Below are 70,726 nucleotides of genomic sequence, written 5' to 3'. Positions count from 1 at the left end.
GAAATTTTCATGAAGCCTTTTATAGGGACTAAATGCTATCTAGGACTCTGAAATAACCTTAACGTGGCCCATAGAGTGCAATCCTTCCTTCTGATTTGTCATGGCACAAGTTGAACTGCTCCTTACTACTGTCCAGGCTTCATGAGCCATAGGAGCAAGGGGCAGCCTGGGGTAGGTGCGACCGCACGGTGCTGCCGGCTGGGAGAGCAGCCTGAGGCAGAAGCCTCCAGCTCGCATGATATTCCAGGCAGGACTGAATCTCCATCAGACGAAACTTAAAGAAGAGAATGACCTGGAGTCACTCCCATTCGGTGCTCTCTGAGGAGGACAGCCATGTCTGTCCAGGCACCCCTGATCGACCTCACTGAGGTCTGCCAGCTGAGTGGGGCTGAGCGGGACCCCGGCTGGCAGGAGCCAGCGGACGGAGCCCCAGACTAGCAGCAGGCTGAGCCGGCCCCACTCAGCCCACTGCCTGCCTGGGGTTCAGATCATCCAGGCAGGCAGCGGGCTGAGCGGTCCGGTGGACAGGACCCCGGAAAAAAGGCATGAAACAATTGCCGTTGCTTTCACGGAAGGAAGGAGGGAGGGAGGGAGGCCTGACGACATGTACCCAAAACCATTCACGACAAAGTTTTTGCCCCATCAGGCATTGGGAGCTTAACCCAGAATTCCAATGGGCAGCGGAGACTGTGGGAACTGTGGGATAGCTACCCCTAGTGCACCCCTCTGTAAGTCGATGCTAGCCGCGGTAGTGAGGACGCACTCTGCCGACTTAATGCACTTAGTGTGGACATACGCAATAGACTGTATAAAATCGAATTCTAAAAAATCAACTTCTATAAAATTGACCTAATTTTGTAGTGTAAACATACCCTGAGTTTCTACTGTACTTATCGCTGTTGTTGGGTTTTGGTTACTTTCTCTGAAGTATGGACCTTGACTATACCTTGCCCAAGAAATTTGGACTTTGACAAAAAATAATTGACTATCCCACCCTAGATTTTACGTAAAGCTCCTTCAGAATATGTTTGATGCACCACGTGTAACTGGATCACGCCCTGTGATTCTCAGAGACCCAGCAGGTGCCAATGGAAAGTTTTTAAATCAAAGAGCTCTCAAACATATTAGGGATGTAAAGCATTAAGAAAGTAAACGTTCAAACCATTAAAATTGTTTCGGGTAAATGTTTAATTGTTAATGATTCACAATCTACCCCACATATATATTATCTTTGTCAAGTGTCTTTACTAACAACAAAAAGAGTCGTATGTGTAAAACCCACTCTTTTGTTTAACTTTTTACATCATATCCCTGAGCCACCCTAAAACACAAAAAGTCCCATTAGAATTTCAACTCTCCTGCTGATTTTGTTTTGTTTACATGCTCTGGTGTTGGTCTTGTGTGCAGCTGATTAACAGGAAGGCCAGCGTTGGAAAACACACGTTCTGCAGGCACAGACACTCCTGGAATGCACGGGCAATTCTTTGCCAGTTTTCCCAGCCTTGGAAAACGCTGTGCGTTGACCTTCCACCACTCCAATGGACTGCATTCCAATGAAGGACAAGGCTCCCTCGGCCCGTGCCGCTTCCTGCAGCCCCCATTGGCCTGGAGTGGAGAACTGCAGCCAGTGGGAGCTGCAATTGGTTGAACCTGCGGATACGGCAGGTAAATAAATTGGCCCGGCCCATCAGGTTTATTGTCGACAGAGCATGGTAATAGCACCTGTCAGACTCTACGAGGATATTAAGACACGTATGCCAGGACACTGGACACAGCTCAGTGAGCGGTAGGACTTTCTATTCCCCCTCAGCTGGACAAAGATGCTCCCTCTGAGATCCATCTTTTTACCCTGATACAAAGAAGTTAGTACTGCCCTTCTGTTATTGTTAGTTACTGCCCCCTGACGTCGCTAGTTATTACCCAGCACCTTGTACATGTTGGTTCAATTAAAACCTCTCTATTACTCACTGTCATCCTGACCTCATCTTTGGGAGGGGTCAGTGTGTTCCTGTTCTCCTTGGGGAATGTGTCTGTACCATCCTTGACATCAGGATGTTCTGGTACCACTTGATATCGGAGGGTGTTTGCGTGAGTGCTCTGTGCCTAGCACTTCTTAGGAATGTGTGTGTTTCTGCAGTATCAGCCCTGTTCTTGCCAAATCCTATGAACTTGTGAGCAGGCAGAGCCTGACGTCTGCTCACAGCCTGACTTTTGCCGACTTTGCTTTATATCAGCAAAGCTTGCTCACTGCTTCAGCTCAGGCCTCACACTAGAAAAAAGCTGGTGAATGAATACAACTCCACTGTATTTGTTGTGAGCAGGTGGGATGGAGACATTGGGAAATGATTCCAGAACCCACAGTTGTCCTTGTCATGTGGACAAGGGCCTGAGATTTCCCCACTTGGTATCTTTTGTTTTGTGTTTTACACTGAATATTGTATTTCTTTCTTTCAATGGCTATTCCCAGCTAATCTGTAGACCATAAGAACTAATGATTTCTCTGTCCCTTTCTGTTAATTTTTGCATGATTGCCGTTCTCTGCAATTATACTGCCGCACCCCCCTGTGGTGGAAGACTGAAGCTATTTCGTACTTTCTTTATCCACACAGAAATGGATAGTATTACTGCCGTTGGATCCTGAAATGTGAGAAACCTAAATCATCCAGTCAAATGAAACAAGATTATCATTGTCCACTAGGGGGTTTCTTGCATTGTCTCCTGAAACTGCAGGCACCAGATATTTCTGGAGCCGGCATCCCAGACTAGACAGACCCCGGGTTTGATCTTAAGTCTTTTGTAAAGATAAATGGCTGTTGTTATAAGTGCGGCTGGTAGCGCTGCCTGTAGCATGGGCCAAATCCACACCACCAGATGCTTTTGAATGGAGCCCGGAATCTTTATTTACTTGTTATTTTATTTTATTATTTTCTCTGGCGTCTGGGCCTTGACTGTACCTTGACCAAGAAATTTGGACCTTGGCAAAAAATAGACTGCCCTGACCTATAGCACAGTTCGCCTAACACTGTCCATTATTGGGCTCTGGGTTCAGTTGCTTGGAGCTTAGCCAGACTTTAACCATGGGGCCTGACATTTTCCATGCCAGGTCGTTTGTCTCAGGCTGAACAACTGGGGAAAGTTTCAGATGAGACAGTTCCGCCATCTCCAAGAATGAGATTAGGGGAAAGGACAGTTTTGCCCATGTTAAAATATTCGTATAACCTTTTCATTGAGAAGCTCTACTGCTCTACTGCCTTCATACTTTGGAGCAGGGACTTGAAATTTGGCACAGGATGTGCCTCCTGCTGTTCCCTTGAAAAACCATCCAGACTTTCTAGAACAGGGGAGAAAGAAATGGCCTGACTGGGATATAGAGGAGACAGAACACCTTAATTTTGGCATTTCCTGACTTCAGTGCTTGACTTTGCAACCTTAAATGTTCTTTTAACAGTTTGTTTTTAATGTAACTTTATATCTATTCTTGGGCCATGGACTTGTGTTGCCTGGGGAGTTTGAGGTACAATCTATTTGGCACTGTATGTCAGATGAGAGCTGTTCCCCCCTGTATGTTTGTGGTTTGTTTCTCTTGGCCTGACTTTTCATAAAAGGAAAACGTAAAAAAGCTTTAAATGACTGGCTGACCCAGGGAGCGTTGTTTATTTCACAGGCTGACCATTAACATCCTTCAGCCTTTTTTTTCTATGGGAAGAGTCTTAAATAAAGTTTGTTCCTAAAACCACTACTGTTGTTTGCTGAGAGCAAACGGGGTGGCTCTCGCTTGAGTTCAGTACAGAAGGGGAGCCAAGCATCAAGGGGTTTACAATCGAAGGCCCCAGTCCAGCAGTTCCACCTGCACAGGTGCATCAGCTCATAGGACTGGGGAATACGTTAGACGGGAATAGACTATACAGGAGTAACTGGGTGAAATTCTCTGGCCTGGGCCATGCAGGTGAGACAACATGTTCTAATAGCCCCTTCTGGCCTTAAAATCGGGCACTTCCCACCTGTACGTTACACAGCAGTGGCAAAGCAGGGCACCCATGCTTACGTTTCATGTACATTCCTGGGTTAGTTATATATTTAGTAGCAATGATGTGGCCCACGTACCCCCTCCCTTTCTTCTCGGCTCGTACAAAGCTGTGGAGAAGGCAGCAGCGGAGTGACAGGAGTTAGCATACATGAGCGAGACGTCTGGAGGATGTGGCTGGGGAGAGGAGAGGGCTGCTGGAGGTAGGGTGACCAGACAGCAGGTGTGAAAAATCGGAACGGGGTGGGGGGCAATAGGAACCTATATAAGAAAAAGACCCAAAAATTGGGACTGTCCCTATAAAATCAGGACATCTGGTCACCGTTGCTGGAGGCCAGGTTGTCCCAGGATCGTTGCTGGGACCCTGCTCAGCTGCTCAGTGCACACTGCCAGCTGTGCAGTGTTGTGGGCTCAGGATCAGCCAGGACGGGTCTGTTTTTTGTTTTTAGTCTCAGAGGTGGCAACCCCAGCATATGCTTCCCTATTGTTGCCGGCCCAAAGGGCCCGAGGAGGAGCAACAGCGGGGTTCGTTGCCCGGAGTGCGTCGCACTAATTAACACACCAGGGTGGAGAAGCAAACCAAGTTTATTTGAGCTCAAATAAGGTGCCAGGTAGAAAAAGCATTCTCAGATCCTGCACGCCTGCGCAGGCGGGTCCCAGTATTTATACCTTAAGCTGTCTGTGTAAGCCTTTGTTTGGTTTTCCCCTCACCCTCCCTTCCCAACAGCAGTTACTTTAAACATTACATTTCAGCGTGTTAGAAAAGTTCCCATTCGCATGCTTATCTTTGGCCTTGTCGCCCAGACGCATGTAGACTTTCCCCCTTTCTATCACTACCGCTTTTGCTAGTTTGAGTGAAGCTACAGCTGCTAGCTGTTTGCTAGAAAAGCTGACTGTTACATGTTGCTGTTTATTAGCATCTTAGGCTGGTTAAAGTTTACAGCATGGAAGAACTTTGGTTCACTCAGGCCCAGAGTCACAACTTTGGTTTACTTAGGCCTAGGGACACCAACACTATGACAGGGCAAGCGGCCTAGCAGGAGCCTGAGCCCAGCACAGCAGGGACTGACTTTGTGTTCAGCTTATTCAGCACTTGGCACAACAGGCTCCTGCTCCAAGGTGCTGCAGTCATGATAGAGCCCTGATCCGCGACTCTCTCAGTGCGAGGTGGGGCTGGGAGTTTCCCTCCCTGTGGGAAAGGGAAGTGACATGGGAAGGAGGCAGACCACTCCCATGGGGGAAAAGCCCTGAATCCTGTTAGGCCCTAGGATCAATGCAGGATTGTTCCCAAGGCTTGTGTGATGAGGCTTCCCCCACCTTCATGGGGGGAGAGGCCCGCAGAACGCTCAGCTCACTGCCATGAGCGAGACAACTTTTGCCCTTATGCAAAATGGCCACCATCTCCCATTGTTCTCAATGGGAGTGAAGCCGCAGCTTGCCCTTGGTTAAGATGATTGCCCCTTCTCTTCAGTGCTTGTAACTGGATGTGATGTTTGCCTAAGATGACCATTTTTTTCAAATTTAAAACCAGGACATTTAAAATAGCTCAGCCAGCATTAGTAATAGTCGCTGTTGTAGAATATAAGTTGAAAAAATATTGCGGAGTATGCTTATCTTTTTTTTTCTTTAAGTGAAAGAATACAATAAAATGTACTTCTTTTATTTATATTATATATTATTAAAGTAATTTTGTGGGAAAAAAAAATTTGATATGGGTAGATTAGTACATAATTGTATACTTAGGATTTTGGGATCCAAGTAATAAAGAAACAAGTGTAGCAGTAAAACAAAATGGTTTTAATAAAAAATGGTACAAAAGTTCTTAATCTACATTCCTAATTTTGCTTCTTACATTTTTGTGAAGAGTGGATTGATTTTAATAATAATTCGTTTTCCTGGATGTTTTTATAAAATTCCATGCAAGTTTGGTTAAAATTATATTTAGTAATTAGCAAACATTTCAAAGTTTCAACATGTACTTGAGTTTTATCACTGGACCAGATATTGTTCATCAAAGAAAAAAAGACATTCGGCAGGTGCATTGGTTCCTGGTAAACAGAGACAATATTCTACCAATTTGCCAATATTTTTGTAGGAAACATCATTTTCACTGAAGGCTTTGAATATTTCAATCCATCTGTTCGATAGTGGTACAGAATTTTGTCTCCAGTGAGTAATTTTTTCATCTGTAATGTAGCGCAGGACAAAGCAGGTTTCATCAAACAGTTCATCTTCTACTAAATTGATTTCAGAAAATACTGAAGAATGTAATCACTGCAAACTTGAATGTTGTCATGGGTGAGTTTAGTGTTTAACAAAACCCAATTGAATTTTTCGGTATGCTTAATAGGTCCTTCCCATTCCTCTAGATATTGAATACATGTGTCATAAAATTCTATCACTTTTTCTTTGAAAATAGCAGGTTTTAATATGCCTTCTTCCTCAAGCTGCTTCAAATTTTGCCGCACCTGTAACAGCAAGAAAACGTTTGCTTTTCTGTCAGCTAATTTTGTTTTTAAGTCACTGTAAATATTGCTAGTTTCTATAATAGAAATCTCCTGTCCTTCTATTTTCAAAATAGCATTGTGGAACATTGATGACACGTTATGCAAAAAGTAAAGCCAAGACTCTGTCTCTGAATTATCAAAATAATTTGTGATAATTGTGGGGCTCTTCTCGTTTGAGGCAAAATATGATTTTAAGGCAGGATATATTTGTAGGACGCGCCCAATCGCAGGTCATAATGCCAACCATCATGTGACACTGTATCCCAAGACTTTCTTATATTCGATGTCCACGAATTCACAAAATTCTTTCAATTCATTAACGCGCACTGTGTATATATAAAAGTATAAATAAATCTTGGTGATGAAAGTTTGCACATCAATTGGTACAGTTGGCTGCAGTTTGTATAGCATTGTTCAAAATATGAGCGGCACAACCAATTCCCACAAGCTCTCTTCCACCCAAATTTGATTTCAGCTTGGTAAAAATGTTATTTTTCCCACTTCTTCGCATACCTCCAAAGTTAGTATTGGTGTTGTCAGCACAAAATCCAAGTACCTTGGTATCTAAACGATACTTTTTTAACACTTCCAAAATATAATCAGTAACTATGTCAGCTGTTTCGCCTGGCAGATCTCTTACTTCCAAAATTTTGACGTGTATTCCAGACTGGTATGAAAAATATCTTCTTATTATGGGAATCAATTTTACTTCCTTGTGGTTTGATGCATCCGAATAAATAGAAATAAAATGTGCAGCATCTAAATCCTCTTCCAATAACTGTTTCGCATAAGGCACCAGCACATCGGTAACTATTGCCTCGCATTTTGTTCTAGAAAATGTAAACCTGACATCAAAACATGTTTTAATCAGTTTGCAGGTACAATCCATTGATCGGAATGAGTGATTATGCATTACTGTGTGGTACGCCCATAAACCTCAGCTGCAGCTAGTTTTCTTTCAGCATCTTCAATTTGTTTTTTCTTAAAATATGATGTCACACTTGTACTTGCAATTGCTGCAGACACAGCCCGTTTATGTTTGACTGTTTGTATGTGGTTTTCAATGTCGGTTTTTCCACTGTTTGCAATAGAAAATATACTTCTGCATTTTACACATTCCACCTCACTATTGTCATTATTAGTACTTGCTTTGATGAATGTATATTTCGATTTTAACTCATCATTGAAGATGCACTTTCATCGTTTTGGCACCATGGGTGTCCAAAAATAAACAATTATTACAAACTTCGTTGGATGTCGGTCTTGGTCCGAGGGGGCGAAGTCACCGGTCCAGGATCGAGGGGGGCGAAGACGCCGGTCCTGGTCCAAAGGGGCGAAGGCGTCGATCCTGGTTCAAGGGGGCGAAGTCATCGGGTCCTGGCGAAGCAGCGAGGTGCGCCGTGAAAACGGCGGAGCGAAAAGCTCGAGTAACCGAGAGAGCGCGGAGCTCTGAGGGCCAGTGTCACGGTCCGAAGATGCCAGATCACTGGTGCCTGTCCTGTGCTGCGGAGGGCCTTTTATAGTCCGAAGCTAACACCGAATTGGTCGATTTTGGCGGGCTCTGTGTGATGACGTCATCATCGAGTTCCCACGGTCGGGCTGTATGTAATGCGCTGGAGTATTATCGAAGAGTCGCCGCGGCCACAATATAGTGAGAGTGCGTGTGCTGAATGCCGAGTATTGCCGAGATCCAACGACCAGAACCGTCGTGTAAAATAAAACTAAAACTAGGATAAATTAATAAAATTGATTTAGGCTGGTTTATCAAGGATTGATTTGATGTACTCAGTCTTTTGATAAATTAATAATTTTTGATTTTGTAGTCCTAAACTCTACTGGTTACATCTCACGACTAACCAGACCAATGTCCAAAAAAACCAGTACGTATGGTCACTTTAATCTGAAGTGATATAACTGCAGGCTAGTAGTATAAGGGCCCTACCATCAATCAAACCCTAACCCTGCTCCTTGACCCCTTAACCTGTCCCTTGACCCCTTAAACACCACCTTCCTGTCACCAGAAGTCCCGCCCCAGAGGATATTACTTCTGGGGTCAAGGTAGCCACATGACCAGAAGCAAGTATGCCATGTGACCCCTCTAAGAATTCCGTCCACTGCCCTCTACCCATCAGGATGGGTTTTGTCCCATTAGCAGTGCCCTGAGAGGAGATTTGACCAATCAGGGTGAGTTGCGGGGTGGGGTGAGCCGTCCGTAAGTGGGTCATGTGACCTCTCTAAGAACTTCTCCCACCATCCTCTATCAATCAGGAAGGGTTTCAGCCGCTGGGGACCACCCTGAGAGGAGATTAGACCAATCAAGGCAAGTTCTGGGGTGGAGGAGCCATCTGGAAGTGGGTTGTGTGACCTCTAAGAACTCCACCTACTTCCTCTACCAATCAGGATGGGGTTCACCTGATAGGACCGCCTCAGAGGAGATTTGACCAATCAGAGTGAGTGCTGGGGTGGGGTGACCTGTTCGGAAGTAGGTCATGTGGCCCCTCTAAGAACTCCTCCCAACGCCCTCTGCCAATCAGAGAGCAGCACCATTACCCCATAAGTCCCAGCTCTGGGCAGAGGAGGCCATCTCTGACCAAGGACACGTGTTTTAGAAATTGTGGAAAGGCTGCTGAGAGGAAACATGGACTCCTTTACCACCCCCATGAGAACTTTGGACTTTGTTTTAGCTCCGAGCACCTTTGGACTTGTGTGGAGAAAGTGCTACCTCAGTGACAGTTCCAAGGAGGACCCTTTGACTCAACGTTGATGGATACGTTGGTATCCGACCCCAAAACCCTTGTTAGGCATCCCGATTAGTGTGAAGGCCTCTCATTGTTCACCCCCCTCAAGGTGGAAGGCGATCATGGCTTGGGGAAGTCACCAGCAGACAAGGTGAATGGAAAAGACATCGCTCGGTTAAATGAATAATTAAGAAACGACGGTTGAGGATGGGGTGTAATCAGTGATGAGCTGCCAAAATCTTAGGAACCGGTTCCCTACTGGGTCTTCGGCGGCACGGTAGGGAACCGCCCAGTGAGTACACCCCCCACCCACGTCCTGCCCCCCCTCAGAAACCACAACCCATAACCCCCCCTGCCCTGCTCCTTGTCCCCTGACCACTCCTTCCCAAGACCCCCAACCCTAACTCCCCAGAACCCCACCCCCTGCCAAACTTGCCCCGCTCCCTGTCCCCTGACTGCCCCGACTCCATCCACCACCATCCCAACAGATCCCAGGAACTCCCACGTGGCGCCTACCCAACCCCCCCTTCCCCATCCCCTGTCTGCCCCCCCCAGAACATCTGCCCAATCCAACCCCTCCTCCCCCGCCCCAGTCCCGGCCCTGGCCCTGGCCTCTTACCCTGCCGGGTCGGGCCAGGGTCGGAGCCGCGCCGTGCAGCCGGAGTTGGGGCTGGGGCCGGGCAGTGGCTGGAGCAGGGCCGGGCGGCGCCTGGAGTCCTCATCGTGCCCCACCCTGCCCCAGCTCACCTGCAGGAAGCTTCCCCCCGGCTTCTCGTCCCACCGCGCCGCCCCGGCCAGACCCGGCAGGAACCGTGCCGCCTGGCCGGACCCGGCCAGGAACCGTGCCACCCGGCCGGACCTGGGCAGGAACCGCGCCGCCCAGCCTGACCCAGGACCGCCCAGAGAATTCAGGGGGCCTGGGTCAAAGAAATTTTGGGGGCCCCTTCTATAAAAAACATTGCAATACTATATTCTCCTGGGGGCCCTTGCGGGGCCCATGGCAAATTGCCCCACTTGCTCCCCCCCACGGGCGGCCCTGGGAAAAATAAACCTTCCGCATTTCGGCACAAACCCAGTTTGGAGAAAACTTCTTTACAAGGTATCACTGGTTCTCAGCATCAGCTAGTGCTAAAAGGCACTAAAGCTCATTAAAAGGGTTGGACAAATATTTTCCATCAAAACGTTTTCTGGATCGAAAACTAGGGGTTTTTAAAAAGCAGAAAAAAATCACAGACAGTGTCTGCTTTCCTTCAAAATTTGTTGTGGTTTTTTTAATTGAAAAGCTGAAATTAGTCTGCCAAAACCTGAATATGGTTTGGGGTTTCAGAAGTGTGTGGCCAAATATTTGCTGCTTGCTGTATTTGATTGTTTAAAGAAACAATAAAAAAATTCTGCTTAAAAAAAAATCCAAAACTTTTGAACCACCTAAGCTTGTAACCAAACACCTGAGCCCATCCAGGCAGAGATTTTTCCAGGTTTTTTATACTCTGCTGGCTTCCTTGACTCATATCTGTCTCCATAACTTTGGGTTCATTTAGGTTAGAACATAAGAACAGCCATACTGGGTCAAACCAAAGGCCATCCTGCCCAGTATCCTGTCTACTGACAATGGCCAATGCCACATGCCCCAGAGGGAGTGAACCTATCAGGTAATGATCAAGTGATCTCGCTCCTGCCATCCATCTCCACTCTCTGAGAAAAAGAGGCTAGGGGCACCATTCCTTACCCAGCCTGGCTAATAGCCATTAATGGACTTAATCTCCATGCATTTATCTGTTTCCTAGAGACTGGCTCCATGGGGTCCCTCACAAACTGGAGATGGTTACTGTGGGTTTGTCTTTAGTAGAGCTTATGTACATACTGCACGAACAGAGCATTTGAGCTTGTTCCAGAATCTGGGATGAGCCTATGTTGTCAAAACTGAAATGCTCAAAATAGCACATGCATGTGACTGGACACAGGGTGCTAAAATTAAATTCATCCAGGGGTTCTCAAACTGGGGGTCGGGACCCCTCAGGGGGTCACGAGGTTATTACTGGGGGTCGTGGGCTGTCAGCCTCCACCTCAAACCCTGCTTTGCCTCCAGCATTTATAATAGTGTTAAATATATAAAAAAGTGTTTTCAAATTATAAGGGGGGGGGGCGCATCAGAGGTTTGCTATGTGAAAGGGTCACCAGGACAAAAGTTTGAGAACCACTGAATTAACCCCTCTGGAGCCTCAGGGAATGCAGGGGAGGGGGGGTCTCCCTTGGTAGGGTTGGGAAGGCTATTGCTCTTCTCATGTGATCCTTCCCCCCAGTGACTAATTTGAAATGAAGCTCCCCTCCCCTGACATGAATCTGCCTATGGCACTGAATTCAATGTAGACTAGAATTTGGCATTAGAGAAGTGAAAGGGATGGGAGCCCTAATGGAAAAGCTAACAGCTCGGCTCTTCTGCAAGCCTCAAACTGCTGAATGAGCTGTAGGGTGGGGAAGGCTGTGCCTCCCAAACAGCCTGGCCCTGCCCCCTATCCGACCCCCACCCACTTCCTGCCCCCCGACTGCCCACCCCCTCAGAATCCCTGACCCATCCTGCTCCTTGTCCCCTCACCGTCCCCAGAGACCCCACCCCAACCACCACCCTGGGACCCCACCCTGCGCCCTGTCTGCCCCAATCCCTATCCACCCCGACGGAACGCCCACAAGCCAACCCCTTCCCTGCCCCTGACCACCCCAACCTCCGCCTCCCTGTGCCCTGACTGTCCCCAGGACTCCCTGCCCTTAGCCAACCCCACCCCGGCCCCAGCCTCTTACTCCCGGCCCTCCTCACCCGGAGCCTCCGCGACTCGCAGAAGAACTGCAGCGTGTCTCCGGCGGGGCCTGAGCCCCACCCCACCCGAGCCGCGTGGTGAGGGGTGGGGCTGTGAGCTCCACGCCGAGCGGAGGGAGCTGAGCTCAGTCTGAGCTCGCAGCCCCGCCTCCCCACGCGGCTCTGAGCGGGACAGGGCTCAGGGGCCCCGCTGGAGACAGCTGTGGCGCTGTCTGAGGACGCCGCTGATGCGCTGAGGCTCCAGGAGAGGGGCGGAGGCGGGAGCCTCAGCTGTTCTCTTGGGGGCCCCTGCGGAGCCCGGGGCCCAGGGCAAATTGCCCCCTTTGCCCCCCCCCCTCTGGGCAGCCCTGGCCGGACCCAGCCAGGAACCGCGCCGCCCAGGCAGGAACTGCGCCGCCCGGGCCCGGGCAGGAACCGCGCGGCCCGGACCCGGGCAGGAACCGCGCGGCCCGGACCCGGGCAGGAACCGCGCCGCCCAGCCGGACCCGGGGGCCGGACCCGGGCAGGAGCTGTGCTGCCCGGCCGAGGTCGCAGCTGGACCCTGAGGGCAGGAGCCAAGCCGCCCGACCCCAGAGTCTCGCTATGACCTCTCGAGCAGCGCGCCACCTGGAGCCCTCCTCCCGCTGGCACCCCCGCCTCCCGGCCCCAGCTCACCTGGTGGAAGCGCTGCTTGCTTCTCAGCCCTCCCAGCTTCCCGCGCGAACAGAAGCCGGAGGAGCTTCAGCAGAGGAGGCGGAGTGAGGTGAGCTGGGGCTGGGGGAGGGTAGGGAGCTGCTAGAGCTTTAGTTAAATTTAAAAGCCCTTTTGGAACTAGTTGTCCCTCCAGGAACAACCGGTTCTAAAGGGGCTTCTAAATTTAACAACCGGTTCGCGCGATCCGGTGCGAACCGGCTGCAGCTCACCACTGGGTGTAATGGGGCTAGGAACCAGGGATTGCATAAATTAACAACAAGCAGTAGGGTGCTTACACTGTTCTTTACTGAAAATCTCTCAACAGTTCGACGATGCCTTTCTAGAGGCCTCTGAGTACTTACACATCGGTAGCCCTGTGGGAGTAAATATATTGTGCATCAGCTGTTTTTGCTCGTGCCTGAGACACAGATCTCAAGAGGAAAATCTGGAAAAGGACAAATGGAAGAATGAACTGTAGTAAGATGAGGCCTGATCTGAAGTAAGGGTCAAGATGTTGCTAAGCAAATTTAGGCTGTGAGCCAGAGGCAGGCCCTGCTCGCAGAAATTGGCAAAAAGAGGGCTGCTAGAAGAGGAAGGGTTTCAGCTGCTGTGTACAGATGTGGTCTCCTCACCTCAAAAAAGATATTCTAGCACTAGAAAAGGTTCAGAAAAGGGCAACTAAAATGATCAGGGGTTTGGAGAGGTTCCCATAGGAGGAGAGATTAAAGAAGCTAGGACTCTTCAGCTTGGAAAAGAGGAGACTAAGGGGGGATATGATAGAGGTCTATAAAATCATGAGTGATGTTGAGAAAGTGGATAAGGGAAAGTTATTTACTTATTCCCATAATACACGAACTAGGGGGTCACCAAAAGAAATTAATAGGCAGCAGGTTTAAAACAAATAAAAGGAAATTCTTCTTCACGCAGCGCACAGTCAACTTGTGGAACTCCTTGCCTGAGGAGGTTGTGAAGGCTAAGACTATAACAGCGTTTAAAAGAGAACTGGATGAATTCATAGAGGTTAAGTCCATTAATGGCTATTAGCCAGGCTGGGTAAGGAATGGTGTCCCTAGCCTCTGTTCGTCAGAGGATGGAGATGGATGGCAGGAGAGAGATCACTTGATCATTGCCTGTTAGGTTCACTCCCTCTGGGGCACCTGGCATTGGCGACTGTCGGTAGACAGGATACTGGGCTAGATTGATCTTTGGTCTGACCCGGTAGGGCCGTTCTTAGGAACGTATGCCAAGACAGCACCAGAACAGCTGGGTACGAACACATCCCACACAGATAACAAGGAACAGGCAGACCCAGCCTAATGACAGTATAAAAGCACAATATGATGAATAGACAATATGGAAGGATAATATGATGGACAGATTTGTTCGAAACGACCTGGGCCAGGAGAAAGGCAGTAATGCGCAAAGGGGCTGCACCTCAATGTGTCAGGAGCGATGAGTAATCTGTTCTGCACCTGTGTATAAGAATACGTACTGGAGAGCACATCTTTGTCCGGCCTAGGGTGCAGTGGAAAGCCCCACCACTGACTGAGCTGTGTCCATTGCAGGGAGCACCACACCAGTAGCTACTGACAACAGGAACCAGCTCAGACTCCTTATGGTAGGGGTCATGGCGTCCATTTTTACAGGCAGCTCTAAAAGGTTGTGTTAAAGCAGGCAATTAATAAAACTTATTTAAATGTGTCAGTACGAATGTGTCCCCTCCTCTATGCTTGTGTGAGTAAAACATGGTACATGACATGTCTCCACAGACGGCTCTGTTAAATAACTATATTACACCCCCCCGGAAGTTGGGAGCTTTGGTGGGGTGACCGCTACCTTAAGGGAGTCTGAGCCGGTTCATTCTTCCATTTTGTCCTTTTCCAGATTTTCCTCTTGAGATCTGTGTCTCAGACACGAGCAAAAACAGCTGATGCACGATAGACTTACTCCCACAGGGCTACCGACGTGTAAGTTCTCAAAGGCCTCTAGCCAGGCATCTGGGACAGGTGGGATCACAGAAACCCCCTGGGAGCTGCCACCTGATGTGCCGAGACTACTGCTACCCCTGCTTTCCCTGCCAGCTCAGGACCCAGCACCCTGTCTTGCTGAGCCAGACACTCCCGTCTGCTCCAACACAGACCCAGGGTCTGAATTACTTGCCCCAAGCTGCAGGTTTACCTGAAAGCAGCTAACAGAAGTGTGCTTGTCTTTAACACTCAGATGCCCAGCTCCCAATGGGGTCTAAACCCAAATAAATCCATTTTACCCTGTATACAGCTTAAACTGTGCAAATCTATATCTAATCAAACTGAATACAGATAAGATCCCCACCAGTTCCACAATGCTCCTTTGACAGACTAATCTCCTTTTAGCCTGGGTCCAGCAATCACTCACACCTCCTGCAGTCACTGTCCTTTGTTCCCATTTCTTTCGGGTATCCTGGGCTGGGGGTGGGGGCTCTCTCTTTAGCCAGCTGAAGACAAAATGGAGGGCTCTCCCAGGGGTTTAAATAGACTTTATCTTAGGGGTGGAGATCCACTCCTCACTCCTGTGCCAAGTCCAGCTCCAAGATGGAGATTTGGAGTCACCTGGGCAAGTCACATGTCCATGCATGACTCACAGTTTTTACAGGGAGCATCCATTGTTTACATGCTACCTTGAACTTCCTCAAGTAGACTTCTTATGTGGATTGGAGCATTCCAAGACCCATTGTCCTTTCAGTGTTTCTTGATTAGGTACTTAATTTCAACGTTCCTTTCCCCAGGAACTGACCAAATGCTCTACTAAGGTTATTTAGAAATCAAGCCGGTACACAGCCAACATTCATAACTTTGAATACAAAAATGATACATGCATACGAATAGGATTAATACATCCAGTAGATCATAACCTTTATGGAGATATGTGATGTGGCATATGTAGCATAAAACACATTCTAAGCGTATTTCCATAGAGCCTTATGGGAGGTACCGTCACACCCTCCCCCTGAGCTTACTGCCAGAGACGTGGACTCTGTCCATGGCGGAGGCAGTACATGTAAAATCCCTGTTTGTTTTTCGTTACACTCCTTTCAAGTACCTTTAAACCATCTGATGTCATTCCTAAGGGTCCTAGCCAGTTTTGGGGGTCCTGGTCCTCAGATGCCAGAAAACAGGTTGGGGTGTAGTATTGTGAACAGAACGCAGACAGCGATATCTGTTACCGTGGAGGCGTTTTGGCATTTAGCCACCAATGCCATGAGGCGGCGTGCCTCAGTTTCCCCTCCTACACAGCAGCATGGGGCTGTTATGCTTTTGCTGCTGTTCCAAGCTTCCAGACTGTTTACAGGCGTAGGCTGAAAAGTAACATGCTTGTGGGGCTCTCCTGTCACCATCCCTAGCATGTACAACAGTTTCTTCCACAAAGCAGGTATGTCCCACATCTTTAAAGGGTTTAACACTAGGACAAATTCCTTTGTTTTATCCCATAGGTGAATTAGCAAAAGACACAAGGTTAACAGCAAATCTACGGTGGACAGGCTTCGTTCACTCAGTTTGACTCCTTGAGTGTCTATTGCATTTTCCCAGCTCTCTGTAGCCTCTGGTAGGCACTCTGCCTCTTTGGAGAAGGCTTTTAATTCAGGCATGTGGTTGAGCCTTTGGCAAGGAGAGGGTGCACTGCCACCATGCCTGCCCTCGGCCCCTCCCTCTGGAATGTCTCTGGGCTGACCGCACTCCTTGGGAAGTTCCACCCATGCAGAGATTCCCCATCACCCCCATCTTGGAGAGAGAGAGTTTTATCTCTTACAGGTGCAGCAAGAACTCCACCTTTCAATGGGGGCTCTGGACCCTTGGGCACCCCACTTTCTGTTCCCAACAGGCCAGCTGGATGGACTCTGTTCAGGAGATCTGACCCCAGGTTTCCTTACAACATGAACCATAGGAGAAGGGGCTGGCATTTTAAATGCAAACTTTTCACCCTCCTCCTGGGAAAGTCCTTCCTACAAAAGGTGGGCGGACTCTCTGCCCCCTTCCATCTGGGCTTCCTCTCTGGGCTCCTCTGGTCAGACACTCCTGTGTCCCCGAAAGGGAAGGTGACCATGGTCCAACTGTGGGCTCACAGCTACCAGCTATGGCAGACTTTTCACTGGCCAGCAAAATTCCCCTTTTCACTCAGGTTGGGTTTGCTTCCAGCTACAGAGATCTTGGGGTCTGTTTCACCACTGTGGTCACCAGGACCCCAACTTCCACCTTGGGACACACGTCTCTATGCACCCCAGGGCAGGCCCTGCCCTCTGCTGACCTGCAATTTCCTGGCAGTCAACAGCTGTGGTGGCCCCCCTGTTACAAGGTGGTTCCTCCCCCTCCCCTGGGGAGATGATTACGGGACAGGAGCTGGCTTCGTCCAGCCCCTCCCTCTGGAACTTTCCTTGAGCCCCGGGACTACAGGAACTGGCCACAACCATCCCTGCCCCCAAAGCTGCATTCTTTACTGCTGCAGAGGAATCTATGAGACACCCTCCTATTCCCCCAGCAGTCCATGTGACTTCACCCTGCACCGACCCCGACTGCTAACCAGCCCTGGGACAGATTCTGCCACACTAAAGAAATCATTTCCCAATAGAAATGGTGCAAAATTGTGTGCCACCGTTGCAACAGTCAGTTCAGCCTGCAAATCCTTAGTTTGCATGTGTACTTTAGCTAAAGTTGCAAAGACTTTGTAACCCGCTAACAGCTCTAATTCTGCCATTTTACCTGGCAACAAATCCTTCTTCTGGATAAGGTCCCTCCTGACCACAGAAATCTCAGCACCCGTGTCCCTCAATCCAAGAAGCACTGCACCATTCATTTTAACAGCATGCATATGCTCCTTGCTTGGTTGTGTGGAGCAAGCTTTACAAATCCTGGGTGGAAAGAGGCCACAGCCTGGCTCTGAGAAGCCGCAGCTTCATGTGTTACTTGTTGCCTGTTTCCACTCAAAAAGGGGCACTTAGTCCTCAGGTGCTCAGTTGACTTACAATCATAGCACCTCTTGGGCTCTTCTGCTTGCACAGGAAATTTGGGACGAGTTCCAGGGGAATTGGGAGGTTCCCCAGCCTCCTTTTTCCCAGGGGTAAAATGGTGATTCTGCTTCCCCCTAACCCTGTACCCCTCTCCCAGTGGTTTATGTTTGATTGCAGCTTGTGCTTGCTCATAAGAGTCTGCATACCCAGCTAATTCACCCACTGCATTTACCTTTTTGTCCCACAAATACTGTTTTACATATTCCCTGCACATATTCAGGAAGTGTTCCTGAGTAACCAGATCACACATCCCTTCGAAGCTTGTAATGCCCTTCCCCCACACCCACTTGTCTACCAAATCTCTCATTTCGTTGGCATAAGCCACATTACTCAATCCAGATCCCCTCTTAAGACTCCTGAATTTAACCCTGTAGGTTTCAGGTGTAATCTGAAACTCTTTCAAAACCAGATCCAATAGGCATCTTACTGAATATGTCCAGAGCTCTACCAGTCCATTTTGCTATCAATGTGGTCATCTTTTGATCTTCAGGGATGGCATGCAGGGTGTCCAGTCTCTTGAAGGTGATGAAATATTCAGTGATATCACTGGATTCCTCATACTGTGGACACAGTTGCTCCCATTTATGAATTTTTGGGGAAGTGGAGCCAGCAGGTGGAGGGTTTTGTCTCTTTGACTCCATTACAGCCAGTTCATGCTTCTGGGCCTTTCTCTGGGTCTGCATAGCTCTCTCGTGGGCAGCCTCTTCCCTGGCTTTTTCTACCTCCATCCTTGCTGTCTCTGCCTCCATAGCTCTCTCGTGGGAAGCTGCTTCTGCCTCCACCCTTGCTGTCTCTGCCTCCATAGCTCTCTCGTGGGCAGCCTCCTCCCTCTCCATTAGTCTTTTATGGTCATTTTCTTTCTCTTTTGCTTCCAGTCTAGCCAACTCTAGTTTGTTAGCTGCTTCACGGCTAGTCATTTTCCTGCTTTCTTCTTCTGGGCCACATCCCCTCTGCAGTTCACTGAAAGTGGGATGCACTCAGCTCAGGGGATTCTTTGTTAACAGAGACTTTCACAGTGCCCAGTGTTCAGCCTTTCTGGGCAATTTGCACCCTGTGCAGTTTTAGCATCTTCAGATCTTGTCTCTTACTTATTTGGCTTCCTTTTCTGTCCCTACTTCCCTTACCCAAAATAAGCAAACAGAAAACAACAAACCAGTAACCACTTGGTCTGTTCTCCAGCCACCGACCACACTCAAAACTCACTTAAAATCACTACCAGTACCTCAAAGCAATCAGATGTGCACAGATTCTGCTGACTACGCCACTGTGACAGGTTGGATCACAGAAACCTCCTGGGAGCTGCCACCTGATGTGCCCAAACTACTTCAAGTCCTGCTTTCCCTGCCAGCACCCTGTCTTGCTGAGCCAGACACTCCCGTCTGCTCCAACATAGACCCAGGGTCTGAATTACTTGCCCCAAAGTTGCAGGTTTACCTGAAAGCAGCTCACAGAAGTGTTCCTGTCTTTAACACTCAGATGCCCAACTCCCAATGGGGTCTAAACCCAAATAAATCCCTTTTACCTGTATAAAGCTTATTCAGGGTAAACTCATCAATTGTTCACCCTCTATAACACTGATAGAGACATAGGCACAGCTGTTTGCTACCCCAAGTATTAATACAGACTCTGAGTTAATTAATAAGTAAATAGTGATTTTATTAAAGACAGAAAGTAGGATTTAAGTGGATCCATGTAGTAAAAGACAGAACAAAGTAAGTCACCAAGCAAAATAAAAGAAAATGTGCAAATCTATATCTAATCAAACTGAACACAGATAAGATCCTCACCAGTTCCAGAATGCTCCCTTTTACAGACTAATCTCCTTTTAGCCTGCGTCCAGCAATCACTCACACCCCCTGCAGTCACTGTCCTTTGTTCCAATTTCTTTCGGGTATCCTGGGGTGGGGGCTCTCTCTTTAACCAGCTGAAGGCAAAATGGAGGGCTCTCCCAGGGGTTTAAATAGACTTTCTCTTGTGGGTGGAGACCCCCTCCTCACTCCTGTGCCAAGTGCAGCTCCAAGATGGAGATTTGGAGTCACCTGGGCAAGTCACATGTCCATGCATGACTCACAGTTTTTACAGGGAGCATCCATTGTTTACATGCTACCTTGAACTTCCTCAAGTAGACCAAGACCCATTGTCCTTTCAGTGTTTCTTGATTAGGTACTTAATTTCAACATGCCTTTCCCCAGGAACTGACCAAATGCTCTACTAAGGTTATTTAGAAATCAAGCCAGTACTCAGCCAACATTCATAACTTTGAATACAAAAATGATACATGCATACAAATAGGATTAATACATCCAGTAGATCATAACCTTTATGGAGATGTGTTACATGGCATATGTAGCATAAACACATTCTAAGCATATTTCCATAAAACACGTTCTAAGCATTATTTCCATAAAGCTTTATGGGAGGTACTGTCAAAAGCCTTATGGGAGGTACTGTCACAGCATCATCAAGCTGTTGAGAGGTTTTCAGAAAACAAACAGTGTAAGAACCCCATTGCTTGTTTTTAATTTATGCAATCCCTGGTTCTTAGCCCCATTACACCCTATCCTCGACCATCGCTTTTTAATCATTCATTTACCTGAGCGACATCTTTTCCGCTCACCTTGTCTGCCTGTGACTTCTAAGCCATGATCACCTCTAGGAAGGTGAATAATGAGAGGCCGTCACACTCATCAGGGTTCCTAACAAGGGTTTCGGGGTCAGATTCCAACGTATCCATCAACAGTTGAGTCAAAGGGTCCTCCTTGGAACTGTCATTGAGGTAGCGCTTTCTCCACACAAGTCTAAAGGTGCTCGGGGTTAAAACAAAGTCTGAAGTTCTCATGGGGGTGGTAAAGGAGTCCACGTTTCCTCTCAGTAGCCTTTCCACAATTTCTAAAACACGTGTCCTTGGTAAGAGATGGCCTCCTCTGCCCGGAGCTGGGACTTATGGGGTAATGGTGCTGCTCTCTGATTGGCAGAGGGCATTGGGAGGGGTTCTTAGAGGGGTCACACGACCCACTTCCGAACAGGTCACCCCACCCCAGAACTCACTCTGATTGGTCAAATCTCCTCTGAGGGCAGTCCTATCAGGGTGAACCCCATTCTGATTGGTAGAGGGAAGTAGGCGGAGTTCTTAGAGGGGTCACATGACCCACATCCAGATGGGTCACTCCACCCCGGAACTTGCCTTGATTGGTCAAATCTCCTCTCGGGGTGGTCCCCAGCGGCTGAAACCCTTCCTGATTGGTAGAGGATGGTCACATGACACACCTTGCTTCTGGTCATGTGGCATCTTGACCCTGGGAGTAATACCCCCCGGAGCGGGACTTTTGGTGACAGGTGGGTGGGGTTTAAGGGGTCAAGTGGCAGAGTTTAAGGGATCAAAGGGTGCGGTTACAGTTTGTTTCATGGTATACTACCTATACTACTCAGGTTTACTGTACCATACAGTTTTTGTCTTGTTCATTCCGATCAGGTAATGTTTTTCTGCTGAAGGAACATCTGCCTTTGTGTGTGTTAAGATTCTCCCTAGAGGTCTCAGCAACAGCTTTTGTGGGTTGCTTATTTATGCAAAGAGGAGATCTTGAACGAGATTCCATGGGTTCAATAGTTGTTTCTGCTTGGCACCGTTGAGTATCATCTACCTGCAATACAAAGAAAAAAATTCTCATGCTTTAGTGGTATGGGAGAACCTTGTTAATTACCAGCAGGAAGTGAAAGACCCATTCCAAGCGACTGAATAATATGAATTAGCAGACACACGCTAAAAGCAAGAATCTTCAATGTTTATAGTTATCACTCTGAAAATACAACAGCGCTATGCAGAATGCTTTACAGCAACTACCTACTCCTCACCATGTTCAAGTTTAGAATGGACATTATTATCCATGCTTTACAAATCACAAGTCACATAATTTAACAAGGTATAGGCAAAGCTAAGGAGTAGTACACAGGAGTTCCCTGTCTAGTCTCTTCTTACTCAATCACTAATCTGCAGAACTGTATTTTGAGATATGTAATTTAAGTTTAATTACTGATATTTCATGATGAATTTGTAAATGTCCTATAGTTTATTCTGTAAATATGATAGCACTTGAAAAAGTTGTTTAGTCCTGAAGCATTTACATTGGCCTGCCGAGGCTATTCCTCCAAGGGGAGGGATAGCTCAGTGGTTTGAGCATTGGTCTGCTAAATCTAAGGTTATGAGTTCAATCATTGAGGGAGGCCACTTAGGAATCTGGGGCAAAAATTAGTCCTGCCTAATGAAGGCAGGGGACTGGACTTGATGACTTTTCAAGGTCCCTTCCAGTTCTAGGAGATTGGTATATCTCCAATTATTACCTTACCTTATATCCTGTCCAGACATATTATGAAATATTCAGGAGAATGTCATGTCATTCTAAATGTTTAACATAATCTTCACAATATGTTTGTTGTGATGGTCAACACTAGCTTTGTAAAACTGTTGAAAAATTTCACAATGTGTACACCTTTGGGGTTCTCTCAAATTCCAGTCCCCACCGCTATCACAATCGTCCTTGTCTCTCCTGCACTCCCCACCAAATTCTGACATGATTTTAGCATCAGTTAGATAAAACTTCAGTAGTTATAAATGTGTGCTTCATGACAATTGAAATCCTGAATGCCAAAGCTTCTGATAGTCTAGGTAATTGGCCCCAATTCTCATTCCACTTACACTGATGTGGGTCCTGTGTGCAAAGAGGTGAGCATCAGGGCTTATTCTTCTAGTGCCAATACTTATCAAAATAAAAGCTGTTAAAATTTTGATGTCAAGTGGAAAAAGGGAAGACAGTCCTTACACTTCTGTCATTGTAATAGTAACTTGAGAAATATAAGGCTAAATCTAAAAATAAATTATTTTTACCACTGAAAGCAGAGAATGTGGAAGCATTCCTTATTAGACCCAAGAGTTGTGGGGATAGTGTGCCGCCTCTCTAATTGTTCCTTCACTCTAACAGTGTTTTTCTAGCAATGGGCAAAATCTCAGATTGCAGACATGCAGTGACCAGTGTCTGGTTGAGGCTATCACAATACGAGCATTAAGACAACGTTCAGTACCAGAACTTCTAACGAAGGCAATCAATTTTCCTTCCAGTGTCCTCAATAATAAAAAGCAAAGGATAAAAATCAGATCAAGTTTGCATAAGGACTGAGAAAAGACTTCAGGGTCTGGCCCTAAAAATGAAAACTCTGGGAACAGAATATCTCTTTAAACAATTTGTTGAAGTATGATTGTTTTTGTAGAGATTGTTATTTAAAGAATGATCTTGTGTGTTGTTTAAATTGGCCAAGTTCACAGCAATGCAACAGCAAAAACAGAATTGTTACCAGCATATATTACTGGCAAAGCTAATAGGACCATTTATTATTAAGGGTACCTGACTCCTCCCATTACAAGAAGATCCTGTTTTCTGCTGCTTCTAACTTTACAAACTTTAATTGCTTGGGCTGAAATTTTCAGGGGTGGGGGACAGAAGCAGAATTTCAGCCAAAATGGTTAAGCTATTCCCAAGATCTGGCAACTTTTCTTTGAAAAACTCCATGTGTTGGGGCGGGGACCTGTAATTTGGCAGGGAGTGGCCTTTGTGCAGAGAATGTGCTTTTTGCCATCCCCATGAAAACCTGCCCACATTTGGCCAAATTATAAGCCTTTGAAAAAAAATCACAGTTCACAGATACTCAGAGAGAATTCTTAGATTTTTAGCAGCTAAAATCTCTGAAGATTTCATCCTCGCTGAGTATACTTGAATCGCGCACAGCTCTTAGTGCTAACCAAACTGTGCATGAGCTATTCCCCACAGAGTGACTGCACATGCGCCATTTCCCCATAGCTCCTGGAGGTGAAAACACGGCACACTGTGCCATCCCCGCAGAGCAATTGATATGCTCCAGCCCAGGCCTCTAAGATCAAAGCCAGAGTTTCCCTGCAATGGTTCTTCCCAGCTGCTTTGGTTCAGGCTCCAGAACTGAGAGCAGGAACTTTTCTCTTAATAAACTCCCAATGATCCCTCCAAGCTGCTGCACAAGCACGCTGGTGGAGGAAGATACTGGACTCAAATGCAGAGGGGACAAAAGACAAATGGAGGGGCGGGGACAGGAGGGGCAGACTGGGACAAGGAGTATGCCAAGATTGGGACTGGAATGGGGGTGCGGGGAGGGGGCCAAGGACAGGGAGCTGGTAGGCAATGCTAGGACTGGAAAACTATGAGAGAAGGCCAGGGAAGGGGAAAGGAATGTAGAGGAGACATTGAGAGAAGACACAGAGCTATGAGGAGGAGGAGGAGGAGGAGGAGAAGAAGGGAGTTTGCAGGGGGAATTTGCAGGGGAGACTAAGAGACTTAGGCAGAGGAATTGACAGGCTAGTGAAGGGAGTGGGTGGTGGTCTGCTGGTGTTCTGGTGCCTGTTGGGGTTTGTTTTGCTGTAGGTGGTGGTGGTTTGCTTCGGTTTGTGCTTCCTGGACTAACAGGTTTTAGGTGGGAAGGCTATGACCAATACAGAGGCAGCAGTGAAAGACAGAATGAGGATGACTGGATGTGGAAGCTGCTGCATGTACATGATCCTGGAGGGGGTACCTGAAAAGAGTTTCGTCTGCCTGACGTGCCGACTGATAGAGCAGATGGAAGAAAAGATCCGAGGACTGGAGATGCAGGTGGAAACTCTGGTTGAGTTTAGAAGGGGGTTCGAGCGGATGATGGAGCAAAGACATGAGGAGGCTGAAGGGAAAAGCTCAGACTTGCAGATGGAAGCAGGACCAAAGAATTCTGAGGGGAGACTGCTGGGTGAGGAAAGTGGACGGTGGAAGCACGTGACTAAGAGAACCAGGCAGAGAAAAAGACGGGCCAGTGAAGGAGAAATAGAGCTCAGGAACAGGTTTGCAGAGTTGGAAAATGAAGAAGACGCTTAATGAAATTGAGGCTCAGGTGATCTTCAGTGGGATTCTGCCTGTTCCTAGAGAAGGGCAACAAAGGTGTGAAAAGATTATGGCAATCAACAGATGGCTCAGGCAGTGGTGCTATAAGGAGGCTTTGGGATGTACGGCCACTGGGAGGCATTCATGGACAGAGGACTGTTCTCTCGGGATGGACTTCACCTGAGTAAGGAGGGAAATAGACTTCTAGGATGGAGGCTGGCACAACTGATTAAGAGAGCTTTAAACTAGGAATTTGGGGAAGATGGTTGGGAGATGTCCAGGTAATCTCCAAAATTCCCATAAAAGGGTAATCTCCCTTCTTAGCATTGAGAGGGAAGAAAACAAAGTAAGAGAGGATACAGCCGTGGGCAGAAGAATGGAAATAAGGAGGAAGGGTAGTGTAGATACCAGTCTAATAGGTGATACTGGTGGTAGAATGTCTGTGCCTAACCGGGTAAAGAATGTCAGTGAAGCCAAATGGCAAAAATTAAGATGTTTGTACACTAATGCGAGGAGCCTAGGTAACAAAATGGAGGAACTAGAGCTACTGGTGCAGGAAGTGAAACCAGATATTATAGGGATAACAGAAACATGGTGGAATAGTAGTCATGACTGGAGCACAGGTATAGAAGGCTATGTGCTGTTTAGGAAAGACAGAAATTAAGGCAAAGGTGGTGGAGTAGCATTGTATATCAATGATGAGGTTAACTGTAAAGAAATAAGAAGTCATGGAATGGATAAGACAGAGTCTATGTGGGCAAAAATCACAATGGGAAAGAAAGCTACTAGAATCTCCCCTCACCGGGAGCTGATTTGGATATGGATAGAGACCTCTTTCATGTTTTTAATGAAGTAAACATTAATGGGAATTGAGTGATTATGGGAGACTTTAACTTCCCAGATATAGAGTGGAGGACAAGTGCTAGTAATAATAGTAGGGCTCAGATTTTTCTGGATATGATAGCTGATGGATTCCTTTATCAAGTAGTTGAAGAGCCAACAAGAGGGGATGCCATTTTAGATTTGGTTTGGGTGAGTAGTGAGGACCTCATAGAAGAAATGATTGTAGGGGACAACCTTGGTTCGAGTGATCGTGAGCTAACTCAGTTCAAGCTAGATGGAAGGATAAACAAAAATAGATCTGGGACTAGGGTTTTTGATTTCAAAAGGGCTAACTTTAAAGAATGAAGGAAATTAGTTAGGGAAGTGGATTGGACTGAAGAACTTGTGGATCTAAAGGTGGGGGAGGCCTGGAATTACTTCAAGTCAAAGTTGCAGAAACTGTCAGAAGCCTGCATCCCAAGAAAGGGGAAAAAATTCATAGGCAGGAGTTGATGACCAAGCTGGATGAGCAAGCATCTCAGAGAGATGATTAAGAAAAAGCAGAAAGCCTACAAGGAGTGGAAGATGGGAATGATCAGCAAGGAAAGCTACCTTATTGAGGTCAGAACATGTAGGAATAACGTTATAAAGGCAAAGGCCAAAAGCCATGTAGAGTTGGACCTTGCAAAGGGAATTAAAACCAATAGTAAAAGGTTCAATAGCCGTATAAATAAGAAGAAAACAAAGACAGAAGAAGTGGGACCGCTAAACACTGAGGATGGAGTGGAGGTTAAGGATAATCTAGGCATGGCCCAATATCTAAACAAATACTTTGCCTCAGTCTTTAATGAGGCTAATGAGGAGCTTAGGGATAATGATAGGATGACAAATGGGAATGAGGATATGGAGGTAGATATTACCACATCCGAGGTAGAAGCCAAACTCAAACACCTTAATGGGACTAAATTGGAGGGCCCAGATAATCTTCACCCAAGAATATTAAAGGAACTGGCACATGAAATTGCAAGCCCATTAGCAAGAATTTTTAATGAATCAGTAAACTCAGGGGTTCTACTGGACAACTGGGGAACTGCTAACATAGTTCCTATTTTTAAGAAAGGGAAAAAATGTGATCCAAGTAACTATAGGCCTGTTAGTTTGACATCTGTAGTATGCAAGGTCTTAAAAATTTTTTGAAGGAGAAAGTAGTTAAGGACATTGAGGTCAGTGGTAACTGGGACAAAATACGACATGGTTTTACAAAAGGTAGATCGTGCCAAACCAACCTGATCTCCTTCTTTGAGAAGGTAACAGATTTTTTAGACAAAGGAAACGCAGTGGATCTAATTTACCTCGATTTCAGTAAGGCACTTGATACGGTTCCACAGGGGAAATTATTAGTTAAATTGGAAAAGATGGGGATCAAGATGAAAATTGAAAGGTGGATAAGGAACTGGTTAAAGGGGAGACTACAACAGGTCATACTGAAAGGTGAACTGTCTGGCTGGACAGAGGTTACTAGTGAAGTTCCTCAGGGATTGGTTTTGGGACCAATCTTATTTAATCTTTTTATTACTGACCTTGGCACAAAAAGTGGGAATGTGCTAATAAAGCTGGGAGGTATTGCTAACACAGAGAAGGACCGGGATATCACACAGGAAGATCTGGATGACCCTGTAAACTGGAGTAATAGTAACAGGATGAAATTTAACAGTGAAAAGAGCAAGGTCATGCATTTAGGGATTAAGAACAAGAATTTTGGTTATAAATCGGGGACGCATCATTTGGAAGTAACAGAGGAGGAGAAGGACCTTGGAGTATTGGTTGATCACAAGATGACTATGAGCCGCCAATGTGATATGGCCATGACAAAAGCTAATGTGGTTTTAGGATGCATCAGGCGAGATATTTCCAGTAAAGATAAGGAGGATTAGTACCATATACAAGGCACTGGTGAGATCTCATTTGGAATATTTTGTGCAGTTCTGGTCTCCCATGTTTAAGAAGGATGAATTCAAACTAGAACAGGTACAGAGAAGGGCTACTAGGATGATCCAAGAAATGGAAAACCTGTCTTATGTAAGGAGACTCAAAGACCTTGGCTTGTTTAGCCTAATCAAAAGAAGGCTGAGGGGAGATCTGATTGCTCTTTATAAATATATCAGAAGGATAAATATCAGGGAGGGAGAGGAATTATTTAAGCTTAGTACCAATGTGGACACAAGAACAAATAGATATAAACTGGACACTAGGACGTTTAGAGTTGAAATTAGACGAAGGTTTCTAACCATTAGAGGAGTGAAATTTTGGAACAGTCTTCCAAGGGGACTAGCGGGGGCAAAAGACATATCTGGCTTCAAGACTAAGCTTGATAAGTTTATGGAGGGAACGGTATGATGGGATAGCCTAATTTTGGCAATTAATTTGGCAATTGACCTTTGATTATTAGCAGGTGAATATGCCCAGTGGTCTGTGATGTGATGTTAGAGGAGATGGGATCTGAGTTACTACAGAGAATTCTTTCCTGGGTGCTGGCTGGTGAGTCTTGCCCACATGCTCAGGGTTTAACTGATCGCCATATTTGGGGTCGGGAAGGATTTTTCCTCCAGGGCAGATTGGCAGAGGCCCTGGAGGTTTTTCACCTTCCTCTGCAGCATAGGGCACGGGTCACTTGCTGGAGGATTCTCTCACCTGGAGGTCTTTAAACCACGATATGAGGACTTCAGTAACTCAGACACAGGTTAGGGGTTTGTTACAGGAGGTGGGTGAGGTTCTGTGGCCTGCGCTGTGCAGGAGGTCTGACTAGATGATCATAATGGCCCCTTCTGACCTTAAAGTCTATGAGTCTAAGAGAACTGGGGCTGGCTGAGCAGGGAGATTGGGCCAAGGAGCCTTAATTCCAGCATATACGAATATTTGAGTGCTTTTGCGTGTAATCCATATATGCACGGCACCCCCCCGCTGCTCTAGGCATCCAGGCCTTTCAAGAAATAATCAAATATTTGGGATGAGCATTAAAGTGGGAAGATTGACCTCATTCCCATTTACCAAGTTAATGAGCACTTGGCATGAGATCACAGATTTGATCATACCAACAATTTTAAGTTTACCATTATGCCCAGATCTTTGTTATGTGCCAAGCTTTATTCATTTTATTTACACTGATGACCTTGTCTTCACTATATTCATGGCAGATATAAAGGAGGTATGAATAACACGGCATATCTTCAAACTCACTTGGAGAGATAAATACATTATGTGGATTTCCCATGCCCTGCACATTCAGATACATTTTGACGATCAGTTACCTTTGGTGATTTGCTGCCACCAGCTGTCGGTTTAGAGATCTTGGCAAAATTATCTGACCTGCCTTTCTGTAAACGTTGGCCATATGGTGACAAATTTTGTCTTTGAGAAGCAAGACGGGACTGGTCTTTAGGTTTAGCGCTGTTCTGGCGAAAACACCGGGGTTGGTTTTCCCAGTAGGAATATCAGCAAAGCCTGAAAAATAAACAACAGCCATGAACCACAGTTGATTAAATTACTTTATTGTTCTAATCAATCTGATCTTGCCCAATTCAAGATGGAGATGACAACGTGGTAATAATTTAAGAAAGTAAAATGGCATTTACTCACTGAATAAATATAGAATGGGGAATGATTAGACTATCTTATGCTCCTAGAATTTTTATAGGTGAATCCCAGGCAAGGGTGTGGATCTGTGCAACAGCAACTCTACTAAATGGCAAAAGAGTTTTCCCAAGCAAATGTTCTCTTTTTCCTTTAAAGGGACACCATTAACTGGAAAATCATTTCCATCTGAAAACGATGTCTCTCCTATTGTTCTACATAGAGCCGCCAGAGGGAGACAATTTGTTTATGACCCTTTCGAGGTTTCAGAATTTGTTTTATTCTAGATTGGAATGAAAACATAAGCCTTTCAAATGCTTTCATAAAATGAAATTGAATCAAAAACATCAGGCTTTCAATTTGGCCTTCCTCCCTGCCCAGCAAAAACTTTGTGGTCCGAATCATCACATTCTCAGAATACATTTCGGCATTGACAATGCAGCACATTTCAATTGAAAACATTTAGCTAAAAATGTTTAAGCAAAAATTTCCTTCCTATCAACCAGAAGAAAGGTGTTTTATATTGGGAATGGCTGGGCCTAGAATCTTTCTGCAACCTATAATGAAGGGCTGAATTTGGCCAATGATGTCCAAGTTTTTACAATGCTTCTCCAAGTCACACCTATGACAACACGTAGATTATTTAGATAAGCCGCCACGCATTAACGCACTCCCAGTGTGGAATCGCTCTCCTCAAAGAAGTAACAATTACCTTTCGACCAGCCCGCAGGTCCGCCCCTGGCCTACCTTGCTCGTTGTCCTGGGTCAGTGAATGCCACCTCATCAGCAATACTGACCAAAGGAAAGAGTCATTACCTGTACAAATAACTTTAAAAAGGAGACTCTGGAAAGATCACGTTTAGAATGCAATGATCTCAATCATTCATTTGTTAATTAAGTACATAAGATGTGTGTTTGTGCAACCACAATCCAACTATACCCAGAGCTTCAGAAGCTATACTGATTTATGAGGATCTGGCCCCTCATCTGAATCAAATGTAATAATGGATGTTTTTCAGTAAAGATGGAAATCAGAGAGTAAATATAGCTGACCAAACATCTTAATGTAGGTTGAAGACTGGAGAGGACAAAAAACATGTTTCTGTCAAGTTACTATAACTATTAACTATGATAGGGTATTTGTAAATCACTCTGTAAGATTAGAGTTTAAATTACACTCTAAGAAAGAAGGGAATTTGTTGTAAAAGAACCCTTTTTAAGGCTGGTACTTGAAATTTGTTATGGACACTAATGGCCATGACTCACTTTGGCCAATCAGAGTAGCCTGGCATCTGCTACAGGTGGATCAAAAAATAGGAACTAGAAATAATTTGGAAAACCTTCTTATTAGTAACAACATTGAGCATTACAACTAAGCAACCAGACTAAGCCCCTTAATGGAAGGATTCCTTTGGGCTATGGGGAATTTTTAGCTTTCTGCAGCATGTCATGTTCTCTGAGGAAAAGGTGCCTTGAGTTATTTCATTTGACAATTTGATTCACAACAGGACTGGGCTAGATGATCATAATGGCCCCTTCTGACCTTAAAGTCTATGAGTCTAAGAGAACTGGGGCTGGCTGAGCAGAACTTCACCATGGACACCTCCTAAGACCCTTAGGTATCTAGCCCATCTCCTGCAATCTTTAGGAGATGCAAAGTAGATGTCCATATTCTGTTTTGAAGCTTCTTCCCAGCCCCAAGTTTATGTGCATGAATTTGAGAGGGGATTTTTTTACACTGATGACCTTGTCTTCACTATATTCATGGCAGATATAAAGGAGGTATGAATAACATGGCATATCTTCAAACTCACTTGGAGATAAACACATTATGTGGATTTCCCATGCCCTGCACATTCAGATACATTTTGACGATCAGTTACCTTTGGTGATTTGCTGCCACCAGCTGTCGGTTTAGAGATCTTGGCAAAATTATCTGACCTGCCTTTCTGTAAACGTTGGCCATATGGTGACAAATTTTGGCTTTGAGCAGCAAGACGGGACTGGTCTTTAGGTTTAGCTGTTCTGCGCAAAACACAGAGGTTGGTTTTCCCAGTAGGAATATCAGCAAAGCCTGAAAATAAACAACAGCCATGAACCACAGTTGATTAAATTACTTTATTGTTCCAATCAATCTGATCTTGCTCAATTCAAGATGGAGATGACAACGGGTAATAATTTAAGAAAGTAAAATGGCATTTACTCACTGAATAACATAGAATGGGGGAATGATTAGGACTATCTTGCGTTCCTAGAATTTTATAGGTGAACTCAGGCAAGGGTGTGGATCTGTGCAACAGCAACTCTACTAAAATGGCAAAAAGAGTTTTCCCCAAGCAAATGTTCTCTTTTTCCTTTAAAGGACACCATTAACTGGAAAATCATTTCCATCTGAAAACGATGTCTCTCCTATTGTTCTACATAGAGCGGCCAGAGGGAGACAATTCTGTTTTACCCCTTTCAGGTTTCAGAATTTGTTTTTATTCTAGATTGGAATGAAAACATAAGCCTTTCAAATGCTTTCATAAAATGAAATTGAATCAAAAACATCAGGCTTTCAATTTGGGGCCTTCCTCCTGCTCAGCAAAACTTTGTCCGAATCAATACATCTCCGTAATACATTTCGGCATTGACAATGCAGCACATTTCAATGAAAAAACATTTAGCTAAAAATGTTTAAGCAAAAATTTCCCCCCTTCCTATCAACCAGAAGAAAAAGGTGTTTTATATTGGGAATGGCTGGGCCTAGAATCCCTTTCTTGCAACCTATACGAGGGCTGAATTTGGCCAATGATGTCCAAGTTTTTACAATGCTTCCAAGTCACACCTATGACAACACGATTATTTAGATAAGCGCGCGCACACGCACTCCCCAGTGTGGACCGTTCTCCTCTAAAGAAGTAACAATTACCTTTTCTGACCAGCTCCGGGAGTCCGTCTGGCTCATACTCTTGCTCGTTGTCCTGGGTCAGTGAATGTGCCACCTCATCAGCACCTGACCAAAGGAAAGAGTCATTACCTGTACAAATAACTTTAAGGAGACTCTGGAAAGATGCGTTTAGAATGCAATGATCTCAATCATTCATTTGTTAATGAAGTACATAAGATGTGTGTTTGTGCAACCACAGTCAACTATACCAGAGCTTCAGAAGCTATACTGATTTATGAGGATCTGGCCCCTCATCTGAATCAAATGTAATAATGGATGTTTTGAAAACATGTGTTCTAAATAAATGCATTAAGGTTAGAAACAGGATCATGATTAAGGCTATGTTTTAGTCATGGGTATTTTTAGTAAAAGTCATGGACAGGTCACGGGCAATAAACAAAAAGTCAGGGCCCTGTGACCCCTCCATGACTTTTACTGAAAATACCTGGGATTAATCTTACTGCCTGGGAGAGGGGACGCTCCTGAAGACTGCTGGGGGGTGGAGAGAGAGAGCAGGGCAATGCTGGTGCAGGGGGGGAAGGGGTGGCTCAGGCCCCACCACCACTAGTCCCAGACTGCTGCTCCAGGGACCGTGCCTGGGGCTGACTGAGCAACGGGCTTCCCCAGCTGCTGGGATCCTGGGATCAGCTGCACCAGCACTGCAAAATTCACAGAGGTCACAGAAACCGTGACTTCCATGAATGATTTGCAGCCTTACAATCATTCTAGTAGAGCACTTCCTTCTTCAACTACCCCAGACTTGGCTTGTGCTCCTTTAATAGAGCATTATGGTCCGCAATTTGTTTTGGCAACATTGCTTTTTCCTTCCCCAGCTGCTTACAGGATTGCATCCATGTCTTCAGTTTACTGTGAGCGAATCCATTTTGCTTCTTCAGTTGATCTAAAGCCTTCAGATTGTCTAGCTATAAAATAAAAAAAAAATTTTAGTTGCTAATAGGAAAATTCATTCTTCTGTCTAAGCATTATACTCTCACTAATGGCATCTCACCTGCCATTAAAAGTTCAGTGCAACTAAAAATCCAAACAAAAGTTATAATATGAATTTGTACAGTAGAGTTCACTTAGTAATATACAATTGAATTATAGCAGCTTCTAATTCCAACAGAGAAACATTAAATCATGTTTATTGGAAAGCTACGTGTGTGTAGATTTCCTTGATAGAGAAATCATAATCTAAATATAATATTCAAAATAACCAAATGACAGAACCCAGCCGAATAGCATGTGGTCCAGGCATGTTTGTCCACCCTATGTGCATTGGGGTGCCAAAATAAATGGATGGTAGATATCTGGCAGCCTTATAAAACGCACTTCAGGATAATGTAAATATCAAACACAGTGCTCCATCAGCTGGGCATGGAGTGAGTACTGTAACTCAAGCCTGCTTGCCACAACACCGGCTCCACACTGTGCTACATGAGTGCTTTTTGATGTGTATTTCTGAAGCGAGAGCATAGAACTACAGTCCTCATTCACCACAAATGGAGGTAGAAAAAGATTGTAGGCTAGAAAATGCAGAGGGAATTGATAAGAAAAAATTCACCTAGATGGACAGGTTTAAAAACGTTTCCCCTTCTGCTCGGCAGTAAACACCAACCTCTTCTGGGCACACACTGTCTAAAGTGCTCTTCAATCCTTCAATGCTGAGCAAGCCTATGGAGAGGGGGAGGAGAGTCCAAACTCCTTTCCTTGGTAAAGCCTGGGTCCTTGACCTGATAAACGGACAGGGACAATTCCCACTCCATTGTGACCTAAAATTTGGGACCCCTTCTCTGCTTGAAAGAGGGTCCCAGACTGAAAAGCAGAGATGAACAAATTACATTACCCTGCCACCTGAGAATGGGCTTCACAGAAGTAACACATCTCTGCACACCCAGATATACTCGGGTGGGAGAGAAGGGAGGCAGTGAGTCTGATACAGAGCACTCCAGGAGACCCGTATATAGGAGAAAACCACAGCAAACACATCCTAAGGGTACGTCCAGACTACCCGCCCTATCGGCGGGTAGCGATCGATTTATCGGGAATTGATATATCGCGGCTCATCTGTCTTGTTGGAGAGACTCTAGTTAACCTTTATATGGATTCAGAGCTTATCCAAAGCTCATGGCCATGGCTCAAATATGCATTAAGTGTGATCTAGGTATTAAGGGGAACATTAACATTCCGTGCTGCTTGGTGGGTATTAAAAAAGCTGTTTTCTTTGCTCAAAAAAGGGGTGTGAGATGCGGGACAGGTTTAAATTGCAAGCTCTGAGTCTGTACCTATTAGAAAACGCAGCTCTGATGGCCTCATAGAGTGGAGTTTGTCACTGTAGTGGTGTTGGTAACATTAAAACAGGGTTAAGCCCAGTAAGAAAAAAAAAAGTCTGGATGTGCAGCACTGGCTAGTAGTCCTCAGGAGCTTGTGAATTACTGTCTTAAGACCCTCTATATATTCTACTGTTAACTTGAATTAGAAGCCTGGCACGATGATATTTGAAAGTAAAGAAACTATTTAACTCTGGAAAAAAAAATAGGTAGAAATGTGTATCTCACATTTTCATCTCTTCCGCATAATTCTGGGTCTCCTTCAGAAACTGTTAAGCTGTTTTCAGTTCTTCTTGCAGCTGATGGATTTCTAACACGGCTGCTACTCTGAAACTTAAATATTAGTCATGAATAGATCTTCAAACACAATAAAGAGGACAGTTAAATTTTACATCAAATAAAAACTCAGCATCACCACATCCATTTGAATAGGTCAGTTAGGTTAGCTCCTACTTTGTCGAGTTCTGCTCATAGAGCGTCGTTGGCTTGCTGCAAGTCCTGGTTCATCTGGTCGCACGACAGATCCCCTGTCAGTAAGTCATGTAGCTGACCAAACACTTCCTAGAAATGTAGAAGATTGGGGGTGGGGTAGGAGAGAGAAACACACTCCTGTTACATGTTTCTTGTCAAGTTACTATAACTATTAACACTGGAAAGCGCGGGGGAGGGACTGTAAATCACCTCTGTAAAAAGTTACTAATTACACTAATTACACTCTCTGACAGAAGCAAAAAGAGTTTAAAACCCATTTTTAAGTAAAGCATAAATTCTGTTATGGACACTAATGGCCATGACTCACTTTGGCCAATCAGAGTAGCCTACTTCATCTGCTACACCAATACAGGTGGATCAAAAAAATACTAGCAAATAATGGAATGAAGCTTATATATCGATTCAAAAGTAGATCTCCATAACAACATTGAGCATTACAACTAAGCAACCAGACTAAGCCCCAATAATCATGATCCTTTGGGGTGGGGGGAATTCCCTTCTTTGATATGATAACATGTTTAGCTTATTGCTGTCAAAATGTTTTTCATGAGGAAAATGCCTTAGTTATTTTCAATTTGACTTCACACACGACTGGGCAGCAACAGAAGTTTGTAGAGGGGCACTGACTCCTCCTGCCTCAGGTCTGGGGGAGCAGAACTTCACTAATGGACACCTCCTAAGACCCTTAGGTATCTAGCCCATCTCCTGCAATCTTTAGGAGATGCAAAGTAGATGTCCATCTGGGTATAATTCGTTTTTGAAGCTTCTTCCCAGCCCCACTGACCTTATGGTTGGGGCTCTACATGAATTTGAGAGGGGATTTATATGGGGGAATAGGGCTCTGAGGGCACGGGACTTTTAGTAGGGGGTGTTGGGTTGGTAAGGAAAAGAGAGGGCTCAGTGGGGGAGCAGAGAGTGGAGGAAGATAGGGAAGGAAAGCACTAGTGGTGTCTCCTGGCAACAAAGCTCTCTGCCAAACTTCTCTTGGCAGCAGCTGCAGGACTCCCCTCTAACAAATCATAGCAGGTTTGTCAGCTGGAGCAGGTAGTGAAGTGCTAGTGCTTCCCCTCTGCTTTCTCCTAAGCACCCTCCTATCCTCCAGCAAGACACCTGCTCCATCCCATGTCCTCAAGCACCCCCACAGCCTGTTCCCACTCTCATTGCCAGCCAGAGACCCATCCTATGAAGTCCCCACCCTCTTGGATCCCAGTGATCCATTTCCCCAAATCTTTATGTCTCCCCACCCCCTTATTATATTCAGCCTCTCTGCCCTCAGACCCTTTCCAAAGCCCCACTCCTACCCTGGGTTGGCCTGCCAGGAGCAGAAGAATGCAGGCGAGGAGGGTCAAACTCAGGAAGAAGTGAGCAAATTATTAGCAAAATGTTCAAACTTTTTTCTGATTTTATTTTTGTCATCGAACTATAAATTAGAGGTGAACAAATTGGTAGCCTGCCTGCCCAGCCTACCTTGAAGAAAGACGGATTCACTTCCTCAGACCAAGTTATAACCACCAGGCTACTATCGTCACCAGCTAGGGAACATGGCTTTAGTCAACTTAATTCGTGGTAGGCCAGTAAATTGTTTCACTAACAAATACAGACCCATTCAAGGAACTGAGAGGGCGTGGGATCAGCAGGGCCCCATGTACCGGCGCATAAGCACAGGGCTCCAGAGGTTGCCAAAGCCGGCCCTAGGGATACCATTACAGGGAAAAAATTCTGACAGCGTGCACGTGGGCGCGCACACATCAAATATGGAATCGTCAGCGTTTTTTCTTCTACATGGACAAATACTCAATGAACAATTTGTTCACTCTGGTAATAGCAGTCTGGAGGCAACTTTAAACTTGTGAAAAAATGGGTCTCGTCTTACCTTTTCCTTTTCTTTTCTTTTCTGTTCTAAGGACCGACGATTATTTTCGACAAATTGTCTCTGATGACTCAGTAGGTCGTCCATTTTTTGCTCCAACATTTCACGCTATACAAAGTTTAATCATAAATCACAGCGATGCAAGGGTAATATTTATTATTTGTACTACAATAGCAATCCCACCCCCGCAATCAGGATTGATATCCCACTTTAGTAGGCAGTGTTTAAAAAAACAACAACAACAAAAAACGACATACATACGAGGAAGTCATGGTCTCTGCCCCAAAACAGCTTACAGTGTTCCATGACTTAGTGAACACTCACACAGGTGTCCCATACCAAACTGAGAACAGATTACACTTGGCTAGAAGACAAGTGTGTGCTAAAGTTTTAATACCGGTAATTGTTTAGGCACAGGAGATAAATTCAATGCAACTTTAAATTTACAGAGAATCGGCACATTGATTGATCAGAAAAAAATTACTGAACTATTTTGAACATATTTACTAATATAATCTGCAATTCAATCGGATTTCAAACTCATGTAAAGAAGCTAGACTATAATAAGAAAAGCTCTTAACAGTCACATCTAGAGGTTATGGTGACAGAGGTTATGGTAATAACCCTGGATTGACTCATTGTCCCTGGCCTCAACCTACTCCCAGCCAAGACCTTCTCTCAATGGGATCCTCACAGAGATAGCAAAGAACAGCCATTACCGTACCTCTGCAGAGGCAAATTCTTAACCCCCATTCATATGATGGTATAACCTTCAGCATCCTGTATATAGGATGTAGGAAGCAGCAGAATTTTCTAACAAGGAGCAGCATTTTCTAACACTCTTAAGTAGGCAGCATAAAGGAAAAGTTTTCAAGGTGCAGATCTTCCCCACAGCACACACCCACCTAACTGGTATTAAAAAAAAAAAATTAAAAAAATGAAAAGGTAGGGGAAAAAAGGAACCAATCACTAATCCCAAAGTCATAGAGCAGCAGATGATCCACTAGTTTCCATGGTTCTCCTGCTACGTTGTCCAGTATATCAATGCAGTGGCTGACCCACTAAACCAAACAACCACTTCATGCAGTGGCAAGGAAGCTCCTGCAGAGAAAAGAAGTGCTGTGCAGGCTGCTGAAATCTTGCCCACCCTATCCCATATAGCAAAGTGTAGGCCTCTTCATGGATATGGAAAGATGGGGCCAAATAAGGATTTGCCTCTTAATGAAAGGCTGGGTTTGACTGGCTTTATTTCTTTACTCTTATCAGTGTACACCTGTTTGGCATCTGTTTTAGCTAGCAAAAAAAAATCCATTTTATATGATTAACACACGTTTGCTCCACTAATGCAAATTATTTCAACGTTTCAATTATATCAGTACTATAGCCACAGAAATTTCTTGGCTTCCTTGCACTGAATACAAGAGGGCCTTTTCCCCCTTGATTCTTCTGCAGCAAACCGGAGAGGTCTTGGAAGGATCCTTCTGAGCACTTTAAAACTCTTCAGTAAGGTGTGTGAATTCTTTCCTGTCATGGAAGGGATCCAGAGGTACCACCAGAATTTAGAGGGTCCAAAGGATAGAGAAAAAATCTGTCCTGGATCATGCAGGTCTGTGACTCTAAGTGGACAGCACTGTTCTGTTTCCTTGTTTATGTACCAGCCTCACAGACTGCAATACAATTCTACTAATAGGCCTTATTAACTTCTGCCTGTGCTGGTGCTGCATAAGCAAAAGTATGAGATGTTTTAGCTCACGTAAAGCTATTTAAGTCTTTTAAGGGCATAGGGAAATGGTGGACTTAAATATACAGTAGAACCTCAGAGTTACCAACTCGGGAATGGACGTTGTTCGTAACTCTGAACAAAACATGATGGTTGTTCTTTCAAAAGTTTACAACTGAACATTGTCTTAACATAGCTTTCAAACTTAACTATGCAGAAGAAAAAATTTTGCTTTACCGTCATTTTTTAGTAATTTAACACAGTACAGTACTGTATTTGCCTTTTTTTGCGGGGGCTGGGGTGGGGTGGGGTAGAAGGGATGTGTCTCTGCTGCTGCCTAATTATGTTCTTCCGGTTCCAAATGAGATTTGTGTGGTTGACTGATCAGTTTGTAACTCTGGTGTTTGTAACTCTGAAGCTCTACTGTAAATTATGGAGCCACCATTAGCAAGCACATACATAGTTAAGCTTTGTTGGAGAACTATGTAATGAATTGTGTTAGTGAAATATGTACTAAGTAATGTTAGAGAAATTATTATATACAATTCTGGAAGAAAATAGGAATGTTTGCTTTTCATATGTAGTTCTGCTGCTTGAGATCATCAGATTTTGCTGAAACAGTCTGTAAATCAGAAAATTGGTTTTTGTGTCTCATTTATAAAGTTCTTGACCAAGCAGATAGCAGGGTATAGAAGAGAGCTGTTAGCTTTCAGTAAGTCAGGTACAATCCCTCAATCCCCCACCCGTCCATTCAACCAGCTAACAAGTTTTTTTTTAAATCACAATATTAATAAAATTCACTGCTTGTTCTCTCACCTTATTCTTGGCTTTGATTATTTCAATGACAGAAGACCCCAAACTCTTCATATATTCCATAGTTACTAATATAATTTGCAATTCAATCGGATTTCAAACTCATGTAAAGAAGCTAGACTATAATAAGAAAAGCTCTCAACAGTCACATCTAGAGGTTATGGTGACAGAGCTATACCAGTAACTAAGGTGATTTACAAATAGCATCATTGTGACATCAGAAGTACCAACCAATCAATCTTTCCTGTGCAATTTGCTCAGTAACTCAGGTGATTCATAAGTAGCATCATTGTGACATCAGAAGTGGCAACCAATCAATCTTTCCTCTGCACTTTGCTATCAGTCAGTGAAGTGGAGAGGGCCTATTCACAGGACAAAAGTTCTCATTGTTAAATTACTTGAACATCTGTATACAAACATGGTAATAACCCTGGATTGACTCAATGTCCCTGGCCTCAACCTACTCCCAGACAAGACCTTCTCTCAATGGGGTCCTCACAGAGATAGCAAAGAACAGACATTATTGTACCTCTCCATAGGAAAATTCTTAACCCCCATTCACATGATGGTATAACCTTCAGCATCCTGTATATACGATGTAGAAAGCAGCAGAATTTTCTAACAAGCAGCAAAATTGTACAAGTCAGGTACAACCCCTCATCCCCCACCCGCCCATTCAACCAGCTAACAAGTAAAAACTCAAGGCCACAGAAACAGATGAGTACGAAGAATAAAAATTGCAGTTGTAATGTAAGTACAACTGCATGCAGCCAGGGAGCGTGACAGCAAGGAATAGCTGCGTTGGGAACTACACAGCTGTAAGTACGTTTTAGCAGGATAAGCAAAAAATGTATTAATCTGGGTTAGTTATTGTGATTTATGCAGGCGAATCTTTTAATTAGGGGGTTAGAGTAGAATATATATGGATAAAGACACGGATGAGGTAGCTTCCTCTACTGAGTCTGCGCAAAGTTACAGAACAGAGGATTAAAAAAAATTAGATGCTTGACATAATAGTGGAGAAGAGACAGAGGAAAAATAGCCAAGCATAGCAGAGATTTGAAAAGAGTCACCCTGTCCCCAAGAAAGATAACTTGAGCACTTCCTTGTCTTGCCTTATCTTTTTTGCATGTTTATGTAATTCATACGTGATAGTAGCATTGTCTAAAAACATATATAATAAAGGTTAAAATAAATTGTTTAAGCCTAAATTGAAGTGGATTTGGTTTTCACCCAACAGGTTGACATTTGCATTTAAAGTGGAACTAAAAATCCCTGTTTCACAGTATAATAAATGAATCTACTTTCCAAGTTTAGCAGAGTTACACTTTAGATTACATTACTTTTTTGCATAAAATAGCTTCTTACTTTGCCAGATAAATGTTTTTTTTTTAAATCACAATATTAATAAAATTCACTGCTTGTTCTCTCACCTTATTCTTGGCTTTGATTATTTCAATGACAGAAGACCCCAAACTCTTCATATATTCCATAGTTACTAATATAATTTGCAATTCAATCGGATTTCAAACTCATGTAAAGAAGCTAGACTATAATAAGAAAAGCTCTCAATAGTCACATCTAGAGGTTATGGTGACAGAGCTATGCCAGTAACTCAGGTAATTTACAAGTAGCATCATTGTGACATCAGAAGCAGCAATCAATCAATCTTTCCTCTGCACTTTGCTATCAGTCAGTGAAGTGGAGAGGGCTTATTCACAGGTCAAAAGGTCTCATTGTTAAATTACTTGAACATCTGTATACAAACATGGTAATAACCCTGGATTGACTCATTGTCCCTGGCCTCAACCTACTCCCAGCCAAGACCTTCTCTCAATGGGATCCTCACAGAGGTAGCAAAGAACCGCCATTACCGTACCTCTGCAGAGGCAAATTCTTAACCCCCATTCATATGATGGTATAATCTTCAGCATCCTGTATATAGGATGTAGGAAGCAGCAGAATTTTCTAACAAGCAGCAGCATTTTCGAACATTCTTAAGTAGGCAGCAGAATCTGCATGCATAGATAAAATCCCTGACAGCAAAGGGTAGGTGACAACCATCACACCTCCAGAAGACGTATGTGGTGGTGCCTTTCCCCACGGCAACATAACTTCTTTAATCTAAGTGTGTATGGAGGGGCAGAAAGGGGATGGGAAAAGAGTTAAGCTAAAGAGAAATATGAAGAATCGTGGAATCCATGACTTGCATGAGTTATAATGTTCTACCCAATGCACACGGAAATTGTGGAGCTGCAACAATTGGCAGAGGCCAAAACATTCAGCTGGACTAACTTCCCCATGTTAAATAGGGTGAAAAGCCAATGATTTTCAAAGAAGGAGACAGTGGTGCTGTTAAAACGTCTTTTTATGACACTTTCAAATGGCTTTAGGATATATAAAATATCTGTGTTTCTTAGATATTTGTTATCGTTATTCACTCTACTGCAATAACAATACTGCATTGCTAGCTGCCTCATTAGAGAGCTGGCCTGCTATTTGTTCAGTCTATCAGAGCAACTTATCCATAAAGGAAAAGTTTTCAAGGTGCAGATCTTCCCCACAGCACACACCCACCTAACTGGTATTAAAAAAAAAAAATTAAAAAAATGAAAAGGTAGGGGAAAAAAGGAACCAATCACTAATCCTAAAAGTCATAGAGCAGCAGATGATCCACTAGTTTCCATGGTTCTCCTGCTACGTTGTCCAGTATATCAATGCAGTGGCTGACCCACTAAACCAAACAACCACTTCATGCAGTGGCAAGGAAGCTCCTGCAGAGAAAAGAAGTGCTGTGCAGGCTGCTGAAATCTTGCCCACCCTATCCCATATAGCAAAGTGTAGGCCTCTTCATGGATATGGAAAGATGGGGCCAAATAAGGATTTGCCTCTTAATGAAAGGCTGGGTTTGACTGGCTTTATTTCTTTACTCTTATTAGTGTACACCTGTTTGGCATCTGTTTTAGCTAGCAAAAAAAAATCCATTTTATATGATTATCACACGTTTGCTCCACTAATGCAAATTATTTCAACGTTTCAATTATATCAGTACTATAGCCACAGAAATTTCTTGGCTTCCTTGCACTGAATACAAGAGGGCCTTTTCCCCCTTGATTCTTCTGCAGCAAACCGGAGAGGTCTTGGAAGGATCCTTCTGAGCACTTTAAAACTCTTCAGTAAGGTGTGTGAATTCTTTCCTGTCATGGAAGAGATCCAGAGGTACCACCAGAATTTAGAGGGTCCAAAGGATAGAGAAAAAAATCTGTCCTGGATCATGCAGGTCTGTGACTCTAAGTGGACAGCACTGTTCTGTTTCCTTGTTTATGTACCAGCCTCACAGACTGCAATACAATTCTACTAATAGGCCTTATTAACTTCTGCCTGTGCTGGTGCTGCATAAGCAAAAGTATGAGATGTTTTAGCTCACGTAAAGCTATTTAAGTCTTTTAAGGGCATAGGGAAATGGTGGACTTAAATATACAGTAGAACCTCAGAGTTACCAACTCGGGAATGGACGTTGTTCGTAACTCTGAACAAAACATGATGGTTGTTCTTTCAAAAGTTTACAACTGAACATTGTCTTAACATAGCTTTCAAACTTAACTATGCAGAAGAAAAATGTTGCTTTCCTTCATTTTTAGTAATTTAACACAGTACAGTACTGTATTTGCCTTTTTTTGCGGGGGCTGGGGTGGGGTGGGGTAGAAGGGATGTGTCTCTGCTGCTGCCTAATTATGTTCTTCCGGTTCCAAATGAGATTTGTGTGGTTGACTGATCAGTTTGTAACTCCGGTGTTTGTAACTCTGAAGCTCTACTGTAAATTTTGGAGCCACCATTAGCAAGCACATACATAGTTAAGCTTTGTTGGAGAACTATGTAATGAATTGTGTTAGTGAAATATGTACTAAGTAATGTTAGAGAAATTATTATATACAATTCTGGAAGAAAATAGGAATGTTTGCTTTTCATATGTAGTTCTGCTGCTTGAGATCATCAGATTTTGCTGAAACAGTCTGTAAATCAGAAAATTGGTTTTTGTGTCTCATTTATAAAGTTCTTGACCAAGCAGATAGCAGGGTATAGAAGAGAGCTGTTAGCTTTCAGTAAGTCAGGTACAATCCCTCAATCCCCCACCCGTCCATTCAACCAGCTAACAAGTTTTTTTTTTAAATCACAATATTAATAAAATTCACTGCTTGTTCTCTCACCTTATTCTTGGCTTTGATTATTTCAATGACAGAAGACCCCAAACTCTTCATATATTCCATAGTTACTAATATAATTTGCAATTCAATCAGATTTCAAACTCATGTAAAGAAGCTAGACTATAATAAGAAAAGCTCTCAACAGTCACATCTAGAGGTTATGGTGACAGAGCTATACCAGTAACTAAGGTGATTTACAAATAGCATCATTGTGACATCAGAAGTACCAACCAATCAATCTTTCCTGTGCAATTTGCTCAGTAACTCAGGTGATTCATAAGTAGCATCATTGTGACATCAGAAGTGGCAACCAATCAATCTTTCCTCTGCACTTTGCTATCAGTCAGTGAAGTGGAGAGGGCCTATTCACAGGTCAAAAGTTCTCATTGTTAAATTACTTGAACATCTGTATACAAACATGGTAATAACCCTGAATTGACTCAATGTCCCTGGCCTCAACCTACTCCCAGACAAGACCTTCTCTCAATGGGGTCCTCACAGAGATAGCAAAGAACAGACATTATTGTACCTCTCCATAGGAAAATTCTTAACCCCCATTCACATGATGGTATAACCTTCAGCATCCTGTTTATAGGATGTAGAAAGCAGCAGAATTTTCTAACAAGCAGCAGCATTTTCGAACATTCTTAAGTAGGCAGCAGAATCTGCATGCATAGATAAAATCCCTGACAGCAAAGGGTAGGTGACAACCATCACACCTCCAGAAGACGTATGTGGTGGTGCCTTTCCCCACGGCAACATAACTTCTTTAATCTAAGTGTGTATGGAGGGGCAGAAAGGGGATGGGAAAAGAGTTAAGCTAAAGATAAATATGAAGAATCGTGGAATCCATGACTTGCATGAGTTACAATGTTCTACCCAATACACATGGAAATTGTGGAGCTGCAGCAATTGGCAGAGGCCAAAACATTCAGCTGGACTAACTTCCCCATGTTCTCAGGCATTCCTGCACCCCTCAGAGTTTCTCCACTAATCTCAACTCAGAGTGCCTGCAAAGTTCAGTAGCTCCACCCGAACCTCCAGTTCTCCTGGTACCCACAGAACCCGAGGGACCCCTATCATACTTCAAGTACTACAATGTTCCCTGTTTCTTAGCTCCCCCATTGTTCTCTGCATAACACCGGGGCTCTGCCAGCTTTCTTTCTTTGCATGGGAAAGATTTCAAAATGTCTTAAAGAAATTATCAAGAAAATCCCCAGGCAGTAACCAAACCAAACAAATCATTAAACTCTGTGAGTAAAGTTGACAGTACATGTAAGTGTTGTTTTTTTAAAAATTCATAATGCTGCAGTTATCAAAAACAAACAAAATGAAGCATTAGAAACCAAGGTAATTCAGAGTTAAGATCAAAATAAAAGACAGCCTAACATTTGAAAAGTAGGCAAGGTCAGGGCCGGCTCCAGGCACCAGTGTAGCAAGCAGGTGCCTGGGCAGCCAATGAAGAGAGGGGTGGCACGTGCGGCAGTTCGGCGGCAATTCGGCGGTGAGGCCGTCACTCCCTCTCGGAGCGAAGGACCTGCCGACGAATTGCTGCCGTAGAAGAAGCGGCGGTAGAGCTGCCACCAATCGCGAATGCGGCTTTTTATTATTATTATTTTTTGCTGCTTGGGGCGGCAAAAATGCTAGAGCCGGCCTTGGTGCAGATGCAAGTCTGTGACAACTGTCAGTAGGAACACAGCATGTGTCCAAAAGACACTTTGTCCGGACATAAGATAAGCATAAGCATAAGTTGGGTCTGCATAAAAGCTTGGAGTTCTCCATCCTTCTCTTTGAGGAGATCTTAGTCTGGGCTCATCTCTGGACTCTTCCGTGCCCTGTACCTTTTTCACAGAAAGCTTCTTGTCCGACATGCCCGATTTTGAAAGAGGATGTTGCTGACGAGGCCCAGGAAGCGAGGGACCCAGAACTAGCACTCTAAGGAGCAGAGAAGGCATTTACAGGATGGTTATCTGACCCAGGGCCTGAAGCTACTCTCATTGCTTTACCCATTAAGTACATCTGGAGCAGGGCTTCTAGATTTGCAGGTCCTGCAAGTGAAGGACTTGCAAATAGTACATTTTCCAGGAACATTCCCCCAGACAAAACACATATTTTAAATGCCAAACATTACAGGGTATAGTGCCCGTGTTTGATGGGCAGTATCTAAATCCAGGAGACTTAAAAGAAGCCATCCTGACACCAGAAAGAAATAGCTATTCTGGTTAAAAAACCAAAATGCCAATGAGCAACAACTAGCTATCTCTATCTACACGCTGCACAGATTTAAAAAGAGCCAGGTATTTTGTTAGCACTGCTCACTGCCCATGTTCATCTCAAAGCCAGGAGGCATGAGAGGAACTGAGTGGTGGCTGGCCTGCTCCACCCTTTTATGCCCTCGGTGCAGGATATGAGGACGCTCAAGGTGCATGAGACTCTGAACATGGGGGAGTGGGGTACATTGCACACCGTCAGCAAACTGTGGAAATGGATAACTGCTCAAAGGGAAAAAAGTTGCAAAGGGATAGCAGTGGTCTGTTCATTAAACCAATAATACACTGGCTTTTACAAATTGTCCTGGAGCCAGTACAAAAAGCCCTTGATCAAAACACCAGTTCAGTATGGAGATCTTATCTCGCAAACTCTTATGTGAAGGACTTGAAAACGGCACATTTTCCAGGAAGAAAGATTAGAGGCTAGAGTCACTGAAGAGGCAGAGTTGAGGTTGTTTGAGAGCCTGAATTATACATTTCCAAATTGATAAACGTTGGGTTGCAATTTACGTTTAACTTAACTTTGAATTTCCTGTATTTTTAATACTTGTTATTTTTAATTACTACAAATGTATTGTAAGGCACTTTCATCCTTGACTCGAGTTTACCCAAGTATTGAGCCTGCGATAGTTTAGAATCCAAGTAACTTTCCCCTGAATTTATGGCAGTTTAGGCTGAAAATATTAAACTATATGACAGTGTCCCTTTAAGGTCACAACTGGCCACCAGGTGTCAATCTTCCTCTATGGAATATTATTGGTAGGGGCCTACGGTCCATTTTGGTCAATTTTACGGTCATAGGCTTTTAAAAACCATAAATGTCATGATTTCAGCTATTTAAATCTGAAATGTCACAGTGTTGTAATTGTAGGAATCCTGATCCTGATCCAAAAAGGTATTGTGTGTGTGGGCGGGGGGGTGTCACAAAGTTACTGTGGAGGGGTGGGGGGTTGTGGTGCTGCTACCCTTACCACTGTGCTGCTGGTGTTGACGGCGCCGCCTTCAAGCTGGGAGGCCGGAGAGTGGCAGCTGCTAGCTGGAAGCCCAGCTCTGAAGGCAGCACAGAAGTAAGGACCCTCAATTTGAGAAACACTGGTCTCCCCCATGACATCTGTATAGAATAGGATAAAAGTACACAAAAGACCAGATTTCATGGTCCGTTTGGACAGAAGCCGTGGCCCCGCGCCTGCTGGGGATAGAGAACTCCAGGGCTGTGGGCGCCGGTGCTCTCTGTCCCCGGTAGGCACGGGGCCGCGGCTTCTCTCCCCTGCTCAGGCACTAGGCACTAGGGGCACTAGGAACTAGGCGGAGCACATCAATGCACCGCGTTGGGGACCACTGACTGAAACTGACCAGCTTGAAACCCCGCTATACCGCGACCCCGCATTTATCGTCATGGAATTTTTTGGATCCCAAACATCGTGTTATAAAGGGGTTTCACTGTACTTACAGTATTAGTACTTTAAAGCAGCCTACACATTCTAATTAGACACTTGATAAGATGCAAATTAGAAAAAAACTATTTAAAAACTGCTTATCAGGTTAAATATGTAGCAATATAAAAACATTTTAAAAATCTATTATCAAATTGGAAAAATTGAAAGGCCTTTAAAAGTCTGGTTGGCACAATTCATATTTATTTTTTGAACTTGGATAGCGGCTGTAGATCAGTTTCACTTTGTTTTTTACTAGCTTCATTTTCTGATTCTTATGCATTGGCACAACACTGCAGTGTTTAGGCCACAAATTTTGCAGAGGTTCTTTGTCAGGGGTTCTCAAACTGGGGGTTGCGACCCCTTAGGGGGTCGTGAGGCTATGATGTGGGGGAGTCTCAAGCTGTCAGCCTTCACCGCAAACCCTGCTTTGCCTCCAGCATTTATAATGGTGTTAAATATATTTTAAATGTTTTTAATTTATACGGGGGCAGGGGGCTTGCTATGTGAAAGGGGTCACCAGTACCAAAGCTTGAGAATCACTGCTCTTTGTTTATAAGAACTACCTCCCCTGGAATTTTCTAAAACGTTATTGAAACATTTCTATTTGGTCTTCAGTTTTGAAAAAGCTGCTTCTGAAGAAAAGCTATTAGAAACCTATATTTGGGGCCAAATTTAACCCAATAGTGTTCATTTAACTTATTCAATGCATGTCTCCCTTCTTGGAAGGGGCCTTTTGTAAATATCATATAGGGTCTTTTTTTTCACATCACTAAAACCACTTATCTAAAAATCAAAACTGCTTTTCTCATGATCCACGTGTGTGTGTTTGGGGAGGCTCAGAATCTATAGTTTCTTTTCCACAGGCTTCAATGGAATTTTGCACATGAAGAACAGTAGTCATCAATTTCAGATTATTAGCATGTGAAATGAATGATCTGATCATTCTTTTATGAGGACCTATTCCACTTGTACTCTATCTGTGAACAAACAGATGGCAGCCAATGGCAGTTGAGAATTTTCCTTTTTTCAGTCACTGACCCTTCTCCCTGCCCCATCCCCTTCCTCCCCCGCCCAACACCCAAACAAACAAACAAACAAACAAACAAACAAACAAACAAACCCTTCAGGCTTCCAAAGCTGAAACTTCATCTTAGGTTTGCAATTAACTTTACAATGTGACCAGGCACATAAACTAAGCCTTGAATGAAAACTCTTCCCGCTTAAACAGTAAGCAAAGGGTGAGCGTTTGAATTGAGATAACGGTCCTGCAGAACAGCATTACCATTTAAAAAATGATCTTTTTCAAAGACCACTTGCCAACGATTTTGGCTTAATTGGATTAAAGCAGAAATCTAAGAAAGGAGACCCATCCATTCACTGAAAAAAAAATGGAGGCTACAGACACTGTCCCAAACACTTCCAACAATGTCACAAAATTTACTGACAGAAAATCTGAAGACCAAAGACAGAATGGCAGAGCAGAAGACATGAAATGGCCTTAAGTCACCTGTCACCTTATCTGTTGAAGATAAGGTTCTTCCTATAGCGTTTATTGAATGTTACAAAGACTTCCAGAAAGCCTTTGACAAGGTCCCTCACCAAAGGCTCTTACGTAAATTAAGCTGTCATGGGATAAAAGGAAAGGTCCTTTCATGGATTGAGAACTGGTTAAAGGACAGGGAACAAAGGATAGGAATTAATGGTAAATTCTCAGAATGGAATGGGGTAACTAGTGGTGTTCCCCAAGGGTCAGTCCTAGGACCAATCCTATTCAATTTATTCATAAATGATCTGGAGAAAGGGGTAAACAGTGAGGTGGCAAAGTTTGCAGATGATACTAAACTACTCAAGATAGTTAAGACCAAAGCAGATTGTGAAGAACTTCAAAAAGATCTCACAAAACTAAGTGATTGGGCAACAAAATGGCAAATGAAATTTAATGTGGATAAATGTAAAGTAATGCACATTGGAAAAAATAACCCCAACTATACATACAACATGATGGGGGCTAATTTAGCTACAACGAGTCAGGAAAAAGATCTTGGAGTTATCGTGGATAGTTCTCTGAAGATGTCCACGCAGTGTGCAGAGGCGGTCAAAAAAGCAAACAGGATGTTAGGAATCATTAAAAAGGGGATAGAGAATAAGACTGAGAATATATTATTGCCCTTATATAAATCCATGGTACGCCCACATCTCGAATACTGTGTACAGATGTGGTCTCTCACCTCAAAAAGATATTCTAGCACTAGAAAAGGTTCAGAAAAGAGCAACTAAAATGATTAGGGGTTTAGAGAGGGTCCCATATGAGGAAAGATTAAAGAGGCTAGGACTCTTCAGTTTGGAAAAGAGAAGACTAAGGGGGGACATGATAGAGGTATATAAAATCATGAGTGATGTTGAGAAAGTGGATAAGGAAAAGTTATTTACTTATTCCCATAATACAAGAACTAGGGGTCACCAAATGAAATTAATAGGCAGCAGGTTTAAAACAAATAAAAGGAATTTCTTCTTCATGCAGCACACAGTCAACTTGTGGAACTCCTTACCTGAGGAGGTTGTGAAGGCTAGGACTATAACAATGTTTAAAAGGGGACTGGATAAATTCATGGTGGCTAAGTCCATAAATGGCTATTAGCCAGGATGGGTAAGAATGGTGTCCCTAGCCTCTGTTCGTCAGAGGATGGAGATGGATGGCAGGAGAGAGATCACTTGATCATTGCCTGTTAGGTTCACTCCCTCAGGGGCACCTGGCATTGGCCACTGTCGGTAGACAGATACTGGGCTAGATGGACCTTTGGTCTGACCCGGTACGGCCTTTCTTATGTTCTTATGTTCTTATGTTCTTCCAAGTGGGTATCCTACACAGCTGCACTGACACTATGGCTACACTACAGCTTAAGTCGACATAAGGTTTGTTGGTCAGTCGTGTGAAATTAGTCACCCACCTGAGCGACATATCTTACATAGAGTTAAGCATCGGTGTGGACAGCACTGTGTCGGCAGGAGACAGCTTCCACCGCTTGCGGGGCCTGGAGGAATTAAGCCAATGGGAGACCTCTAGACCTCTATCCCATCGGCTTAGAGTGGCTACACTAGAGAGCTTGAGCTCAGAAGACTTCTCAGTTGAAGAAGCTCCAGATGCTCATTCTACTATGTTTCTAGTTTAAGCAGGCAAGGATCTCCATGAAAAATGACTTCTTGATGGAACAGATTACTCTACAGAACCTGCCAAAGAATTAAATTCAAAAAACACAATAAAACAAGTCAGTTTCTTAGCTCAGTTAATTTTTTCATACTGGAAAAACTTTATAAACTAAGAAAATAATTAATAAACATGTATATAGTGTTTTTTACCCAGAGATCTCCAAAAGTCTTACACGTTCAGTAGGTATTTTACCCTCATTTTATATATAAAACAGTCTTCAATGAAGTCATTAAACACAGAGGGTTTTAATTATCTTAAAAAAAATAAGACGTTCTTATTTACAAAATAGATTTAAAGTCATAACTACACTTGCAAGATACCTTGGTTCTGTGTTTTTAACAGCTTGATGACGGAAGAATTACTACAATTTTCAGGGAACTTGTTGTTGAAATCTGTCTTCTTTGATCTTAAGCCACTGTGACTAGGAATTGCCTCTTGTCCCCATAGAAAATGGGATGAAGTAAAACCTCTCTTTAAAGGGTTTCTTGACTGCTGGATGAAGGACAGCTGTGTGTCTTTTCTTTCCAGCAGCCAGGATAATGGGCTAGATGGACCATTGGCCCTACTGGATCAGACCATTCTGTTCTAAAAATACAAGAAAGCTGCTGTTGGTACTTACTGAACTTGGTTTTCCAATATGTCTAACATTTGAATGGGGTTTTTGACTAAAGCCCTAAGGGCCCCAATACTGCTCCCCCAAATTCACAAAATTGTAATCCCTGACATCAGTAGTGGAGCAGCTTCCCCCCTCCAGTAAAGCAGGGCTTCAAAACAGCCAAGCGAAGCTGATTGAGGAAGCAGCCACAGCTGTGGCCAACCCAATCAGGGCCCAGCTGGCCCTGATAAGAGGCCTGTGAGCCAGCACCTGGAGGGAGAGGGGTGAGCTGTCTGCAAGCAAGGTACCCGAAGCAGAGCAGAGCTGGGGAAAAGGGCAAGGGGAGCTGGGGAGCTCTAGCCTTGCAACTCCCCAGGCTGCGGGTCTTGATGGAGGTCTATGGAGGTCCTGGTGCTGCAGAGGGGCAGCCCAGGAATAGGCAGAGGCAGCTGGTCCTAACCCCTTGCCAATGATGAGTGGCCATTACAGACTGCGTCTGCCCCAGTGAGTGGGGGCAAGAGGATGACTGACAGTAGCCACTGAGGCAAGGTGGTTTTAGAGGGTTGGGAGCTCCCCTGGGAGGGGAGACCCAGAGAGAGTGGGGATATTGCTGGGGCAGAACCCCGAGGAAAAGGGCACCGGGGTCTGGGAGGGTCATGGGGCCTGAGGCTGGCGAGACATCCGCCGGCAGAGAGCGCTCCAAAGGCTGGAAAGAGACGAACAGCAGGAGGTGCCACAGCGGTGAGTCTTCGCCTCGCTACAGAGCGCTATCAGTCTTTAAAAGTGCTACAAAGGAAGCACCTACTGAAAAACAGGAATGGGAATATTCCTGGATATTTACACTGAGTTTATCGTGTAAATCAACTTCTAAATTTACTAGAAAGTGATTGTACACGTATTTCATTAATTTTGTTTGTAGGTTTTCAGTACACGTTTCCTAAAAAAAGGATGTAAGCATGTTGAAGTAGTATAAATATTCTTAAGGTGGTAAAACAACTGTGCCCAAGTTGAGTAGGTTAGGTTTTTTGTTTGTTTTGCTTTTAAAACAGAAAACATAAGAGATCATTTTCAGATTTTAAATTAAAAAACATATACACAATTCTCAGTCGTGTGATTATTTACATGAAAACAATATGTTTAAAAAGTCCTTTTTGTGTATTCTAATTAGTACTAACTTTTCAAAAATGCTGTCAGGAAATTAACCATACCCCCTGCTTACTCTTCTTAAATCTACACTTTAATCTCAATGGTATGAATAATGAGCACATTTAATGTTACCACTTTCCCTGAAAAATCATATGGCTAATTTTGAAGAACTGCACCTTTCTCCATTTCACACATTAAATGAGATTCTAATGCTGAGATACTCTAGCCCCATACTTTAATCTGGCTATTTCTCAGCTTTTTTCTTTCTTCAACTTCTTTATTGTATTTTTCTTGGAGTTCTTCAAACTTAAAATCTACAAATTGACAGTGAATATTTGCTAATAATCTGCCTCATTTCATACATAATCTTTCCCTTTCCATTTCTTATGCCTAATATTAGACAAGGGTGATAAAAGCAACAGCCCTCATTAATCTCTAGTGATATATTAAGACAACAACTCAACGGGAGTTCTTCTAAAACTGAACAGTTCAGAGACTGAAAACTGAGATCTGGAACTCAGTGCCACAATGAAATTGCAACCACTAGACTGAGGAACCAATACCAGGGGTACAAATGTATATTGTAATATCTCCTGAATGAAGATTTTTTTCCCATCGCTCCACTGGCATTAACATTCATTTGTAGCATGAATTAAAAATCAGGCATTAAGATTCAAAGGAGCTCAAAAGAAAAATCAGTGGGAGTTGGACACCTAACTTCTTGCTAATGGGACTCACCACATGTTTGAAAATCTCAGCCTAATGTCACATCTTGCTTCTCTCCACTTTAATTCCTACATAACTGTAGCAGCCACTTTCTCAAGGAACACCATAGCCAGAATGCTTTGCCTCTTCCAAAAGCATCTGAAATCTCAGCTTTCAAATGAGAACAAGGACTGGGGATCTCCAACTCCAGCTAGGTAGCCAAATGCAAGTTTTTGGCAGTACCTTCCTTTGGTGTCCATGAAATCTGTGGGTTTTTGTTTTGTATTGTAGAGTCTGAATTTCACAACCCTAAACTCAAGCAAATTGGGTGATGGTACCTTGTCACTGGTAAGCATTTCCGACTCTGAGCACTTACTACTAAATCCCTCAAGCCCCCGATTCACCAGCTGGCAAAACTGAATTTCAATTATTTTGAATGAAAACTTTACCTGAATATTTTGTTATAGAACATAATTAGTTAGGATGTCCGTGTGTTACGTCCATATTAGTATCTGCATTTGTACCCTCCCCTGAATCAAGACAAAGCATAGTCTTGGACTCACAAAGTATGCTCACTTCAATTCCTACATAGTCACTCATGGGAATTAATTTTCAAATATTGGAAAATTATAGACATTAACAGATTATAAAACAAACACATGGTCAGCTGTTTTCTTCATTCACCTTTTGTTTTCTTTTATGCTTTCAGGAGTGACCTGTACTTTCACAGGAATTTACATTTTATTCAATTGCATACTAGGGGGGAGGGGGAGTGACCATTGTGATTTTGATTTGGTGTTAAAGGAGCAGAAAAATTCTTCTGTGGTGTCCTCCTGAGTGATAAGTCTCCTGTAATCAATGTTTGCTGACTTCTCTCAAGTTCAGATTTGTACCTGTTTAAAAGAGAATTAGAAGAGCAAGGAATTAGTTACAGAAACAAATAGGGCCCAAACCTACATTTTTAAGAACACCAAATGCACATTGAATGGCAATTTTGGTTACTCAAGGAATATAAAATTAGGCATAATAAAGATATATCACTAAAAGTATATCTAGATGACAATACGATACCTTCAAATATTGGAATCTGTACTTTCACTTCTAGTGATACTTGGTTGTTTAAATTCTTTCTTCTACGAAAGAGACAATTAGCTTATACTTTATAAATACACTGAAGGTTTAATATTTCAGAAGACTCATAACTAAAAGAATTATACACAAAAAGGATACAGATTAAAAGCAATTACAACGATTATCCCCTCTTAAAATCAGTCACAGCTCTGATAAGGCTCCCTCTGCTGGACAGTCACAAGACTGCTGCCTTTGGGTCCCAATATGCTTGATTTGTGCTCTTAAGCTTCCCTTGGCCTGAAAAGGCTGCAGCAACTGCCTTTCCCCTTAGATTCGCTGGTACACTTCCAGGGCACAGGCTCCTAGTTCCACTGCCCAGTTACAGGACCACACAACCTAATTGTCTTAAGCCCCCAGGCCAGCACTGACCCCACAGACTTAAACACCCCCTTTTCCCAGAGCTTCACCATTGTGGGCACTCCAGGTACACAGTTCACCTCTTCAATGATATGTAGTAGTTGAACACAGATAAAACAGACTTTACTAGGGTTCCCAAAAAACACTCTGTTAGCAAGCACAATAAGTATACAGATCTGAACAAAAAAATAATAAAACCCTCTACACAATTCCCTGCCTCAATTTCCTCACCACTCCTAGAGCATTCTTTGGTCTTAGGTCAGAGTCCTCTAGTTCAGGATTCTTCCTCTCTCTGCCCTCATGCACATGGTTTCTCCCCTGAATCATGGAGTATCTGTAGTCCTTTCTCTCCTTGCCCACCTCCCCAGGATTCGTCAGAAACCCTCTTTTATTATCTCCCGCTTCTTTGTCAGATGACTCCCAATCAGCCTCATCAGCTAATGAAAGTACCTGACCACAGATTCTGTTGCTTAGTTACCATCACTCCTAGAATTTAAGTATCAGAGGGGTAGCCGTGTTATCTGGATCTATAAAAGCAGCAAAGAGTCTTGTGGCACCTTATAGACTAACAGACGTTTTGGTGCATGAGCTTTCGTGGGTGCATCCGACGAAGTGGATATTCACCCAGGAAAGCTCATGCTCTAAAACGTCTGTTAGCTTATAAGGTGCCACAAGACTCTTTGCTGCTTTTCATAGAATTTAGATGGTGAAAAGCTAGTTTAGCCTGGATGGTAGCCCTTGCTTTGTCCCAGGGAGCTCCATTTAAATGATCATCAAAGTTTCACAGCCTATCATTGATAGCCCCAGGCCCTCACCACTTGGAATTTTAGTCCAAGATGGAGGTAAAAAAACAGAGGCTAAAAGACCCACATTCAAAATGGAGTTTGCAATCTGACACAGGGTCCCCAATATCAAACAATTTGTAAACTGTACATAGACAGATTCTCCAAATGTTCATAATTAAATTGTTTCATTAATATTCCATTTTATGAAGCTACTGCTATATGTACAACAATCCCCCAAAGAGTCATATAACCTCCAAACTCTTTAACTTTATCACGCTCATTAATATAATATAGAGTGTTAGGTGAAGACTTTCAAGCCTGTCTCTCTAAAAAGTTGCACGAGAAAGTGGCAGTGGTAAAAATTCTGTTGTCATGGTGACACTGCCAAAACTATTTTGGTCAAGTGCATTTTACACTCTGCCACTTCTGCTGGCATGATGTCTGCATAGCGTTGAGTTGTATTGGCAAAAATGTGCTGCACTCTGGCTAGGCATTCTAGTGCTATATTCCCAAAGACTCAGCGTTCAGAGAGTCAACTGAGGATAACTGGAAAATAAATGCAGAGGCTATTCATGGAACAACCAACATTTGGTGGAGTGGCAGTTTTGAGCCTGTCTAATGAGTGGTGGGACAATCAGTGGTTCTAGAACTTTTAGATGCAGAAGTTCATTCCTAGAGTTGCATGCTCAGCTCGGCCCACTCCCCCAGCACAGGAACAGCAAGGTGAGAGCTGCCCTTACAGTGGGGAAACAAGTGGTGATTGCCCTATGGAATCTTACAACGAAGGAATACTGCTAATGTAATGTGTGGTTTGGTACTTAACTGAATTTCTATTAAATTTTATTTCAAACAAGTTTCTACAGAATTATTTACAGAACATTGTACAACAATCACCTATATTAACAACATGTTGAGAAATAAAAATGGATCTGTCCATTCATTCAATACAGCGTTACTGACATAGTTATCAGTAAATGTTTAACAACAAGACGTGTACAAATGATTTAGTGTTCAAAGTATTATGCAAATTATTTTGACAAAAAATAGTGAGGATTAGTGAGCATATAGTTTTCATACATAGTCATGAAAACTATTCATCTTCCAAAGGTTATTTCGATCTGAACTTTGCCCCTAGTAAAGATGGCCCCCGGCTCCCACTCTTTCTAGCTTGACTGAAGCTGGGTTGCACCCTGGCTGGCAAGAAGCGATGGAAGCCAGGGCGCTGGTGAACACGGTGTCGGACAGGGAGGCTGTGGGGTACAGGGGGGAGGGAGACGGTGCAAGGGGCAGGCGTGAAGGAAGGAGCCCAGCACCTGTGTCACAGGGTTGAGGAGGGGTGTGATGGGGTGTGTGAGCCCCAGAGCAGGCAGGGGTTAGTGGCCCGGCCTGGCTTGCAGAGGGGCTGCAGCACCTGCCAGAAACGCCAGGCCGGGCGCTGCCGGGCAGGGGCAGGAGTCGGTGTCTGGCCTGGCCGAGGGGAGCTCTGGGTTAGGCCTGCGAGGAAGTGGGACCTGAGGCTGGAGAAGTGAAGCCTCCACGGAGGAGCAATGAGGGGCCTCCCTGAGGGGGTGGGAAGCTCAGCTGGGCCCCCCTGGTTCCTGTGCTTAACCAGCTCCCCACCCCGGGCCGTGCATGTGGCAGGCCCGGTCCCCGCTGAGTGCAGTGCACACGCTGTGGGAAAGCCTCCAGCCCCAGGAATGGATGGGGGGGGCTGCCCCCGCTCAGGGCCCTGACCTTTGACCCTTCAGAGTTGCCTTTCATTAAAGGTTTTTTCCTGTAGCTTTCCCCAGAAGGGCTTTTCTCACTGGCTCTGGGGCCCATCGCCCCTCTCCAGGGACCCCTGCCCCCTGCATTAAGCAGTCACGGGGATAGGTCTCTCTTGGGGGGGGTGCTCTGACCCTCCCCACTGGGGCCTGCGTGGAGGGGAGATGGTGCTCCATGGGGGAGTCTCTTAGTGACACTTCTGGTGCCCCAGGGATGGGGGGAGCAGAGGGGCAAAGGCTGTTTGATGTCTCCCACAGCGTGGGGAGCCCAAACCCCACAGACCTGAGCGAGGGCCGGGAACTGGGGGAGGGGCACTAACCCATCCACACTCGCTGCCTGAGCTGAGTGAGGCAAAGGGACCAACCCCAGCAACAGGGAAAGTGATGGAGGCTCTCCCAGTGTCTCCTCTTTGACACGGTTTGCTGCGCTCAGTGACACGGGCGGGGGCGATTCCCCAGTGGTTCTATCCTGACCGGGTCCCCCGCCTCTCTGGAAGGGGTGAGCAGCAACCCGCTGGGGTCAATCCCCGGCCCTGGCTTGTCTTTGTAGAGCCGCTCTGAGCCTCGCCTCCCCTCCGCGCGCAGCCTCGGCGGGAGGGAGCTGGGCTCCTGACTCTGTGGTTACAGATGCACAAAGACCCAGGACAGTGGCTGAAGTGGCCCCAGCTCAGGTGGCTCTTTGCAGGGAGTGGATAAACCCCCGGGCTAGCCCTGCTGGGACGTGGGATCGCTGCGACTCACGAGGCTGAGGCTGGGGGGCAGGAGGTGGGAGCAGCAGGGGCTGAGCGTGAACGCTTGTGATTGCAGGGCCGTGTGACTTTCCCGGAAGGAGTGGGAGATGCTGGCAGAGGAGCTCTACTAGGATGTGATGCTGGAGAACTACGGGACACTGCTCTGCTGGGTAAATAACGATTTTCCTTCTGTCACTGAGCTCTGGCTGAGCTGTGAGGAGCCGAGACTCTGTGACCCCGAACCTCCATTTGATTCCTATCGGCTCCTTCAGGGTTTCTCCTGAGCCACATTTTTCCTGAGACTCTGATGATCCTACTGAGTAACCCCCAGCCCCTGTCCCCCAGGAGTCTGAGCAGAGAGGAGTGGGGCAGTGGGAGGCAGGGGCTGTTGACGCACCCATCACAGCAGCTTCCTCTGGGCCACTGAGCTGCGGGGTGGGGGGCTGGAAACCTAAAATGAGCAGCTCAGGCCGGGTGTGTCTGGTCAATTGGGAGTTCGTTCCCGAGGGCCGGGCTCAGTTTCCTCCTGTGGCTTGTGGGTGAAGCCGGCCTGAAGCTGCCCACCCCTCTGGCCGGTCAGTCCCTGCCAGTGCTCTGTAACAAGAACTCTGTGAGTGGGAACACACCCAATGGCCCCTGACCGTTCCCCACCAACAGCCTATGGAGGTTCCAGACCCGGAACAAGGGGCAGAGCCGGGGGCCAGCCCCCAGCAGGACTCCATGGTGTGGGAGAGTCCGGAGCGCACGTGCCAAGATGTGTAACCCCCATCCCAGCTCCCTCGGCGCTGCACAGGCCCCAGAGTGAAGAGCCGGGGCAGAGACCCCATCCCAGGCTGCAGCCCTGGATTCCTGCCGCAGGGTTTGTCGTGGCTTGGCTGGTGTCTGTGTGGCTTCCCCCACTCCCAGGCCATTCCCAGCGCTCTGGGCTGTTCACTTGGCTTGTCCCTCAGCGAGAGAGTTCTCAAGCACACACGCTGCCTGTGCTGGAAAAGCCAGAGCCCCGGTGCAGGCTCTGAGAACGTACTTTCAGTGTCTAGACATAACTCCTAGCACAGCCTCGGTCCGTACATTTCGCCAGGATAGTAATAACCAGTGTGACACCGGCCTTCATCTGAGAGCTCACGTGACATTCTGTGGTGAACCAGAATGTACAGCCCAGAGTCAGGAGATTCTGGTAACCCCCTTTGCCAGCTGGCATGGAGAGGGGATCCCCCTTGGGTCACACGCACCCCCTGCCTCAGTGTCCCCGTGTGTCTCTCCTTGCACAGTGATGTGTGAGGTGGGGTGAGCTCAGGCTGCTCATGCCGTTCAGAGGGGACTGGGAGCACAAATGCAATGACTGGGGTTTGTGCCCCTGGGGTTACCCCATGGGGCTATTTGCCAGGCCCCTGGCCACCTTCTCTGCCCCAGACACAAGCTGTCTCCAGCAGGGCTCCCCTGCCTCCCTCCGTATCGGTGCTTCCCCTTCCCCAAGGAATCACATCGGGATCCTTCCTGCAGAGGGTGGCTACAGAAGCAGGTCTGAGGAGCAGGTGGAAGGTCCTGGGACCCTGCCGCTGTGCAGGGCGGTGCCAGAGAGATCAGAGGACAGCACCATGCAGAATGCTGAGCCTGGTAAAACCTGCATCAGTCAGTGCAGGTCCCAATGGCGCCTGGTCCTGATGAGATCTGGCACCAGAGAGAGCCTGTATCTGTGTGCGAGCAACGCTTCCCGGGGAAGAGAGAGCTGAAAAATCATGAGACGAGCGTCCCTGTGGGGAGTGTGGATGCGCTGAGTGTGGGAGGAAATTCAGGACAGAATGGGCTCTTCCTGTACACCAGAGAATCCACGTTGGGGGTGGAGGTGGTGTGAGACCTTCTCCCTGGAGGGAGGATGGGGAAAGATTCAGGTACCTGCCAAATCAGACCCCACCAGAGAGTTCACACTGGGGAGAGGCCCTTTCCCTGCATGGACTGCGGCCAGGAAGCACTTCTGTGCAATGCAGAGTCTAACAAGACACCAGAGCGTTCACACTGGTGTGGGGCCAGTGCTCGGTTTGGGCATAAATCTTGTCTTGTGACACCCCCAAGCCCTAAGGGTCTGTCTGCACCGCAGCTCGGGGGGCGCTTCCCAGAACAGAGACACTCACAGGCAAGCTCTGCTTGCGGGCTGCAGCACCCCTGCATGGCTGGAGCCTGGAGATCAGGCTCTGCCGGGCTTGCTGGCTCGATGCAGACTCCCCAGCTGCCTCAGTCTCCAGCTTCTCCCCTTTCCCAGGGTCTGTGTTCCCGGCACAAAGGCAGGGTGAGCTGGGGCTTTGGTCCCACTCTGAATGCAGGAAATGCCTCTGGGGGAAGTTTATTCAAAGCTGCTGCAGAAGCATCAGTGAGCAGAGAAGTGGGTCCTGCCCTGCTGTGAGCGTGGGGCCTGGCTGGGGGAGCTGGGTCCATTCTGCATGTGGGGTGTGTAACAGTCACATAACTGGGGAGGCTTGGGGGTCTGCCATGCCCCCCCCCCCAGGATGTTCCCTGGGCCTTTCCCCTCTCTAACATGGGCCATTGTGAGACAGTATAGAAATAGGGGCTTTTCCCTACGAGACCTGCTCGGTGCAGGCTTCCTTTGCCCTGCAGAGGGGTGCCCCAGCCCCCTGCCAGGCACTGGCCCCTTCGTTACTGACCCCGTGGCAGCACGCAGAGGCCTGGTGCAGGAGCAGGGCCGGTGTAATAACAGCAGGGACGCGCCCGTCCTGCCCGAGGCGCATGCCCCCTCCTGGAGGAGCAGCTGGCAGAAGTGGGTGTCAGGAACATGGGCAGAGGGAGGAGGGCGACGCGCCCGTGGGCCTGGGCGCCCATAGGGCTGTGCCCAGCAGGCAGCAGCAGCAGTGGTTTGGCAGCTCGTCCCTCCATTAGGGGTCAGTGCTCAGGGCCCAGGGCTGGCTCTGCTGCGCTGCCCCCTCCCACCGCCTGGCTCTGAGGGGCAGAGAGAGGGGGCACCGCAGGGCCTGCAGCAGCTGCCTGTGGGATCAGCCCCGGCTTGGCTCCATCAGTGAGTGAGTGGGGCTGTGGGGAGAAGGGCTCAGCGGGCCTATGTGCCGGGCGGTGTCAGTGCGTATGGCTGGTCCTGGGTGTGCAGGGCACTGTGTGTGTGTAAGGCTGGTCCCATGTGTGCAGGGTGTGTGTGTGTGTAAGGCTGGTCCTGGGTGTGCAGGGCACTGTGTGTGTATAAGGCTGGTCCCATGTGTGCAGGGCACTGTGTGTGTGTAAGGCTGGTCCTGGGTGTGCAGGGCTGTGTGTTTGTAAGATTGATCCCATGTGTGCAGGGTGTGTGTGTGTGTAAGGCTGGTCCTGGGTGTGCAGGGCACTGTGTGTGTGTAAGGCTGGTCCCATGTGTGCAGGGTGTGTGTGTGTGTAAGGCTAATCCCAAGTGTGCAGGGCTGTGTGTTTGTAAGATTGATCCCATGTGTGCAGGACAATGTGTCTGTGTAAAGCTGTCCCGTGTGTGCAGCGCTGTGCGAGTATGTAAGGTTGGTCCCATGTGTAGAGATGTGTGTGTGTGTAAGGCTGATCCCATGTGTGCAGGTCAGTGCGAGTGTGTAAGGCTGATCCCCTGTGTGCAGGTCAGTGCGAGTGTGTAAAGCTGCAGACGTTTGCAGCGACCGTCCCTGCCCCACCCCATATTCACCTGGCTGCTGTCGTGTCCTCCCCAGATTCGCCTGCACTCACAGTGCCCCTTCCCTGCCTCCTGGCCGGTGGTGGCTGTCTTCAGGGAGGGCAGCCTGACTTCACCGCCACTGCAGAGCTTGGCAGACAGCCGCCATCTTCCCAGGCACGGCAGAGGCTGCTGTGAAATGGCCGCCGTGGGGCCGAGGTGCGGGAGCAGGAATTTTGAGGGAGATTTCTACCCTGTTGCTGCAGCTGCCCGCTCCGAGCTGCTGGGCTGGGTGCGTCCCAGGAGCGGCCTTCTGCTTTCCCAGCAGGACAGCGAGCACGGGCTGAGCTCGGCCCCGAGTTCAGGTCCCCATCTGTGCTACATCGCAGGCGTATTCACTCGGGTCAGAGATCAGTGGAAACGGGGATTTCCTGAGGGGCTCCTGGAAACCGCCCTGGCCAGGCCAGTCTCTTTGGGCAGGGTGGGGGCTGTCAGGGCTCACTGGGGCTGCATCTTCAGCCAGGACTGGGGCTATTGCATGCTCCAGTGGGGAGGGGGTTACAACGGCCAGAACAGTCATTGTCCCAGACCCTGGGGCCCTGATGTGCATTAAACCCTATATGGCCCGGCTGGCACAGACTGGGGCGAATAATGGCTCTGATTCCCACCCCTGCCTTGTGTCACTGGGTGGGGGACGCAGCAGTTCTGCTAGTGGAGCTGGCGCCTGAGTGAGGATTCGCCCTCTTCTCCCCAGCTGGAGGCCGATGGGACGGAGACCTCAGGGCCCAGCAGCAGCCAGTGGAAATCAGGCCGCTCTGAGGCACTTTAGGGAAGTGGTTTTCAAACTGCGGGTCGGGACCCAGTACCGGGTTGTGGAATGGAAGGCACTGGGTCACGGCGGCTCTGGTCAGCACTGCCGACCCGGCTGTTAAATGTCTGCCTAGGAGCCGGGGCGCAGCATGGTCTGCGGTGACAGGACAGGCAGGAAGCCTGCCTAAACACCCCCGCTGTGCCGCTGACAGGGAGCCACCCGAGGTAAGGCTGCACCCCAACCCTGCGTCCCAATCCATTGCCCCAGCCCTGAGCCCCCCCAAACCCAGAGCCCCTTCCTGCACCCCAACCCCCCCACCCTTGTCCCTACCTCAGAGCCTGCACCCCCATCCCAGGCCCTGACCCCCTCCTGCACCCGAACCCCCTGCCTCATCCCTGGGGTCCCCCAATCCCAGAGCCCCTTCCTGCACCCCAAACCCCTCATCCCCAGCCCCACTCCAGAGCCTGCACCCCCAGCACAGAGCCCTGATCCCCTCCTGTACCCCAACCCCCGGCCACATCCCTGGGGCCCCCCAATACCAGAGCCCCTTCCTGCACCCCAAACCCTCATCCCCAGCCCCACTCCAGAGCCTGCACCCCAGCACAGAGCCCTGATCCTCCTGTACCCCAACCCCTGCCTCATCCCTGGGCCCCCAATCCCAGAGCCCCTTCCTGCACCCCAAACCCTCATCCCCAGCCCCACTCCAGAGCCTGCACCCCAACACAGAGCCCTGATCCCCTCCCGCATCCCAACCCCCTGCCCCAGCCCAGAGCCCCCTATCACACCCTGAACCCCTCATTCCTGGCCCCACCCCACAGCCCTCACCCCTGCACCTCAACTCTCTGCCTCAGCCCTGAGACCCTCCCACACACCAAACCCCTCATCCCCAGCTCCGCTGGGTCACGGGCTTCAACAGTTTTCTTCAACTGGGTCGCCATAAAAAAGGTTTGAAAACCACTGCTTTAAGGGAGGTTCTCTAGGGATGGTTTGAAAGTTTTCAGTTCATGAGCTGTTGATTTAAGCAATTGCCTAATGCAGGGATCGGCAACCTTTCAGAAGTGCTGTGCCGAGTCTTCATTTATTCACAGTAATTTAAGGTTTCGCGTGCCAGTAATACATTTTAACGTTTTTAGAAGGTCTCTTTCTGTAAGTCTATAATATATAACTAAACTATTGTTGTATGTAAAGTAAATAAGGTTTTTAAAATGTTTAAGAAGCTTCATTTAAAATTAAATTAAAATGCAGAGTCCCCCGGACTGGTGGCCAGGACCTGGGCGGTGTGAGTGCCACTGAAAATCAGCTTGCGTGCCGCCTTCGGCACGTGTGCCATAGGTTGCCTACCCCTGGCCTAAGGGCTTGGCCTCTTTAGATCACTGTAGACAGGACCCTGTTTGCTCTGGGTCACACAGGAACTTACTTCTGCTGGAACAATTTTTATAGTGGGTGTTAGGATATAGATATTTGGGCCTGTCTGCAAAGGCCTCTACTTTAAGAATTGAGGTGTATTTTTATCACTTAGCTAGTTATAGAGGTATAAAAGAAAGAATCAAAAATCACTGTCTGTGTAGTGGCCTTCCCTTACTGTGACAGTCTGAGGCCTGGTTCTTTAGCAGCCATAAACTGGGAAATGTACGGTCACGTCCTCACATTCCAAACTAGTCATATTGAAATAAGGCATCTGGGGCTGTTAGGAAGGTGATTCGCTCTATCACCTCCAGAGAAAGGAAAGAGCCTAGAAATTTAGTTTGATAGTTTTCTATCTGGTAAGAACTCACTTATCAATAGACACAGCTGCAGAACCCGTATGTCTGTATAGATGCAGTTGTGAAATCCTCACTTCTGTATTGTTTTGTATGTTTATTTGCCTGGTCCCTGTCTGGTTCTGTGATTGTTTCTGACTGCATTAATTTTGCTAGGTGTAAACTAGTTAAGTGGTGGGATATAATTGGTTAGCTAATCATGTTACAATGCGTTAGGATTGGTTAGGTAAATTTCAGTAGAATGATTGGTTAAGGTCTAGCTGAGAATATTACTATATAAATTAGGGGCAAACAGGAGGTAAATTGGGATTCGGAAATAAGGAAAAGGAACTTGAATTTAAGCTGCTGGAAGTTCACCCCAATAAACATCGAATTGTTTGCACCTTCGGACTTCGGGTCTTGTTGCTCTCTGTTCATGCGAGAGAGACCAGGGAAGGGTGAGAGTGAAGGAATAAGCTCTCTAACAGTGGGGGTGCTGAGACCCATTGAACCAAACTATAAACCCAGAATATGCTGGAAACCACTTCCAGGCAGGGGGTGCGGCAGCTCCCCAGCACCCCTAGTTCCACACCTATGACTGCCGGGGAAAAGTTTAACAGGCATTTTTGTCAAAAATCCGCTTAAAATACATTGAAAATCGCTGCGACCCGGGGCCCCCCGGACACTCAGACTCTCAGCTTCCAAGTTCCTTCTCCGCACTCCCAGCCCCCATCAGATGGAGAGACTGTAACAGGGCACAGCGCTGCGCCTCTGCTGGGCACCTTCAGGGAGCCTTGTACTTTCCTGTCTTCCCGTCAGTCGCTAATCATTCCTCCGGGCTGGGCCCTCCCAATTCACCAGCAATTTCCTGTTACTCGGGCTGTCCTGTCATTAACTGAGCTCACAGATTCACCCCCCTGCTCTAAATGTGTTCCCTGATGAGTCCTATACCTACTGGGGTGCCTTTGCCTGGTTCTGGGTGTCTGTGCTGGCATTTGGATACGCCGGATACACAGACTTTCTCAGCTCCTCCACTGTGGGAGCTTGGGCTGTGATTTCTCTTTCCCCTTCCTTGCTCTTGGCTTGGTCCTGCCCGGTTCTGATTGGTGGTTGGTCCCAAATCCCAAGACGCAGGCTTTCCCCCAGCCTGGCTAAGTCAGTCTCTTTTCTTGGGCTGAATTCTGGAGCTTCATCATACTGGTGAAATTATGGGTAAGATACCCGCTTAGCCCCCTCACTCTGTTCATCCCTCCAGACGTCCATAGAACTGCATGAGATCTCCCTCAAATGCAGCAGCTTTCCACCCTCTGAGCCTGCAGTCCCCCCTGGGGTTTGGGGCTATGGTGCGAAGGGGCAGGAAGGCCAGATGAAGTATTTGTCTTATAAGAGCCTTTTTCTTTCCAGGTTCCTGTTCCAACTTGGTAACTCCCAGGGTGCTCTGCAAACCTCTGATTTCCCCTTAGTGTTTCCTTGGGTTTTCTGCTGCGAGATCCAGGTGAGTCAAACTGTGCAGCAGGGTCTGTCGTGCTGCTGTCCTGGGAAATTTAAACCTGTTCTCTTCAAACTAGTGCCCAGCTCCCCAGCCCTGGGTGAGCACCGATTGTGGTTACTCCAGATTTTATTACTAGAATTTCCAAAGTATCCTTCCCCCTGGTGTCGAGGGATAGGAAGAATCCGGCCTTCGCTGGGCTGGTGCAGCTGGGTCTCCAGCTGTCTCACCGCAGCACCGCGATCTTCTGCCTGCTTTGCCCAACCCAGATTCTGAGCCTTCCATTCTATTGCAAAGTGCCCTGACACCCTTGCAATTGCAGGGTGTCCCCTAGATTCTGTTGTCCCTGTCTCCCACCCAGCTACCCAGGAGGTCACTTCCAGGCGGTTGTGTTGGTGTTTTTTTAACTCTTTTTATTAGAAGAATTTTCTCCCTCTTGCATTGGCTTTGGGAGTTTGGCTCATGCTGTCTTATTGGGTTCCCATCCTGCTTAGGAGAGACGGTGAAAAAGGAGGGGGGTGAGAGAAAACCGCCCCTGGGAAATACAATACAGGGGACATGAATGGAGCTGAGGAGCAGCACCCGGAGGAAGGGCCTGAGACCCCGGATCGGCAAACAGTGCCACCAGGAGATGGTGAAGAGATCGTTTTCCAGAGCTCAAGCCAAGGAAGAACCTACAAGAGGCGGCGCAAGTTGCAAACACCCAAGAGAATCCTGGCAGAGAAGGAGCCGGACAGTCCAAGGGAGAGCGAAAAGTGCTCCAGGAAGCATGCGGAATCCTCTTCAGAGGTGGGAGCCAAGGCCCGTGGGAAGGTGCCCAGCTGCTCGGCCTGTGAGCAGAGCTTGAAGGGGAAGATCTTCTTCCAAAGCCTGGGCAGGTTTTATGGTCAGAAGAAGTCGCATGAATGTTGGGAATGTGGGAAAAGCTTCCAGCGGAAGAAGGATCTGGCCAGACATCAGGGAGTCCATACCGGAGACAGATTCTACAGCTGCCCGGACTGCAGGAGAAGCTTCAGCCAAATGGCAGGGCTTACGAGACACCAGAAGACGCACTTGGGGGATCGGCCCTTTCCCTGCATGGACTGCGGGAAAAGCTTCTGCCTGAGACAGGAGCTTATGAGCCACCAGAGAACCCACACGGGAGAGAGACCCTTCCTGTGCTCCCAGTGCGAGAAGGGATTTAGCCAGCTGGCGCATCTCGCCGCCCACCAGAGAACCCATGAGGCAGAGAGGCCCTACCCCTGCGGCACCTGTGAGAAACGCTTCAAGCAGAGCCAAGACCTCCGAAAGCACCAGCGCATCCACACGGGAGAGTGACCCTACCCCTGCACTGAGTGCGGGAAATGCTTCAGCCACGTGTCGAACCTCAACGCCCACCAGAAGGTGCACACGGGCGCCAGGCCCCACACCTGCAAGGAGTGCGGGAAAGGCTTCCGCAAGAGGCAGGATCTTCTGCGACACGAGAGGATCCACACGGGAGAAAGCCCTTTTGCCTGCAGCCACTGTGAGAAGAGCTTCCGGCAGAAGAAGGATTTGAACAGACATCGGAGTGTCCACACGGGAGAGAGGCCCCACCCCTGTCTCGAATGTGGGAAAAGCTTCCGGCTCAAGCACGCTCTGGTGCGACACCAGGCAACCCACCCACGGCTCAGCCCCTAGAAACGGGACAGCCTCCTGCACCGCAGGGAGTCCTGGGAAGGCAGAGCCTGCATGGACTGATCCTTTCTGCAGCCGACCGGGGAGCACTGACTGCATGAGGGCCTTTTGACAGTTTCTTTGTGTGTTCGAAGTTTGTAGCTTGTAGTTCAGTACAGGGTGGTTATGGGGAATATCAGTCCAGGATGCACTGGGGCGTTTGACTTTTCTACTCTGAAAAGACATGGAACAATAGTGGGAGTTGGGTGGGGAGATGGGAGATGTAGGTAGATGCCCATTCTGTGGGTCAATCCAAAAGTGTTCTGGGGATGTGGGGGAAGGGTCAGTGTCAGCCAGGACTCTCAGCGACAGACCCTCTTGGGCATGGCCTGGGTGCTTCAGGGGTCTGAGCTGAGAACGGCTCTGTCAGCCTCTGGTATTTCAATGGCTGTTCCTTCCCAGTTCATTTTACAGACTAGCTCTAACCTTCCCTCTGTTTACTGTTGCATGGTGGCTGGGTTTTCCACCAAGGTTACCTGGTATAGAGGCATGTTTTGACCTGAGTCCAAATGGATAATATGAATAAAATCATCTCCCAATACAGGAGAGGGGGGTCTTAATCCTGTCCACACTGCCAGGGCAGTGAGAACAGGTGCATGTTTCTCTCTCTTATATGAGGGGTGCCTGTTTTCACTCAGGATTGTACATCAGGTTTGAGCCACTCCATGCTGGCGCTTTGTTCATTGTTGGCAGTTGCCTGAATATCAATTAAAAGAAAGTTGAAAAAAAAATTGGAACCAGTTACCAGTTCATTTGCTTTTTGCCTTACTTCTCAGGCTGTTGGGTTATAATCCTAGGAATGTCGGGCTGGAAGGGACCTCGGGAAGTCATCAAGTCCAGTCCCCAGCAGCGCGGTGGCAGGACCATCCCTGACAGGTGTTTGTCCAACCTGTTTTTAAAAACCGACAGTGATGGGGATTCCACAGCCCCCCTTGAATGCCCACAGCAGAGCTTAGCTATCTTTATAGTTAGAAAGATTTTCCTAATATTGAACCTAAATCTCCCTTGCTGCAGATTAAACCCGACTTCTTGTCCTACCTTCAGCGGGCACAGAGAACAACGGAACCCCGCCCTCTTTACAACGGCCCTTAACACATCTGAAGACTGTTACCAGGTCTCCCCATCAGTCTTATTATCTCAAGACTAAACATGCCCAGTGTTTTAACCTTTCCTCATAGGGCAGGTTTCTAAACCTTTTATCGTTTTTGTTGCTCTCCTCTTGACTCTCCTATTTGTTCACATCTTTCCCAAAGTGTGGGACCCAGAATTGCACAGTTCTCCAGCTGAGGCGTCTGCTGTGCCAAGCAGAGTGGGACAAGGACCTCCTGTGTCTTACCTGTGACACTCCTGATAATACACCTGTGACGATGCAGTTCTGGCGGGACCCAACTGAGAGTGCCAATTCAGGACCAGTTGCTCAAACAGGGCAGTCACAGCCCTAGGCTGAGGTTTTTCCGCCTCTAAGGCAAACCAAACCAGCCAGACAAAAAGGACTTTGGTCTCACCCCACTGGCTAACCACAAGTCACACAAGCAATTTCCTTAGACACTCCAGTCTCCCAGTATCACCACCAGTGCCACTCATCCTGGGGATGAATGGTTATGAAAACCAACACCCCAATAAAAGAAAAAGGTTCTCCTGATCCCAAAGAATCAAGCCCCAGACCCAAGTCAATATACACATCAGATCTTACCCACAAATCACGCTGTTGCCAATCCTTTAGAATCTAAAATCTAAAGGTTTATTCATAAAGGGAAAAAGGTAGAGATGAGAGCTAGAATTGGTTAGATGGAATCAATTACATACAGTAATGGCAAAGTTCTTAGTTCAGGCTTGTAGCAGTGATGGAATAAACTGCAGGTTCAAATCAAGTCTCTGGAACATCCCCCACTGGGATGGGTCATTCAGTCCTTTGTTCAGAGCTTTAGCTTGTAGCAAAGTCCCTCCAGAGGTAAGAAGCAGGATTGAAGACCAGATGGAGATGAGGCATCAGCCTTATATAGGCTTTTCCAGGTGTAAGAACCTCTTTGTCCTTACTGTGGAAAATTACAGCAAAATGGAGTCTGGAGTCACATGGGCCAGTCCCTGCACTTTGCTGAGTCACAAGGCTTATCTGCCTCCTCTCCATGGGTCAATTGTGTAGCTGATGGTCCTTAATGGGCCATCAAGCAGGCTAGGCAGAGCTAACACCAACTTGTCTGGGATGTTTCCCAGAAATGCAGCACAAATCTGAAATACAGACAGTATACAGCCAATACTCATAACTTCAACTACAAAATGACACATACATTCAGACAGCATAATCATAACCAGCAACCCATAACCTGGTCTTAGACACCTTATATGACCCCCTTTACATAAGATTTGGTGCCACTACAGGACCTTGGTTGCAAACCATGTTCTATATGGTCCCAGTTTATATCAATAACGTCACAACACCCCAGAATGATAATAGCCTTTTTGCAGCTGTCTCACATTGTTGACTTATATTCAATGTGTGATCCCCTGTAACCCCCAGCTCCTTCTCACCTCGCCAGTTATTCCCCCTTTTATAGCTGTGCTTTTGATTTTTCCTAAATGAAGTACTTCACCCTTGTCTGGATTGAATTTCATCTTGTTGAATTCAGACCAGTTCTCCAATTTATCAAGGCCAGGTTTGAATTCTAATCCTGTCCTCCAAAGTGCCTGCAGCCCCTCCCAGCTTGGTGTCATCTGCATATTTTATATCTTATAGACTCTCCACTCCGTTATCCAAGTCATGAATGACAATATTGAATAATCCCAGAACCACGGTGGGACCGCACTAGATTTGCCCTCTCAGTTTAACAGTGAGTCATTGATAACAGCTCTTTGAGTACAGCCTTTTAACCAGTTGTGCACCCACCTTACAGTCATTTCATCTAGTTTGCGTATGAGAATGTCATGTGGGACTGTCAAAAGCCTTCCTAACATCAAGGTATATCACACCCCCTGCTTCCCCGCTCCACTAGGCCAGTGACCCTGTCAAAGAAGGAAATTCGGTTGGTTTGGCATGATTGGTTCTTGATAAATCCCTGCTGGCTATTCCGTGTAACCTTGTTATCCTCCACGTGCTTACAAACTGATTGGTTAATAATTTGTTCCAGTCTTGAACTGTGGCTGATTGGTCTCTTATTCCCTGGTCCCCTTTGTTCCCCTTTTGAAAGGTGGGTGCTATGTCTGCCCTTCTCCAGTCCTCTGGGACCTCACCCGCCCGCCAGGAGTTCTCCAAGAGACTTGCTAACAGTTCCAAGATGGCTTCAACTAATTCCCCAAGGATCCCAGGATGAATTTCATCGGGCCCTGATGACTTGAATACATCTCACTTATCCACATATTCTTTAACCTGTTCTTTCCCTGTTTCGGCTTGCGTTCCTTCCCCCACTTGTTAATATTCATTGTGTTGAGTATCTAGTCTCCGTGAACCTTGTGTCCATTGTGTGTTTGCTTTCCACAGATTTTCTAGCACACACACATCTGGGCCGTGTGATCAGCCTAGAGCCCGGGCTCTGAAACCCGGTCGGCGGGGAGGGTCTCAGAGTCCAGGCCTCGCCCCGAGCCCGAACGTCTCCACTGCTAGTTTTAGCCCCGCAGCCTGAGCTCAGTGAGCCTGAGTCAGTTGACCTGGGACCTGCGACTCGCTGCTGCGGGTTTTTTATTGCCATTCAGCCACAGCCTTATGGGC

At 46.2% G+C, this 70,726-nt stretch overlaps 1 protein-coding gene and 2 long non-coding RNA genes across 4 annotated transcripts; 1 reads left to right on the top strand and 2 right to left on the bottom strand.

Moving 5' to 3' along the window:
• Nucleotides 1-31,198: 31,198 nt before the first annotated feature.
• On the bottom strand, nucleotides 31,199-32,993 carry LOC120392705. The gene is made up of 3 exons (XR_005591759.1): nucleotides 32,946-32,993; nucleotides 32,087-32,170; nucleotides 31,199-31,249 (listed from the first exon to the last, which is right to left on the bottom strand). It is a non-coding gene; the product is annotated as an uncharacterized LOC120392705 (long non-coding RNA).
• A 1,896-nt stretch (nucleotides 32,994-34,889) lies between these two features.
• LOC120392707 lies at nucleotides 34,890-39,495 on the bottom strand. The gene is made up of 3 exons (XR_005591760.1): nucleotides 39,333-39,495; nucleotides 36,800-36,904; nucleotides 34,890-34,995 (listed from the first exon to the last, which is right to left on the bottom strand). It is a non-coding gene; the product is annotated as an uncharacterized LOC120392707 (long non-coding RNA).
• A 21,134-nt stretch (nucleotides 39,496-60,629) lies between these two features.
• On the top strand, nucleotides 60,630-66,970 carry LOC120392708 (gastrula zinc finger protein XlCGF17.1-like). Of its 2 annotated transcripts, none has more exons than XM_039517469.1 (3): nucleotides 60,630-60,690; nucleotides 65,244-65,334; nucleotides 65,823-66,970. In XM_039517469.1, the coding sequence occupies exon 3, from the start codon at nucleotides 65,887-65,889 to the stop codon at nucleotides 66,643-66,645; it is 759 nt and encodes a 252-aa protein (XP_039373403.1). In that variant the 5' UTR covers nucleotides 60,630-60,690; nucleotides 65,244-65,334; nucleotides 65,823-65,886; the 3' UTR covers nucleotides 66,646-66,970. The 2 variants fall into 2 exon arrangements, with proteins under 2 accessions (XP_039373403.1, XP_039373404.1); XM_039517470.1 differs by lacking the exon at nucleotides 60,630-60,690 and adding an exon at nucleotides 61,520-61,581.
• Nucleotides 66,971-70,726: the final 3,756 nt, after the last annotated feature.

The sequence above is a fragment of the Mauremys reevesii genome, unplaced genomic scaffold (genome assembly GCF_016161935.1).
Source record: "Mauremys reevesii isolate NIE-2019 unplaced genomic scaffold, ASM1616193v1 Contig11, whole genome shotgun sequence".
NCBI classification, from domain to species: domain Eukaryota; kingdom Metazoa; phylum Chordata; order Testudines; family Geoemydidae; genus Mauremys; species Mauremys reevesii.
Note: the sequence above shows the minus strand (reverse complement) of the source record. Positions and strands in the feature narration are given on the sequence as shown.

Bases quoted from the DNA above. Each gene is read 5' to 3' on its own strand.
- LOC120392708 (XM_039517469.1), top strand. From the start codon at position 65,887: ATGAATGGAGCTGAGGAGCAGCACCCGGAGGAAGGGCCTGAGACCCCG.